Source organism: Carassius carassius, chromosome 20 (assembly GCF_963082965.1).
Source record: "Carassius carassius chromosome 20, fCarCar2.1, whole genome shotgun sequence".
Taxonomy (NCBI): domain Eukaryota; kingdom Metazoa; phylum Chordata; class Actinopteri; order Cypriniformes; family Cyprinidae; genus Carassius; species Carassius carassius.
In genome coordinates this window covers 16,642,010-16,714,098 of record NC_081774.1, presented here as the reverse complement: position 1 = coordinate 16,714,098, position 72,089 = coordinate 16,642,010, and the positions used below count along the sequence as shown (strand labels likewise).

Here is a 72,089-nt window from a genome sequence, read left to right as displayed (position 1 = left end):
TATATATACATTTATAAAAGACAACATACAAAAGAACAGAAATGAAGAAAACTCAAGTAGGTCTGTGTTTGTTTAATGTCTCACTTTTTATCCTGCTTCTCAGGACGTTTACTCATGGATGAGCTACCTCAGCATGGCAGCCATATTCTTGTTTGTCTCGTTCTTTGAGATCGGGCCTGGACCAATCCCATGGTTCATTGTGGCGGAGATCTTCAGTCAGGGGCCACGGCCAGCAGCCATCGCATTAGCTGTGTGTTGCAATTGGACATGTAATTTCATCATTGGCATGTTTTTCCCTTATTTAGAGGTAAATTGAGTTGAACCTTTAATGTTGTGCAGTATCTTTACATGCCATCACTTCATAAGGTCTTACAACTGTTCTTTGGTCCTTAGGGTCTTTGTGGGAGCTACGTCTTCATTGTTTTTGCAGTACTCCTATTCGGTTTCACTGTTTTTATCTACTTGCGTGTACCTGAAACAAAAGGGAAGACTTTTGAGGAGATAGCAGCTGTTTTCCATCGCAAACGTGGAGCTCCCTCTTCCAAACCTCAAGAAGAAGCAGAGATCATTTGACAGGAAATAACTGGTCTAGGACCAGGTGAAGAGATTAATTAAAGCACAACAGCATAGTCGTGAAAGATGGTGCACAATATAGACACGCACTGGCTTTGTTGCAACCGATGTTGAGACTTAAATGATGGTATATTGTTTTTACATTCCCAATGTTATATCTGTCAAATATATTTATAAATATAGAGAGACATTTGGTTGTCCTACAACTCAAACAATCACCTGATAGAAGATTATTAACTTTTTTTAACCTATGAAAAAACATCACCTACAGTTTGTTAGTGCATAAATAATAATATTCTTACATTTTGTTCAAGAGTTACATTGGTGGCATTACATTAGTGTATTTTTCCCATTATAAAATTGTACATATTTTGAAGTGAATAATTCCAATAACAAACTTCCATAGCAAATGATTTGCTTTGCTGAATATAGGACTGTAAGGAAATAACAGTTAGGGTCTAGATTATTGCAGCTACAGTAGTAGGTTGATGGTTGATAAAGTACATACTGTAGGGAGGCTTTTGAAAACACCCTGATGCTCAAACTCTTTTTGCCGTGTGTTGTTTGTCATTCTTACATTAAAGTTATACTTCATGGCAGTTTGATGAGCGTCAGTGTACCTGGAAAGTTATTGCAAAGATGCTGTGTACATTACTTACTGTACATTTACCATTCACAATTTTGGAGTTGGTAGATGGTAGGATTGTTTAATGTTTTTGAAAGAAGTTTCTTGTGCTTACTAATGCTACATTTATTTTGGGAAAAAATAAAATAATAATAATAATAATAATAATATTGTTAAATATTATTATTTAAAATAACTTTTCATTGTAACAAGATGCGTCAGAAATCATTTTTAATATGGTGATTGGGTTTCTCGAGAAACGATGATAAATGTGGAAGGTTGAATTTGAATGGGAGGCCCAAACTAATCTAACTTTGTAATACTACAGATCAAATATAATGACCTATAAACTTCAATAAATTCATATTTTGTTTAATTATAAGCAACATGTTTAATTGTGTGCTCTTAGGACAAGGGTAAGTTTTCTGAGTCTATGTCAGGGCGAGGCAATTGCCACGTGTTTTCAATAATAAGTATAGGCCTATTTAATCAATTACAATAGCCTATTTGTTAGCAAAACCAAAATAATGTTTTATGTTTTTTAGTTGCATTTTTACATTTGTAATTTTTCGTGAATTGTTTTGTATCTCCTAATTGTTTGACTTAAAGGCTACTCAAATTTGAGCACTACGCAGCTGAAGCAGTTTCTCCTCCTCGTGCATGAGAATCTCGTTGCAGTAAAGGTGCACGCGCATGCGCAGATCTTTCCGTCTTTTGTTGGAAGGGAATGACTGGCGTTTTCAATGCTCTCTGCTCCAGCATCGCAACATTTTTAGACGAATCATCTGTATACCATACAGTGGGAGGATACGACTCTGGAAGAGGATTTGGCGATTGAAGACGGTATCCTGAAGCGGTCGATTGTGTGATCAAAGCGTCTGGGTGGGGAGTTGTTTTATATCGCATGTGTTTCAAGCTGATGCAAAGCTAGACAGAGCAGCATAACGGCCTGGCAAAAGTTCTTGATTCAGATACGAACCTCTCTGTTTACTCCGTCACGAACGACGTGCTGTAGTTTGTGTTTGTTCAGGAGCAAAATCGTGCTTTATACAGTTTATGAGATCATTAACGATCTTTAAATGATTCGGTCTATTCAGTAGTTCCGGTTAACTTTGCGTGCGTGACTCATTCATCCAGCCCAAGCACCCATACTGCTCCGACTGCATTAGATTCGGCAATTTTATTTAGATTAATCTCACACGCTTGTTTTTTCGTAGCCAAGTCCTGGTAGTTAGTAGTTAATGTGTCGTAGGTTTTACAGTTACGACACTGACAATGAGTTCGTATGGTTGAGTCTAATGTTAGTTAAGTTACGTTCCAACACTAGTCTTCTCTGTTAGAGCACTTCAACCAGGCCAAAAGTTGTATAAGCTTTTACATGCTCTCTGTTAAATTAAGTGTACTGTATAAAAATTACCGGAGAAATTAATCATTTTACTTTTAAATTCAGCAAATTACCAATGCTTTAATACACCTAAAGGACGGTTCCCGCAAAAACTCACCCTCGTGGCGATTCAAACCTGAATGACTTTCTTCTGTGGATTGTTAGTTTTGGTTTCTGTTGTTTCCAAAAGAAACGGAGACATAAGACATTTAGAGTAAGCGAAGCAAGTAATACAGGTTTGAAACCACATAAGTAAATAACATATTTTTAATTTAATTTTATACTATGTGTACTATCCCTTTAAAACCATTTGTACATGTATTATGGTAGTGCTAAGGATTTGTGAGTATAGCATCATGGTAGTACAATGCAATTAAGGATTTTTCATAATTTTTCATGTATCTGCTCTGTGAAGAACCTTGCTATGTTAATACCATGTGTCAATCAATACCATTTTCTTCTGTGCACAGAATCCTCTACACGTAACTCATCATGGCTGAGCTTGATACTGATTTCACCAGTGGAGATGCTGGGGCTTCCCTGACCTTCCCCATGCAGTGCAGTGCTCTGCGTAAGAATGGTTTTGTGGTGCTTAAGGGCCGTCCCTGCAAGATTGTGGAGATGTCTACCTCCAAGACTGGCAAGCATGGACATGCCAAGGTATCATGTTAATAAACTCACTTGCAAAGGCTTATGGTTAAAGGCCAAATTTCTTAATACATTGCATTTTATTTAATTTGTAACTTGATTATTAAAATGCAAAAATGCTGAGTCTTCATTTCTTTTTCAGGTGCACTTGGTTGGAATCGACATATTTACTGGAAAGAAAAATGAAGATATCTGTCCTTCCACCCACAACATGGATGTTCCTAACATCAAGAGACTGGACTATCAAGTAAGTTCAGAACATTATCACGTTTAGGCCTTTTAAAAAAAATATCGATGTTCGTCATTCATGTTCAGATATGACATTTGTAGTTGTTGTTAAACTCTTCTCTTTAGGAACTTGAATTACACAGAAAATGTCTAAATGTGATCTGTTCTGTGGTATTTTGAAATAATGTGGCTTTTTTGGTCTTTTCTTTTGCATAGTTGGTTGGCATCACCGATGGCTACCTTTCCCTGTTGAAGGATAATGGAGATTTGCGTGAGGACCTTAAGCTGCCTGAGGGGGATCTGGGCAAAGAAATAGAGAGCAAGTTTGAATCTGGGGATGAATTTCTGGTCTGTAGCCATTACATTATTTCAAACTTGAATTTGTAAAGTGTCCTCACTGTTATATGATCATAGACCTCCATTTCTTGAGGTGCGTTCATGCCTTGTCGGACTCAAACACTCAGTATGCCAGTATTTTTAGCAGAATTAAATGTGGTTAAGCAGTAGTTTTGTGATATTTCCACTTATTTCTTATATTGTTAACATTTTTGTAATCGAAGAATAATTATTTATTAACAGTTTCCATAGAAATTCATAATCCCTGAGTGTACATAAACGGCAAGTTTAAAACATCTTGGGTTGTTAATTATGACATGGCATGAATGCAGCAAACTGAATTTTCCATTTTAAGTCTGCCTTATAAAAACATGCATATAGTACCATTTAGGTGCATTTTCATTACTACGAGTGACTTACTGTACATCTACCTTTGTATTACATTGTAATTTGACACTGGGAGGAACATGGAAAGTGGAAACATAAGCATCTTTTAAACTTTTTTTTTTTTTAAAACTTTTAGCTTCTTAGGGTTAACTTTAATACATTTCCTTTATTAAACATTGAGAATTTTTGGCACCCCCTGTTAGACATAATTAATTTGGGCCATATATTCCCCCAAAATATTATACATTATTATACATTTATAACTGAGAAATCTTCCACATTGACATACTGTACTGTACACACAAGTGTTAGACTTTCTTAAAAAAAAAAAAAAAAAAAAACCAAGGCTTGAGAACCTGCTTCCAATCGATAACTGTCTATGTCAAGAAGTAGTTCTAGTATTTTCTCATTGTTTTGAAAGACTCTAACTTGTTTTTTCGTGATTTCTTTGACACTTGTAGGTCTCCGTTTTGGCTGCCATGGGGGACGAGTGCCCCATTGCCATCAAGCCCATGAGCTCTTAATGAACAGAAGCTGACGGGCAGGTTGAGTGAAGGCCTCTATACCACAAATATTCCATTTTAGTTCTAAAAGTCACCAAAGCCACAGCCTTCACAAACCACCCAGAATTGGTTCTGTTAAACAGTAAAGATGCTGGACCTTTTGACCTGTCTCATGAGGTGTTGTCTAATCAGGATATTTCCATATCACAATGGGTTTCCTGCACGCTTGTTATTTAGTTCTCCTTATCCATTCCTCCTTCATTATACAGAAGCACTTTTATCATTCATTATTAAAAATGGGAATAGTTTTTTAATGCTCTACTTCTTGCAGAAACCTTTTTATTCTTGCCGACGGGCCTTAAACTGTTGCAAATCAGGCAGCAGCCATAGACGATTACTTCTATGAATGACACTGACTAGTTTCCCGGCGTTTTGGTACATCTACATTTGTGCCAAAGCCTGTGTGTCTCAGGTAGGCTAGGATTCATCTGCATGTCGCTCGGACAGCTTGCCACTTGTTGGGGTGACCGGAAACTAGCGATCCTAAGACAGATTCAACATTTACTGACATTTAATTCAGACCAAATATAATGTAACTGATCTGAGTAACAGTTTTACTCCCCCTTGAGAGGTTTTTTTTTAGTTTACAGCATTTGTCCCTCCATAAAATACATTTCTTTTGGTAGCAACGGAGCAATAACCCAACTTTGTTGGTTACATCTTTTTAGTTGTAAGGGAAGATAATTATAAGAAGGACCTTTGAGCTTTGCATTGGCTACGGATTCCCTCTGTAACAAACTCTGTTTACAGTAGCTTTGTTAAACAACAAATTTTTATGCTTTTTTTTGTTTTTGTATTTGTCGACAGGCACAGTGTGTGCTCAAGGGCTTCAATAGCAACACTTTCTTTAGTATTCACATTTTATTGCATCTTACATGCAACTGACTTGTTTACTGGTATAAAGGCTTTATTTGTTCAGTGTTTTTTTTTTTTTTTTTTGGTTCTCCCACCTTCAGGGCACAGTTTGCATTTGGCTCATAACAAATATAGTATTTTCATAGCAGTAGGCATTTTTATTTACTCTGAAATTCCTTTTTTTGATGTAGAAATGAGGAACATTGCTATTATATCTTTGCGTTTGATTTTTCTTCTAGGTGTTAGTTTTGATTTTGAATTTTCCTCTTAGTAGTTTTTGTTTACTGTAAGATGGATCAGCAGATGAAAATGCTCTTTGTTAGGCAGAATGTTTTTTTTTCAGCTGTGTTGGCTGTCATCTTACGATGTTCCCTGTTCCAACTAGTTTTTGTTCTTGTAAATCTAGCTCTCGTATAGAAGTAGCCGTAGATCTGAGAGCTCAAGTGGAAAGTATTGTATGACTGTACAGTATTGAGAAACTTTTCACATTGGCATATCAAACTCCGTGAGTCTCTCAGGTTTCCAGTGTTCGGTTATTTTGCTGTTTGTAGTATTGGCCCTAAATATCACTGTTAAATACCTCTCTGTCTCTATCTGCAAAACATTAGTATTCATGCCTACGAGTGAATCACACACTTTATTTACTGGATGCATATATTTGGTTCGTTTCTTGATTTTAGCAGCTTGACTATCAGCGACGGGCAGAAAGAAACATGGGTCATTATATTGCCAGTGCAAACTGTAAGAAGGTGCTTAATCGGACAAGCAGTAGAAATTCTCGTGTTCAGTGTTTTTCATATAGCTAGTTGAATGATAATTGTAAGAAACCACAGATTGGGATACGAGGGGAGCAATTATAATAAACTCAACTGAAAAACTGAGCTTTTGTGTATGTGCGTCTGTTTGTATCTTATGCTAACCAAGATTGGGATACGAGGTCAAAATTTGATCAAAAATACAGTAAAACAGTATTTTCTTTTAGTGTTTAAGTTGTACATTGTACAAATATTCGATATTCGATCAATTTAGTAAGCATTAACTTCTTAATTTTTAAAAATTTACTCACCCAGTGTTTTTAATTGCAGTCTAATGAAAATTCTGCCTTGTAAAAAAAAAAATAGTCCTTTTTCCTGAGTTTTTTTTTTAATTTATGTAACTTTTTTTTTTTTTTACTTTGTCAGCAGTATTAAAAAATAAACGTGTTTCTATTAAATAAGAACAAACACCTTTTGAACAGTGGTAAATATTAAAGATCTTTGTGAGTGTTTTAGTTTATTTTGTAGCCTTTTATTTTTATATCTGAATGTTGTAGTAGTAATGAGAAAAAAATGACTTGGAACAGTCTATCAATAAGATGTAAAGCAACAATATGTGTACTTTCCTCCTATGAGTAGGGTTATATCGGGTAAATTGGGCCTCTTTTTGGTTAATAGCTTTGGACACTACAAAAAAAAAAAAAACATGACATTTAACTGTGTTCTTATCATTAATAAGGACTCTTTGTTGAATTGATGTAATAAAATCTAATTGTTCAGGCCCTACAGATTTTGAAATCGCTGACCCACGTTATTTGAGATAGCAGTTTTTTAGGTAAAATGGGCCAGTCAAACTGCAAAGTGAAATGGAGACATTTCTGATAAAACACATTTAATTATATTTAATTTTATAATATAGCAGTGTAACATTGCTATTAAATTACATTAGAACATCAGTTTGAATTACATCAAAACATCAATTTCATCAAAACAAATTTAATGAAAAAATGTAACCATAACAAGCAGTGTTATGGCAACAGTTTAAAAGTTAACAGCCAATGACTGCAAATAATTTTGAAGAGAAGAAATACTCAAAACTCAAACCGTTCAATCAATTTCATCAGTAAAACATACATTTAATAAAAAAGGTAACAATAACCTGAACAACTAGTGTGTGTGCAATCTGACAGATAAAGCCATCATCATCAAAAATGGCCTTCTCTTCAACACATGTACACATGCCTCACTAACATGCACACACAAACACACATCACATACAAACATATTTAGGATGTAAAATGTGAAAAAGGTGTCACAAATGCAGTAATACAATGTATTAATATAAATAATTTTGAATAAGAGAAACCACCAGAATTTCTTCTTAAACTCAATTTAGAAGGTGGCCCATTTTAACTGAAATTAATGGCTCATTTTATGTTAACACATTCAGGTAAATTGGGCCAATAACTAAAAATGTGTTGTTCTAAAAAGCATTTCAGCATTGTATCTCACAGAGACCATCAAGACATGGGTTATGATTAATTTTAATATTTCTAAATATGCATTTGTTTTCTATTTATTTATCAATCTTATTATTGAGAAGTAAGATGGCTACTTATCTTGCTTTTTTTTTCTGGCCAGGTCTCAAAATGAGGCATTGCCCCTCCTTCTGGCAACCTCAGACCAATAAAATAATTAGCTAAATATCAAGTACTGTTATGGCAACAGTTTGAAATTCTTTGCAGTCATTGGCTGTTAACTTTTAAAGAGATAAGACACTCAAATCTTAAATAGCCCATTTTACCTGATGGCCCAATTTGCCTGATATCACCCCACTAATGCACTTAATTCACACATTGATTTTTATTTATTTAACTTCTGCTGTTCCTCTGATAGTCAGGTAACAGGAAAAAGTGTTACCTTTTATTGTAATAAGCAAAACGCTATAAATAAATAAATAAAGCTATAAATATTAGGCAACATTTAGTACAGAGTGGCAGTGTTTGTTTTTCCACAATGTGGGTGGCCACAATGAATGGTTGACTCATAAAGAATCCCACAGTTAACCAAAACTCTTCACAAAAGAGCAAAATTTCACAGAAATTTTTGATCCACAGAAATGACAATTGATTAATTGTTCTGTAGGGGCTGTTTTAAACATTTTGGTCCAAATGCTGCCAGAAGCATAGTCAGTTTTATGGTATTTTGTTGAAATGTGCCAGCTTTGAAGGCTGAAACAAAAAATTCCCTTTGAATGTCAATTGTCCGGCAAGCTTTAAGCGTTTATTTTTTTTTTTTCACAGCTACCCTTTTAAAGTCTTATTGCCCTTTTATGTCTCCAGGCTTGAAGACAGCTAAACTGCTTTAGTTAAAAGCTTCAGTTAGCAACGGTAGCATTCCTTTAAACTTGGGCGCCCTGTTTTTGATACAATTCCTTTATTGATTTATTTTCTGCACATTTTAGCATATTTAGCACACAACGGAGTCTTACGACATAATATTCTTTCATTGTTCCTTTTATTTCGCAACCGCTCTTCCGTATTTACATGTATATAATATACCGTGGCCACTAGATGTCAGTAAAGCACAGTAAAACTATCAGTCCAGATCTGCCCATCCTGCTTTTGATTAAGATGTGAAAGCTATCTTACTTTTTTCTTTTAGCTTTCCCCGTTTACATACGAGTCTGCTAACAGGAGCCCTTAGGCATTGCCAAATGGTTCCATTATAGAAAATGTTCTGCTATATATTTCAGAGACGGATTGGGAATTAAAGTGCTCTGTTTATATTTCTAAACTCTGAAATAAGAACGTACATTCTAGAGGCCAGAAAAAGACTTAGATTCAATGCAGATGTAGATGTCTTTGTGTCCATATGGTCTTATATACATGTGTGTGGAAGAAAAAAAATGTTCCACCACATCCATTAGTTTTAATGGTTCTCGTATATACCATTGCACATTGCTTCCAGATGGAGAAGAATCTGACATTTATTTCTTGGTCCTTGTTTCATTGTTGAAACATGAGGAGTGACAGCTGTTCCCACCAGTGAAGAAGATCAAATTTAATATAGGGGTGTATTTGTGGTTTCTTCCTTTGAAAACAAATATGTATTATACTAGCTTGAGATGTGGCTGTTTGTATTCATTACACCATGGACTTCAGATCTAAGGCATTTGCACTGTATTATATGTAAACTGTCTGATGCGCTGGATAGACTAAAATTATTAAGATCTTTGGTTAAATAGTCCCACATTTTCACCTTTTGCAACTAAGTCGAAACTTTAAAATTATGACACTGCATCAGTTCTGTAATAAATCTGTTTTTTCAGTATGTTTTTAAAATGACAATTATCTAATAAAAAATGCATAAGGAGGTTTGAAGATCTTAGCTTTCTGATTTTACAAGCTAGCAAACTTTGTGTTCATCTGGTTTAAGCTAGCTGGCCTAATAGTCTGACAAGTGTCCAAAACCCCTCGAAAATTAGCAATCCATCTTTGTTTTCAGTTTAGTGTAGTTGTCTTTAGTGTAGATAGTTAGTTACGACTTACCTACTGCAAATTGACATGCAAATTTCTAAGACCTCTCAATGATCAACATGATCAACTTACTGAAAAACTGTTGTACACAATCAATTACATGCCTTCTATCGTCTGATTGACAGTGTATACTTTTTTATGAAGTAAATATTTTAATATAATTCTACAACAAGAGGTAGGCCTGCTTGCAGCTTTTTGCTTGGGTTCACTTGATTATCCATGCATCAAAATCATTCCAATGTGATGCATTGGAGCTTGAGGAATGTTTGTTTGTACATCTTTGTGTCACCTCTGTATTGTATTACCTTATATTATCTTACTAAGACATTATTGAGAGATTTAGAATACTGTTTATCTGCATTTTATGTAAGTATTCCGCTATAATTTATCTACATTACAAGCAATCATAATTTAATCATACTTTTTGGACATATAAATATCAAAAACTGCTCTAAATTGAACATTGCTGCTCTTATTACACTATGAGCCATAAAAAGGCCTGTGCATCAAATATAATAATAAAAAAAAAAAACATACTGCTTTAAAAAAATAAATAAATTAACTCTTCTAATCATTTAACAGGTTGTCATTATATTAATACACATACTTAGATTCAAAAATTCCCAGATGTATATTCTGGTAAAGAATAATGCTGACCTTAACCCTGCTCTCAAAGCCAGCTGTCATCTGAGGTCTATTTACTGATGACCCATGATTTAAACTCAAGTCATCTTGAAGAGTGGAGGAGGTACAGTATACCAGCAATAATAAAAACAAAACAAAAAACACCCAGTTCGCCCTGTTACGGTATTCGCCTCCCCAAGGGTCACTGAATTATGAGTCATTGTGTTACTGTGTAGTCAGAGCTAATGCATACCAGGCCCTCATCACCTCACCCTGATCCCAGATCAGTGCTAACCACACAGCAGTCCAGTAATGCTACAGTACAGCCCAGAGCACACAAGATAGATACTTGATGCTGTGAGCTGGTTTCCCTGAAAAAACAACTAGGAGTAAAATATTATAGGCTATCGATTATACTAGCACCTAACGGGAATTCAAAAACTATAACTGTTTTTTCCCTCTTTAGATAGTCGTACAAACATGTGGTAAACTCAGTTACTGACCCAATATTCCTGTGGGGTCACAAAACAAAGTCGTTTCTGTACTGTACTGTACATTAAACAGAGATAAAAGAAAGCATAATAAAGTTGAAAAATTATATACCGCTGCTTACTATCCACATTTTGAGAGAAAAATACGCTATCTTTCAAAAGGGGTCAGTAAGATTTTTTTTTGTTTTTTTGTTTTTTAGCAAGGATACATTGAATTGAACAAAAATGTAGTAAGTCTACATTTTTACAAATGTAAAATACTTGTATCATGGTTTCCACAAAATTATTAAAATATGAATCAGCAACACTGACATTAATGCATGTTTCTTGAGCACCAAATCATGTTATTAAAATGATTTCTGCAGAATCATGTGACATTGAAGACTGGAGTATTGTCTGCTGAAAATTACGCTTTGCCATCACAGGAATAAATTACATTTTTAAATATATTAAAATAGAAAACTAAATGAAATTATAATAATATTTCATAATATTTGTTTTTACTGTATTTTAGATCATATAAATGCAGCTTTGGCGACATTAAAAACAATACAAAGTTGACTTACCCTAAACTCTTTGAAGTGATGAGCATGTGATATAGTTAGACAAGGAGACAAGTAGAAAGGGTAGTAAAGGGTCATATTCTGTCAGTAAGTCTTTGTATTAGCTGTGGCCTCATATACAGTTGAGGGATCTTGTATCTAAGCCTCTGCTTCTTTTGAAGTCCTTACTCTTGATTTGAGCGGGACCAAAGGAATCACAGTATGCTGCTAAATGAAAATGCCCTCTTTATTAAAACGTAACTTTCTGGAGGCTTAAACTTATATCCTGTACACTCTTGTGGTATGCACACATTTATTCATGTTCCTTTCACTTGTCAGTGTCTCATGCTTTCTTTGGAAAGGACACTGCAGATATACTCTTGTGCTTGAGTAAGCCAATTTCTAGGCTTTTTACCACAGTACTACTTTAATGTAAGCCTTGGCACGGGTCTTCATGTTTCACATGTGAGGAAGGAGAGTGTTGGGACATACTGGCTTTCAGATCTAGTTGAGTCTAAGTGGATTTGTGTATGAGAAAAGATCAGGACGTAAAAACAATTTCGATCTGTTTATCTATAGACATACTTGTCTGTTTGGAAGAATAAACAACATACAAGTGACATCATTATTTTCTTTTATCTTCTGTTGTCATTTTATATTTGATTATGGCCTTTCCATGAGTTCAGATTGTCTCACAATCACTTAAGTGTGTCAAGTGTTTCCAGATGTACTTGTTTTATGTTGATTTTTAATCTTATCTTTATGTTCTGGCTTTATTTCAGGGAGTGATTGTTGTCACCCCAAGCTGATTACAGTGTTTGCATCGTTCAACCAGTGACTCATGTAAATCATAATGCTTCACACAGTTTTTAAAAGAGAAAATATTTTGGGAATGGGAGGATGAGTGGATAGATCTGTTATAGATCTGATAGTGCTGCTTGGTTTGCTTGGGGTGTTGTTCTTTTATCTGGACAGTGTGTGTGTCCCGGCACGTCCCCAGGGCTCATAACAGACTTGACACTTCCCTCACCCCCTCTTTAGGCTCCCTTTGAAGTGTGCTACCAGGAATCATGAAAGGTGAATCACCAGATGATGAACATGACAGCTAAAAACAAGGCTATTTTATATATACAGAGGAGGCCAAAATTCTGAGGTCACAAGTTTGAACATATGTGATTTATAATTCATTTAAATGTGGAAAAACAATTTGTGACTGATTATGGAAACTCCTTTGTACAGACAATCCGATGTTTCTCTTAGATTGAATATGATCTTTGGATCATCGCAAATCATAATGCAGAATGATCTTCAGGATTGACACAAACTCGAGCCGTTCATGCAGCTCTGACGGCATTTGTAATTCAACTTTTTATATTAATTTTGATAAACTGTTACCTATCAGACTTTTGTGTGTGTGTATATAAATATATTTTTCCTTCTCTTCTTCATGGCAAGTTCTGATAATATATTTGTTTTTTAATGTTTTTTTTTTTGTTGTTGTTGTAAATGTAGACTGTTTTGCCTCTTTGTTCTTATAATATATTAAAATACAGTTTAAGCCTTGTATGAAATGCTGCCTGCCCAGCCAAGCACATGCATCGTTCATAACAAACTGAGAACTGATGTTTTTCTTTTAAATATACTGTAACACTGTAAAAAGGGGTTAATCAAATCACAATTACTTTTGTATTTACTTTGTATTTTCTAGACATTCTTATCCAGTGTAGAATCCTGTTTTTTTTTTCTTCATCTTATCTATCTGTTATCTGTGCAGGTGTATAAACACCTCGGATGCTCAGAGGCTTTATTTGTCAGGATGTTCTGGAGAGAATGATTTCATGGGTTGAGAGGAGCTCTTCAGCTGGAGACTGGATCTTCAGCTGTAGTATAATGTGATCCTTGTGATTGTGAACTCTAGTGTGGCTCCTGTTTGAAGAAGCCTCAGGCATTTCCTGAGGAGGCATGGTCTCGCTCAGAGCTTTCCAAATTACATGATCATATGTAACTGATCACCTCTCTGCTGTTGCTTAACATCTTCAAAACCCTGGGGATTTATCCCCATAAAAAAACAAAACAAAAACAAAAAACAGGTTAAGCTTTTTTTATGCTTTTTTAATGTATATTTTTGGGCTTAACTCTACATTTACAATAGGCCCATTTGTCTGGCAGATGTTGAACAATTACTCTTTGTGTTTGAAAGATACTTGATTCAACAGGGTTATTTTAATATTATTTATATACTTTTATGGTATATATTATTATTTATATTTGTTTTTATATTTTAAGCTTTCATTTTAATATTATTTTACATTTTATAGTTTTGTTATGACAGTTTGTCATTTTTATTTGTTTTAAGGTAAATACTCATATTTCACTTTATTTTATGTTAAGGTGTGTGTTATTACTTTTAAGTTCATTTTAGAACTTTAGCTTAAACTTTTTTTCATTTAGTTGCCAAAGTAACAATATTTTTTTATTGTTATTATTATTTTTTTACATTCAGGTTTTCATCCTATATATGTTTTATTATTATTATTTCAGCTTTAGTTCAGTTAACAAAAAAAAATCTATTATAATTTTAGTTTTTAATTAACAATAACAACACCGTGATTCATGAATTTTTGTTATAGGCTGATATTAGATTTTTTTGTTTTTTGTTTTGTTTTGCTAATAGCCTATTAGATATTTAATTGTGCATACTTATTTCATCTTTACCATTAGATTTCCATTTCACTTATAAGTTTCTTTTCTTAAAAAACACTAAGAATTTGTTAACACAGTTAAATGTAATCTTTTCATGCTCTACATTATAATGCTGTGATGGCTAACTTCACTTGCAGCATTCAAAATGGTTGATTGATATAGTTTCATTTTTGTTTGTTTTATTTTTTATTTATTTATACAAAGTAGTATAGAATTTTATAGAAACTGGCAATTTTTCATCTATCATTCATAATAACATGATGATTGCCTGAATTATTGTCAGCTGGTTTTAATATCAGTGTATACATAAATATGGTCTTTTTGTTCTCTATGACTGTTTGCAGTATTTCAGAAGCTCTGGTATGCTTTTATAAGATGCCCTTCACACACATATGGCTCTGTGTTCTCCAGCAAATCAGTAGGCATGGCTTCAGGAGGGAAAAAGAGACAGAGATAGAAGGGGGTGATGGAAGCTTGTCTGTATTGAAAACAGATGAGACAGAATTTCTCTAATAGCTCAAAGGAGGCTTTGAGTGCTGGTTCAGACAGCATCGCTCCAGCCCACAACCCCCTCATTCTCCAATACACCACAGGTGTTTATTTTACTTCATCATATTACAGCTATGTATCATAAACTGAAACATTTTCTGTTCATTTATGATATAGACAAACTCTGCTAAAATAATTGGTATTTTTGTCTGTTCGTTGGGATAAATCTGCCTCAAATCAAATGCTCCTGGAGAGCAGTAATGAGCCATGATTTCCTCAATTTCTGGTTATTTTATTTATAGAGCCCTGTGGTTTTCTGTTATTTTGTCTCTGATAGACAGGCTGAAATCCATCAGCTGCCTAGTAGCACTTGCGCAAATATCACAGATTGATTTTGGTGAAAGAGGTCTCATCTTTTACTAATCCTGGATAAAAAAAAACACATTTCTACTGTTGCTTTCACAGGCTACTGTTTGGAATGACCTCTATACAGTAATATAGTTTAAACTGTGGTTTACTCACATGAAGTAGGTTGTGCTGCTGTTTGCAAAAAAGGTCAATAATAGTCAAATCAAGAGTCAAAGTGAAAACACTACAGCAGCACAACTCCTTCATTTGGAAGCCGTCGGGAGAACAGATTTGTGCATAGAAAGAGATAAAAGCTTGTAGTTCAGCAAGGCAACTTTCATCAAAAGCTCATGTAAAAACTATCTCTGAGACTTTATATTGGCTAGGCTGAGTAGTTCTCCATGATATGTTTGTCTTTCATAATTTTATGATTTTCATGTTTGCAGAATGATGGAGTGTGTGTAGAAAGTGCGTCTGTGAATAGCTTGGAGTAATTCTCCATCTGAGCAGTGAGAGAAAAAAACAACAACAGAAAACCCACGAGAGTGATTAAACATGGAATATTTTCAATGTTTTCTCAAGAAAAACCTCTAATCTCTTTGAAGAGCCTCCAAGTTTAAACTTAATCTTACAATTCTTACATTTGGCAGTGCTGTGAAATGCAGGTGAGGAATAGGCTGTTGCTTGCTAAGGACATCTTACGTAAGACTTCTTAAGTGTGGTATGTAAGACTATTTTTCTACTTAAACTAGTTAGGACTGCCTTGTGGACTCTGTTTGGACTCAGACTGAATGAAAGGCAAAATCAACCACACATGTTAAGCTCTGTGCTTGTTTGAAGAGCCGAGTCGTGCAGAGTTAAGAAAATAACAGCTCCGGAATACAGTACACCCAGGTTGAAGGCCGCCACTCTCGTGGGAGTGCTTGATATTTTTGCTTGGCCTTGACAGAACGTCATCACTTTATCTGCGGAAGGTAGTCGCCCGGGAAGTGTCATGTTAATGTGTCATCAGATACGTTGTTTATGTTTACAGAAACAGAATGTTCCGTAGTTTTCATATAACAGTTAAGCTTCACAGTGCGGCACCCTTGTTTGAAATCATAGATGGCGCTGTTGAAAAGTGAATGAAAAGTCTGTGATTATTTACTCAGCCTCCACTTGTTCCAAACCTGTATAAGTTCTTTATTGTGTTGAACACAAAAGAAGATATTTTGAAAAATGTTGCTGTTGTCTTCCTGTGGAAGGAAATGGCTACAGTCAACAGTCACTATTCTAGATTCATTTTACTGATTTTATTGTGGATTTTTTCAGTTGACTGCAAGCTTATATTTAGACCTGACTTTATCTATTCTACATCTTTTCCCATCCCAGGTATTCTGTCATAATTTATTCAGCTTTATATAATCCCAAACCTGTATTACTGTGAAGACATTTCTATGAAATAACTTAAAATTATATGTACCTTCATTTTCTGTGATGCCTTTGTCTTTTTTTGAAGTTTGTAAGATTTTGCCCCAATCCATTTTTATTGCATGGAAAGAAGTGACCAGCACATTCATCAAAATTTCTCTTTTTTGTTCCACAGAAGAAACAAAGATATACAGATTTGGAACAATATGAGGTTTGGACACATGGCAGAAGAGTTTTATGGGGCCAGGATAAGACCATTTAACCAAATGGGCATGTGTCTAAAGAATCAAAAGAATCTTCTTGGCATATACAGTAAGAGCAATTCAAAGGGATAAAACAACTTTTTCCACTTGAGCACATTTCTGCTTCTCCTTCTAAGAAAAGCGCTTTGGAAAAGAGGGGAAAATAATGTTGTGGAGGTTTCAAAAAAGGAGGAAAATTCAAAAAGGGAACTCTTATTTCTACACTGTAATTGCAGCTCTGGGATTGGAAGTTTCCAGACACATAAAAAAAATGTTTTGAAATGATAAAGGATATCTTTATCACTGCAGCAGCCTGTGCACACAAAAAAAAAGTGTTAAAGGGTGAGAATCGAGAGGGCGTTGAGCCCTGAGAAGTGTATTTTTTTAGGCTTGAGCCAGGACATTGTTCCTGAAGCATGAAAACAAAATAAAAAGCTCTAGGATGAGCAGAGCAGTTCCCAGTAAGTGTTGTGGCTTAAAATGCAGTGTGCTTCATATTAATGGTGTAAATAACGTTTAGTCATGGAAAAAGAGGCCAGCTGGAATATTCCGGACAGCTGCAGAATGAACTGACCTCTCACTGTTCTTGTCGTTGTTGGGAACCTCATCACTGTCGACACTGAATAATAAACATCAGTCAAGTGTGAAAACAATCGAACTGTTTGTATTCACTAAATATCTTCAAGCACAGGAGTGTGAGAATATTAAACCTAGAGCTCTAAGGCCATTAATTGGTCCATTTTGTCATTTTATGTTTTTGTCCCTTTTTTCATCATTTCTGATCTTTCATGATGGTTTCATATCTGACTCAAGCAATGGACAGAGCACAAAAACATGATTGAGTGAGTGAGATCAAGGGCTGAAATCCTATAATTGAATTAGAAACGTCAGGAATTCTTTGATTGGGGTGAGATCTGAACAGATGCATATGAATGAGGCTTTTGAACAGGACTTCCCAGTGGATTCTGCTTTTATTCTCTGAATTACCTCCATCTCACACTTTATATTAAGACAAACTGGCTTTAGTCACAAACTGTAGGGTTGCTTGAAAAGATTTTGATTTAATAAAATTTTTTAGAGTAAGTAATATAATAATAATACTCTGTTCTTATATTTTAATAATGTTAGTTCTATGATAAACCTATAATATTAGTTAACATTTGTAAAATTAAGCTAATCACAAATATGTTTTGGTATTGTTTTATAGTGATTCCCAACCCTGGTCCAGGAGAACACCCAACACAGCACATTTCAGGTGTCTCCGGAAACACACCTGATTCAACTCATCAGCTCGTCGGTAAAGACTCAAGACTTCAATTGTGTGTGTCAAATAAGAGAGACATCAAAAATGTGTAGTTTTAACACATTCAGTTCCTATTTAGGGGGAAAAAAAACAGGGGTGGACAACTCTGGCCCACTGGATCACTTGCTTTAGAGATTATATCCAACCTTGATCAAACTCACATGCATGTAACCTTCTTGTAACCCTTGATTAGACTCTATAGGTGTTTTTGATTAAAGTTGAAGCTGAACTCCACAGGAAAGAGGATCTTGAATGCCACAGTAGCCCACCCCTAGTCTAAGGTCAATGAATCACCAAAGAGTGGATACATGCACTGCAAAAACCCTTCCTCAGTTGTTGTGCTCTCTTTGAAAACTGGGAGCTCTGAAACCTGGCTTACTCTTCTAATGTAGTTTGTGTGTCTTATGGGATGTTCAGCACTTGTTGATATGTATGGTCACCCAGAAGTGTCTTACTACTTGTACTACTCTAAAACATGCTTTCTTACTTGTGAGGCAAGCAAGGCGGCGTCGGGACACCCTGTAATGCTGAAGTGCAATAAATATATAAGATCTTGACTGAGCTCCCCAGCAGACCTGCTTATTCTGGCCTCATGCCCCTGATTCCACTGTTTTCCCTCTCTGCTGGTCATCTCTACTGAAACATGCAGAGCAGACAGATCAAAGCCGCTCCTCCTGGAGGCCTGAAGATGCAGATAGATCAAGTTTGCTCTCGCGAAACACAAACCCTTTCAACTGCTGTTGTGCTCCAGTGGCGTTATGATCTTTGTAACTGGATGATCAAAGTAGCAAATCTTTTCAGGACATTGTTTCCAGCAGTAGCTCAGCTTTATGTCTGATTCCTCACACGTCACTGGTGTGTGGTGCTCGGTTGCTCCATCACAGCGGTGTGTAGTTTTAAAAGGAATGTTAGTTTGGGAACATTCTGTTGGCATAGGCGTTTATCCATCTGCACCATGGTCCAGTGCCCACCCTCTCATTTTTTCCTCCCTTTGATTCAACACGTCCCACTCTAATGTGCACCAGCTGTGAAACCTGTGCCTGTTTTGTACTTGAAATGAACAGTGATCTTATAGTCCTACCTAGTGATGTCTATCTACTTGCGTTCTGTGTGCCTGGGTTGTAGAAATGGCACCTTGTGTACTTGAGATTTTCCTTTCCAAGAAAACACACACATGGCTTTACACATTATGTAACACACTGTTGTTTGTGGAATCTGTCAGTAAAAGCACCAAATTGTATGTTATTAGTGTAAATCAAGGCTTTTATTTTGCTGAAAGAAAAAATGGTTTCCTGGTTTCGAACAAAACGTTTAATTGTCCTTTCTTTTATTGTGTGTGAGGACTTTTTGTTGTTGTTGTTGTTGTAAATTCTGATGAATGTTAAAAATTACATCCAGGGTTTTTGGTTTTCAAAGTTGGCTGACATCAATTTTATAATGCTGTTCTTATAAACTTTTAAAACCCTGAAGAAACTTTATGATGGTTTCCACAAACATATTATGCAGCTCACCTGTTTTCATCAATGATAATAATAAATTTCTTGTGTAAGAAATCAGACATATTGATATGTTTTCTTAAGGATCATGTGATACTGAAGAATGGAGAAGACTGGACTGTAAATTCTGTTCAGAGAGTATGCAATTTCGTACACAGCTAATGATGACTGTCAGTTACTATCTGTGATGAGTGGGGCAGGGCAGAGAGTCGTGGGAGTGGGGCCGAGAGCCGTGGGAATGGGGCGAGGCCGGTGGAGTGATTGGAAATGAGCGACATCTGCTCGACCCACCGGTCCACCTGTTTTGTCTTTATTTTATTATTAAAGTTTCTGTTTGATTATCCGCCGGTTCCCGCCTCCTTCTTCCCGATAATTATGGAGTTTTTATTATTACATTGGTGCCCAAACCCGGGAGAAGGAGGGACATGCTGCTGAAGATCCCTCGCCGCTGTGGTGAATCCGCAGTGCCATCGAGCAGGCGAGGAAGTGTGACGCCATGGACGCTCGTGGCCTTGGGCTGGAGTGAGTTGCAGGGGACAGGCGAGCTCGCTGCCGGCCGCGAGTGATGTGGAGGGGCGGCTGCCGTCTGTGAGGGAGCGGAGGAGTCGCCGCCGTTCGCCAGGGGGCCGGAGCCTGCTGCCTCCGTGAAGGAATCCGGAGGAGCAGGGAACCGGCTGCCCAAAATCGGAGGAGCCGTCGCCGTCCACCGGGCAGCAGAGGAGTGTCGTGCCATCCACCGAGGGCCGTCCAGTGCCACTGCCAGGCACCGCGGAGGAGATCACCCAGCTGGTGGAGGGCCGAGCAGCAGTGCGTCTGGGAACCTGAAGTAATTTTTTTTTTTTCCTCTCTCCCCTCTCTCGTCTCTGTTGCTCCTCCTTCCATTTCCTTTTCTCTCGCCTCGTCTGTCCTACCCCCAGGTTCCCGCAGGTCACCGTGAGCGGTCCCCCCCGGCCTGTGAGGGGCGATGGGGGTATGTGACGAGTGGAGCGGGGCCGAGAGCCGTGGGAACGGGGCGAGGCCGGTGGAGTGATTGGAAATGAGCGACACCTGCTCGACCCACCAGTCTCGAGTCCCACGGAAGAGATGGAAGGATACAAAACAGGAGCGACGACAGTGAAGGACGAGAGAGGACCAGGCCTGGATTTTAGTTGTGTTTTGATTTTGTTTGTGCGCGGCAGTCGTCCGTCGTCTTTATTTTATTATTAAAGTTTCTGTTTGATTGTCCGCCTGTTCCCGCCTCCTTCTTCCCGATAATTATGGAGTTTTTATTGTTACACTATCATTTATTATACTCAGTCCTATTGGCTTAGTCATCTCCAGGATGACAAGAAACAACACCAGGCTGAGGTCAAGAGCCAGTATTGTGCATTTGAATAAAGAGGGGCCAGAGATGGGAGATGTGATTAATATTTCCTTCCTAAGCCTTAATAAACCTGTTGCCTATTGGCCTTATCAGAGTTTAATGTCAGGGATGGAAGTATTTGCAATTTTCAGAGGGCTGGTTCTCTTCTTCTGTGACTCATCTGCTGGATGACATGAATGTGGAAGTGCATGGCTATGTCACACCCTGTTTTCATTTTTAGCAGAACTCACTCCTGACGGGACTTTATTACATTAATAATTTAATAAAATGCTTGTGTTTTTATTTGTTGTTTAAAATGGTCAAAGGGGAAAGCTTTTTGCCAACATAATGGTTATTTATAACATCTACCAGAAGGGGCCAACCGGCCAAACCCTGACCCCTGTGCAAATCAGACATTTTACTCTTATATGACCATTTACAAATGCCTTTAATCAACGTTAATCCAAAATGTGGTAGAGATAAGTCCAGCAGAGATCAAATCAAGCCAGTATTTGTCTTTACACACCATGCCAGTGTTAATGTGGTTTAACCCGATCAGATATTTTTCGAAATCTTTAAATACATCCTGGTATATTCCTCATCCTTGCCGCCTTCTGTGCAGGAAGTGCCCTGGAAGGTCGTGACCTGGCTAGAGTGCTGATTGCACACGGACGGCCTTAAGCAATTTCTGCAGACCGCAAACTGTTCTCAGTCAGTGCCAGCACTGGCAGGCTGGCATTAGCACAGTACCTAAATAGACATAAATTGTAGGTTTCAATTGTGTTTGTGGACTTTAGCATTACCGGTGCTGTTAAAGACACTATTCAACATCCTGAATCAATTCATGCTAAAATGCTCTTTATTGTACTCCCTCATTTTGTGTGGGTGATTGTTAGAAAACATTAGATGAGTCTTAGGAGAGGAAAATAGCTGAATGTATGCGCAGGTGCATTAACATTTGCAAGTCCTTTCACATTTTCATAAAGAGGATATTTTTTAAATGCAATATGCAGTTGATCAATTTTTATTTGATAAAATATTTTAGCATTATAATATGTATTTTTGCCAGCATTATTATTGTTTTTGTTCATTTCTTTTTAACACATTCTCACCCTGTTCACCCTTGTTTGAGGTTGTGCACAGAGACTCGATTGTTTTGCATTCGTAGGCTGTTTTTCCTCATGTTAAGCAGTAGGGGAATGTTTTTCCTGGTGTCCAGCCACATTACTCCCACCAATTTTCCCAGCACTCCCAGCATAGTTGTATTTTCCACCACATGGCCTGCATGGACATCCATCTCTGTGGTGACTTCAGGTCACATAAACAATTCTCCAGTGTTGGGGAGTAACTAACTAAAAGTTGTTAATTTATTTTATTTTATTTTTTAAATAGAGTGTCAATAATTCTTATTAAAACAGATGAGCTCTTCCAGCAACCGCCGCTACTTTCTTTCCCAATAATAAGTGGTTTAGCATGACAAAACACTTATTCACTTTTTGTTTTATTTGCAGAATTGGCCAGAGGACCAGGATTATATTTAGCCCAATTGAGTTTCTCCATTCAGAACCCTTTGTTTTGCACAAATGTAGCTCTAAATAAGTAAATGAATTACAATACAAAATAGGGTTATTTTAAACAGAAATTAATATAGCTTATCATGAGACATTAAAAATCTTATTGGCCCTCAACTTTTAAATGGTGTTGTATGGGGATATTTATGTAAATAAATAAATTCATGTAGGTACAGTAGTTAAGTTTTATTAGTACCTTTTACTGTACACATTGTTTTTAGTAGCATCGTTTCAGCCATTTAAGGCTCACTCTAGATTTAGGATTAAACAGAATAAATCTCCCTTATGAAATCTGTTTTTGCACGTTAAACTGACGTCACATGTTCTTCATTTTGCTTAACTTTACTGGTGTTGAAATAGCAGTCTGGCTCTCTTGCTATCAAAGTCTGTAGAAAATGACGTGCAGGTGGGGAAAAGAGATGAAGTGCCTTGTACATCAGAAAGCTTGAAGAACAAAAGAGCATTTGTGTAAATGAAGGTAGAGGCCTCATTTATCTTGCTTATGACACAACCATTCACACTATGAGTCCAACACTGTCAGCACAAGTTCACATGCTCAGAAATTAGTACATGATGCTCCATGAGTAGATTAATTATATTCCTCTAAATATTCAGTGAGTGTTCAGTTATACCTGTGGCCTCATTTGGATTGGATTGTCCCAACAGTCCAGTGTTTTCATGTGATCCACCAGCAAGCAAAATGTGACGTTTGAAATGTGATCTCTCATAATGCATGATAGAAGAATGAACATGTTTACACTGTGAAATGGGGCTCTAATGAGTCCTAAACAAGGCACGCTTACATGCTGTTTTCTAGACTCTTGTTGCGTTTGAACTTGTTATATGAATCTTTTGTGGATCTCTGAAGTATTCAATTGAACGTTTCAGTTGCTCGAGCCAAATGGGCTGTTGCCTTTGTCTGTTCTGAATTTCTGGAAGAAAATAAAGAAAGAAAAATTATAAGTATATAAGTGGATTTGACCACTTGAGAGAGTAAGAGGTGACTAACGCTTGCAATATTTTTAATGGAGAGGATGCTCTGTTCTCTGGAAGAATTTGCTATCAGCTCTTTGTCTGTGTGTGTGTGTGTCAAGGCTGAACTATAAGGATGATCTGCTTGCCTGGGGCCAAAGTGATAGAATTTTGAGACTGTAGCATATATTTTTGTACACTGTAAAGAAAAAAATCCTGTTTCATTTTCTGAAAAAAAAAAAAAAAAAAAACAGCTGTGGATGGACGGTGCACAGGTAAATTGGTAAAAAAAAAAAACAGGTAAAACTTCACAGTAAATTGTATGGTAAATCATAGTTTTTACTTGCAAAAACCTTTATTTTGACGTGTATTCTACAATAAAATGGATTTTGATGTAATGTTTAACCATCTATGATTTTTTTCACTGTAAATGTTATGGTAAGTTACAGTTAACTAGTAATTAGTATTATCCTGTAAAAATTACAAAAATTTGCATTGTGTACTGTCACTTGTTCTATCGGACCAACACCATATATTATTATTATCATTATTATTATTTTATCATGTACATGAATTTGTATGCCTTACAAATGTAAATATTTGGTTTTCTGTGGCATTTGGTTGTGAATTCTGCTTGTCAGCTTGAAAGATAGATAAAATAATTTAGCTAGCACAGACAAAGTTTTGTCGAAATTGTTAGAATAACTTGTGATAGTCTTGGTAGAATCTATGAATTGGTTGAAAGTTACAGTTAAATTAACTGTTTTGCCATGTATGACAAAAGTGTTTAGTGAAATAATATTTTTCTCTCCCTCTCTCTGTTCATGTTCCAATTAGGTTTAAAGTTAAGGCATCGCGCTTTAAGAATGTGGAATTTTCCCATGTAAGATCTATACCATATAAAAAGAGTAAACTTATAATTTAAATTCTAAAATAATAAATTTTAATTATTGGAAAAATTAAACCAGTAACGTATTGTTTTGGCGCATGATAAAATGTTGGCAGTGCCAGTAAATGTTTGAACAACTAGGGAAGCAGAAAAAAAAAGTTGAGTGTTTTTGTATAGGTCAGGTTTTGCCTACATTGTGGGGACCAAATACCTCCTTATGAAAACAATCCTGAAATCACCTTCATGTGCTTTATGAAGTCTTAATTTGCACAATGGTTTCTGTGAGTGAGGTCTGTCTGATGTGTGTTTGAATATGAGTTTATGTGTATATTCAGGAGAGTATCTCACCCACAATCACAAAATCACATCACCTTTTCACTAAAAGAACATGCAGCTCCCCAGTAAAGCAGTACACATTGAATCTTTCATCTCCAGCACTGGTTTATTTCACGAAATGTTGTGTACCCGCATTGCACGGTTCATTGTGATCAAGTTTTTGCGCCTTCAGCTCTTTCAAAAGAATAAAGCAATGGCATCGATTTAGTTTCAAGGCCTCAATAACAAGCAGATGTTTTTTTTTTCAGCCAAGTCTCTTCATAACACCCTCGCTCTAGCATCTACGGTCTTGTTCCCATCCTCCCCTCCTCTCACGTTGACATTACAGCCCTTTGTGCTGGCCTTGGTCTGGATCTACTCCCTTCATCAGGACTATGACAAGGGATACATCACTAAATCAAACAATGAGCAATTCATGATGAGGGCTAAAGGGGTCCACATGTCTCCAACAAGGCCTCTGGAAGTCAGAAAGCCAGGCATTATGTAATGTCACTCACACATGATATGCTTATGATATTTTTGGAGAAATCTTTGTAAGGCTTCACAAATGGTTCATCATTGCTCAGTTAACTTCTCAGATTGCCTATTGTTTGCTGTGATGAATGAGCGTCATCTGTGAATGGTTCTAAACTTGTGTTTATTCCACAAATACGCAGGCACATTTTTCTTCTGATATCTGCTGGAGTCTTTGGGCTCTGTGCCTCCTCTCACTCTGTCAGCTCTTAAATTTCTTTTAGTTCAGTTCTTTTAAACTGCTGTAGCTTTACTGGCTGCATTTGCCATTTAAAACCAGTACCTTAAAGGTGGGGTAAGTGATTTCTGGTAGCCAATGCTGATATTTGAAATCACCTAAACAAACACGCCCCTACCCCAAAGGGGTCTCACCCCTATTTTGATAACTCCACCCCACACATATGTGTGCAACCCAGGCATCGATTAGTTCTGTGAAACAAAGCAAAACCAATGTTTCACTGTGTCTACACTGGATGCGAGTGGCATGTTGTGACACAATACTATAGGACTCATTATAATCAGTGATGATGTCTACACCATAGATATATACAGTATAGACAGATCTGTGATCTACACTGGATGCAGCGTGGCACGACACAACCAATCCCCAACAGAAAACTGCTGCTGCTGTGTAATATCACTCTTCCTTTAAAAAAAAAAATCCTAGGAAGGCATAAGAAAAAAATTAGATAATTGTTTTTCTAATGATGTTTGTTCTCTTCCGACAGACATATCTCACTCACACTATCTCTTGTTTTCTAGACCTCTTTCTTTGGCTCTCTATTTCTGTCATCACTTCACCAACCAGATGTCTAATATGGTGGTGGTGGAAGTCTCTCGCAGCTCTGGATTCTGTAGACATTATCTTCCATTCTTGTGGTTCTATTTGCGCTCTTCTTTTTCTTTACATGACAAAAAAAATAAAAATAATAATTATACTTTGTTCCTTTTCCTGTGATTATCTGTACTGCTCCATATTAACTTCCCATTGGTGTGTTTATTTTCATTTTTTCTCCTGCACAAGGAAAGGAAATATCATGTCTCCTTCCAGCTTGTGTTGAGACATCAATCTTAGATTGTGAGTTTTGTCTCACTGTCTGCCAGCAGGCTACACTACAGCTAAGCATAACAAGCTCTGCTTCATATCACACACATGCATTTAGACATAATTACTAAACACCAAGACTTAAAATAGAAAATCATAGCATGGGAATAGGTATGTAACACATATGACCTGTGCAAAGGTCTATTATACCTGGAGAAAGCAATCTGCTATAGCATGCCACGTGATCACAGGGAAATTTACAGATAGGATTGCAGGAGAACAGTAAAAATACCATGCTTACTGCCAAAAATGCAACTGACCACATAAATGTACATTGCATGAATAGCAAAATAAATAGACTTCTATAAATAAATAGAGGATGAAGTCCTTTCCACGTTTTATTTTAGTTGTGAATCAAACTATACTATATATTGCAGAAAATAGATTTAGTAATATGGCTAATATTAATACTTAATTGAATATTCCGCTTATAGTAAAAAATGATTCATGGCTGAATCTGTGTTGCAGTAGTGTGAATTATTATTATTTTTTTTTATATGAAAGGTCAGATATCAGGTTGTTTCAGGCCTGAGGATGAGGACAGTAGCTGATGGGCACTGTGGAGTTCAGATACAGCTGGAGGTTCAGGAGATTTGACCCAACTTGAAGAAGAGCTGCACATCCCTGGACATAGAATGCCAGCTGTGCTAACAGAAACAATATGGTGCAGACTGAAGCAGATTCAGGTTGCAGGTGGTCACATCGCTTGTTTTTCTAAGGCTTGGAAAATCTCAGCCATTTAAAAAGCCTGTTGGTTTCATTGTGAAAGCATTGAAGGGGACAAAAGGGTAATCATGGACATTGTTTGTGATGAGCAGATGACAAGCCCTGGGCAAAGTTGACGGTGCAGAGGTCAAACTAGATATTCAGTTAACCATTTTTGATGGAACACAGATCATGTTTGAAATGAAAGTGAAAGTGTTTCCTTATTTTATCAATTATTTGCAGTTGTAATATAAGGTTTCACACAAGCAATAATCTACCTTAATGAAATGTTGAACTTTGAAAAGCACTGTGTATACAGCAATATAATGTTCAGTCGTCTGGGTTAATGGAAAGGATTTATCTTCCTCTGCTCATAAGTCTCATTAAACATCCATTGTCTCATTCAGCCTAATTGTTTCCTCTGTCAGCCAAAGAAAACGATCCAGGTAAACTTCACAACAAGGGATGAATAATGGACATGCAGGTCTTGTTAGTAAGACCCTATTAAATGGAAATCTTTCCCTTCTCTATCCTCTCCCTCTTCTTTTAAATATATCTTTGTTTCTTGTAAACTGACTATTTATATAATCTAATAGCAGCAGCGGTTACTGCCAGAGGACTATTAGACAGCAGCCCATACACTCCTGCAGACTCATTATTCATGACACCTACATGACGAAAATGCTCTGGTAAAAGACTCATTTGCAGCTCAGGCGCTGGTATGTTTTTATGTTGTATTCTCTGTCTGTTTCTCTCGCTCTCTCTGTTTTTTTAGCCCCTGCACCAGTGACCTTTGATACCAGATATAATTGGCAACATGTTTGGAGCTCATTCAAGGACAGCACCGAGATTATTCTCAAAGCACAGAACACTCCATCTGACCTGTACTTTGAATTCTCTGTGCCAAATGATATTCAAATAATAGACTCACAATTCTGCTATAGTGTGTAACAACCTTGAGGTGTTTTTTAGTCTTCAAATGGAGAGTTCACTGACAAAAAGAGGAAAATTCACTGTTGAACTGGTGTGTGACAAGCACATATGTTTGTTATTTTCATATTGCTTGCATTTCTGGTTGGGAGAGGCTAGTGTTAGCATTACCAGAGTTTACTTAGCTAGTTTAATTTCCTGTTTGACCAGTGCAGTGTTTATAGATGGCAGGTGCTGTTTGTTCTTTTTTTTTTTTTTTTTGTTACTCATGTCTTTGTCTCTGTTCCAGTATGATAACCCATGATCAACCAGTGGTTAGCTCATACTACATACAAACATTTTTCTTTTCTTTTCTTTCTCAGTTTATCTTTCTGAAGGTTATTAGTAACATATGTAGCTATGTATTTTTTATTTGAATAAGATTTTTTTTGTACTGTAGTTTTCATGTGAATGTTATATTCTAGGCAAGGCAAACCGACTAGGAGTGTTTGATTCCAGGTTTTTTGGAGTTGTCTCCAGTTCCCACCAATCATTTATATAACATCACAATAGGGGCAGAAATATTAGATTGCTGTTGTTATTACACACTAAATCTAATTCTTTTTTTTTCTCGACACAAAGCCTTTAGCACCAGTCTATCAGTGTCATTTTATATCTACTATTTTTACTGATATTTACATTTTCAGTCATGAGAAACAGCCTTGGTCAAATATTATTTCAGAATTAAATGAACTAGAGAGAAGTTCACATATTCTTAAGTGATTTATGATTAGAAAGGTGAATATAAAAACAATTTAGGTTAACTATGGAAAACCAAATTAATAATAATTTTATTAAAATTAAACTACAAAGCTGTCAGAGAGGTTAAAATGAAACAATCAACATGAAATTTAAGCCTTAATTCAAGGGGTTGAACAAAAATATAACATAAAATGCTTAGGAATAACAACCATTTTTATACACAGTCCTGCCTTTTTTAGGGGCTCAAATGTAATTGGACAAATAAATATTATCATAAATAAAATGTTCATTTTTATTATTTTGTCGAAAATCCTTTGCAGGCAGTGCTGCCTTAAGTCTGGAACTCACGGACATCACCAGAGACTGGGTTTCCTCCTTTGTGTGCTTTGCCAGGCCTTTAGTGCAGCTGACTTCAGTTGTTGTTTGTTTGTGGGTCTTTCTGCCTTTAGTTTTGCGACCTCTGACATATATAGCAATTGTAAGTCACTTTGGATAAAAAGCGTCAGCTAAATGAATAATGTAGTTTTGTCTTCAGCAACTGAAATGCATGCTCAATCGGGTTAAAATCAGGAGACTTACTTGGCCATTGCAGAATGTTCCATTTTCTTACATTCAAAAGGTCCTGTGTTGCTTTTGCTGTATGTTTTGGGTCATTGTCTACTTGTACTATGAAGCGCCATCCAATCAGCTTTGCTGAATCTGGCTGAATGTGGGCAGACAGTATACACTTCAGAATTCTTCCGGCTGCTTCTGTCTTAGATGTTTTTTTGACAAAATTCTAATCTGGTCTTGTTTGCACCTTGTGGTGAACCTTCTGTATTTGCTCTTGTGAAGTCCTCTCATGATTGTAGATTATTTTTTGTAGATTATTTGTATTATTTATTTATTATTTTGGTGAGAATACCATCAAATTAAAGCTCAGCGTGTGCAGTTTAAGCCCATATTAATTAAATAACTTACATTTGTTTTGTACAGCAGCTGAAATAATAAAAATTGTGCCTGTTTTCAAGTATATATGGACCATACTGTTTACGTTTACGTGTGCAACAAAGTTGTTGCTGCAACCACTCCAGCTCTCTGACACAGAGTGTAATACATTAGTGTCTCAATTCCGTACTTGGTTTTGTAAATTTTTTGGCACTCTTTGTTGAGGCATCTCTTTTGTATTAATGGAGAAATTTGGCTACTGACAAATGAGTGCATACAAAGTCATATTTTATATATAAAAGAGTAGCAGTGGAGCACAAAGCACAAGGTTTGTACATAATTCAGATTATCTTTCCATAGATGATCGAGTAATACTTTGTATGGCAAGAGAGGTTTTCCATGTCGCCAATCCAAAAGACTGCCATCTTTAATTACACAATAAATCTTCACAGCCATAATATTATGAATATTAAACACACAAGTCTGACAAATGAAGTCTGGGTAAATTAATTCTTAATAGCTATTTCATAATTTAAAAAGAGGAGAAATGTACATGGTGGTTTTGATTGGTTATTTGGGGTTTTAGACACATCATAGAGCATTCAGTCCAGTTGACTTAGGAATGGTTTTGACATGTGGATGGCAGATGAATGGGCCTGTAGGAGGGAATCAGACCTGGCCGGTGCACAAGTAAATGTGCCTGTACAGCTGTGTAGGTGTAGACAGAAACTTACTCTATAAGATTTTTACACTTACTCACCTCTACTAGTACAGTCTCAGTCACAATGATTTTTGCTACTACACCAAACTTTCTTAATAAAGCTGCACATAGACTGTAGCATGTATAGTCCACATGGCCAGTGCTTTCACAACAGGGCTCATTTTGCCTAATGTGATATCCAGTATCTACAGAGTAAGATTCTTGCTCCTGCTGCCATTTCCCACTGTAGCCAAATGTGTGTGAGCGCTTGTGTGTGTGTCCTCAGTAACTTATAATAAAAGGGCTCAAGTTCCATGTATATAATCACTATCTCTTTTTGAGACAAGTCGACCTCTGTTCCCACAGCAACTACAATGCTGTTCATGCACTGCAGATAGCGTTGCTATGGAAACCATATTATAATCATCAGGATTTACAAAGGAATTGAAAGCAATTAAAACAGAGTCAAAAACAGAGGTGAAAGGGTGAGAAATTAAGATATAAAAGATCAAATTAGCTTCATGTGCTTTCTCTGTCTGCTGGCTTTGAAGTCTGATCCTGTTTTGGCAGGCATCATGGATAGGGCCTTATACTCCCGATATCATTTTATTTCATGTAAGCCAGCCAAACAATAGGCCTGCAACATCTTTCAAAGTGACACCAAGGTATGCAGGACTAATAAAAAAGAAAAGTAAATATATCATTCAAAGCATTTGCCTTAAAATTGTACCAAATAAAAAATCTGAAAAACTGTAAAATATTATACACACATAACACTTGATTTTTAACATTTGAAAGATTTGTCTCACTACTATTATATAATAAATATTATGGCTGAAATGGTACACGTAATCATACTAAACATTTTCATTATGGTAAATACAGCATTGTTTAAACCACTGTACAAGTGAAACGTCAATGGAAACTTTTACATATTGTTACTTTTTATAAGAATCAAAGTCACATCTTTCGAGCATTGCGCATAATATTAGACTATATACTCATTATATTTTATTTTACCTGTTAGTGATGTCTTAATTATTTAATGTATGTTTAAATAAATCTGTTATGAAACAAGTTATGACAGCCACTGTGTAAATGAACATATTTAATCAACTAATAGCCTCGAAATTGTATAATTTAGAAGTTAATTTAAAATTTGCATTGTGCATTTTACATGTTTGCATAATGTTTTTTTTTGTTTTTAAGTTAAGTGTTGATTATTATATTTAAAAATGTTATGTTTCCCCCTGCTTTACCGAAACCATATAGAACTTTAACATCAAATCCGAGGTACATACCAAACTGTCATGTTTGTGTATCATTACACCCCTAATAATTACTGTAAATTAGTATTTTTATAGATATATAAAATTTCTATTTTGTGGCTTGCAATCGTATTTTTGGCCATAGTAATGTGCTATGTTAGTGTGGATGTGGTTAGGGTGTAATTATTCACATTTCTGATGATTTGGTTGAGAGAACAATTTCCTCGGTGTAATTCCAGTTGTTTACATTCATTTTCTAGCAGACGTTCCTCTTTGCACAAGTTTACATTTTGGTAATGATTCTGCCGCATAAGTACACATAGAGGCCTTCAGTGTGTCAACAGTAATCAGCCACGCACAATTAAACGCCTTCATCAAAACATTTCCACTTTCGAAAGCCACTTCCCTCATAAAAGCTGCTGCTTTGAACCAATTTTCTGCTCATCCGGCTCAGACCATTTTTTTTTAATACAAACTGCACTTTAGGTATTAAGGAACCTAGATCTGAAACATTAGTCTTGAGTAAATGCATTTGTTTTTAAAATACACCATTCAGGACTTTCATAGTTATATAATGATACTGTGTTGAGTTATATCTACTGTCTAAATGAGACTTAGTTCTTCATTTTCATAATGAGCTTTAAGTGAATGTATGACTAATTTGTATTGATCAAAGGATGGGAGGTATTATAGCCTTTCTGACGTCCTGCCCGTTACAGTGTGTTTCCATTAATTAGCCCTCCTTATGAGCCCCCCAACCCACTTCAGTCTGGATAACTCTAGCACCAGATGGTGCCCTGCTTTACTAATAGGAGCTTGGCCCTCCTACTGGATGACTGATGAAAAAGAAAGATCCAATCACAGCAGACTTGTTGAACTCCCTCTTGGCAGCAATAGAGAAACATCATAAGTGTCTTCTCCATAGACCCAACTCTTCTTCCCAGTGACCCAAGCTTACTAAAAGTACAAGGAAAACTGTTCAAGAAACAGTGCTTTATAGTGTTTACTACAAAAGAAAATATTTTTGACTTATTTGATATTCCCTTTTTGCATGGCTGACTGTATCATTGGCACTAATCGAGTTGGTTTGACTTTAAACTTTCTGGTCCAGTCCAAGCCTCTCTGAGTCATCTGCGGTCCAGAAGCTCCATTCAGAGTTGGTGTCTAGAAGCAGAGCTGGATAGATTTGTGGTCTGGTAGTAAACAGTCAGAACTACTTAAAGGGGTCATCGGATGCTACATGCACTTTTACAAGTTGTTTGAACTAAAATGTGTGTTGGCAATGTGTGTACACAACCACTCTATAATGCAAAAAATCCACCCAGTGTTTTTTTTTTTTATCTACTAAAATCTTTACCCCTTTCTCAAATCGAGCCGATCTCAGATGCCGGTCTGTGACGTCACAAAGACAGGCCCCTCCCACAATAGTTTGATTGACAGTAGCGTTTCAGCACGGACTTAATAGTGTTTTACCTTAGATCCCTCCTGAGTGAGCTGTCACCAGCCCGTCATTGTTTAACCGCCCGAGCAGATATAGACAAGAATGTCTCCTAGCGGTTGAGGTGTTTTGTTGTTGAATGTAATAATGAACACAGCAGATGTCATTTACTCCTGACATCTGAGCTGCTGAAGATGCAGTGGATTACATTTGTTTCTGAATGGAATGCGCCCCGATCTACTTAAATGCGTCTATCTTTGTGCAAATTCATTCATTCGTGGTCCAGCTTCACCTACAGAAAAAGTATAACGTTTTTTTAAGAATCTTTGCAAAATGCCTTTCCTGATAATGTGCTAATTAGCCAGTTTCACAATGATGAGACTAAAGATAACAGTCCCTCAGAGAGTGGCTCACAAGAGAGGGGCGGGGTCAGCAGAGCTCAGTAACATTTAAAGAAAAATGCTACAAAATGGCTTACTCTGAAAAGAGCTGTTTTTTGACAGGGTAAAACAAAGTTTGTTTTACACAACCATTAAGAAATTTTAATCAAACTATGTTACAGACTTTTCATTTAGACCCTAAAGAATCGTGTCAACTTGTGGAAAATAGGCATACGATGACCCCTTTTAGTCAGCTGCAATTGACAGAGTGCCAGAGAATGTACAAGTGAGAATGCAGCATGAAATCATCAGGATTTTATTGTTTTGTAATGGATTTCATAGAGGCAAGGCTATTAGTTGAACAGTGGAGTCAGTGGTGTACCAAACATCTTACAAATGGAACAGTCCATCTGTAGAGAAGATGGTGACCATTTATTTTATTTACTGTAAGAAAAACCAGTTCTAGGAGAATCACAATCTACTAACTAACTGAATAAGATCGATAAATAAGATCACAGTGAGACTAAAATGGTGCAATAGAATTTGTAGAATAAAACATAAAGAATCTCATAATATTCCATTCTTGAGCATTATGGACAGCCATTAAGTGTTTTCAGAGGCAATATTTGGTGCCGGCGATGTGCAATCAAAAGTGCACACAAATTCTTTAGTAATACAGTATTGGAGATTAGCCAATATTATCAATTATGTGTTGGTCAGTATTGGTATTATTGGTCAATATTATACATATACAGTATATAATTAAATGATCTATGCCTTCATCTAAAAAAACAAATGATTAATATGGCACTGTTAAATGTAATGTAATTTTTTTTTTTAAATAAATAAATATCAAGTGTAGCATTGGTTCTGGAAAGTTACGTTAGTCAAGCTTACATCAGCTGACTCTCAGCTGATCTCCATCTACCTATAGGAATACGACACCTATCTAAGCATTCATATAGGCCCTGTCACAAATGGCACACTCCGGAGGGCGCATTGAGAGGTATTTTTGGGACAGACTCGATCGTCACGCCGGAAATAACGGTCTGGTCTGGTCTGGTTGCTTTTGCTTATGCCACCTGGGCATTAGACAATATATACATGCTTATTTAAATAATTTATACAGTTGTAATAATACATAATGTTCTATTTGAACTAAGATTACAATTTTAACACATAATAAACATGTCCGTGAGTTTCAGATGAATTTACAGGTTTAAATATAAATACTAGGTTTACATATGACTCAGTAAAGCCCTGACATTCGGTTCTATTTATTTAATGAATTGCAATTTAAGTCCACGAGACCGAAAGTCCTCATGAAGTGTGCCATTTGGGACAGGGCCATATAAGGGCCCTCAGTATTATCAGCAGTTTTTTTTATTGCTTAATAGCTAATTACCCTCCTCCAACCCCAACTCCTCCTCTGTCAGTCAGGATTCAGCCTTCTGATATTCCGTTGAATCAGACTAATTTTAAAATGTGGACATAAAATGATTGAACTTTAACGATATCTGCAATACATTTATGTTGGCATTAAAGTCCGAATTGTTAGATGCTAACTTGCAGTTACAAGAAAGAAAGTCAGAATTGCAAGATAAAAAGTCACAATCAATTTTTTAAATGTTTTATTCTGTGGCAGAAATGAGCTTCCATAGTTATGGGATTATCTGTTTTAGACAGGAAATTAATATAGCTGCATTCATAAAAATACATGTCAAACCAAACGAATAAAACATGAAACAAACCAGGTACTGTACAAACAACTCAATAGCAACAAAACGCCTTTAGACATGCAAAGTTTCCATTGTGGTTTCTCTCAGTAATGACCATTCTACATTAGGCTAGAAAATTATGTGTACTATTCTTACGACTCCATCACCCTTTTGAAATGTCGGTCATTTTTTCTGATTGGCCTATCCCCCGCTTGCACAAATAGCCAGGGTTCTTTTTGTTCTTCATCACAGGAGGCATGGCATTAAAAACCCTTTGAGCAGGCGTGCCTAGCCCCATCTGAGCAATCAGGGCTAACCACTAATGATAATGAGCAGGCGACAAGGTCTCGCTCCTGAGGCGAGTCTGGGCCTCAAAGAGAAGCGGGACCACGGGTGACATCTGAGCACGGCCAATTAGTGGCAAGACCAAAACGCTCAGTTCAGCTCCCTCAAAATGAAAGTAGACAGGCTCTTAAACATTAATTCTCTAACAGAGTTGCCAGCATTTTGAGCTTGGAAACTGTCATAATTTCATGACTGTATCAGGGTTGTTATATTTATTAAAGGGGTGGTTGACAGTTTTTTTTTCTAGTCTTGATTGTGTTTAAGGGGTGCAGTCTAACATTTGTTAATGCTTCGTTAAAAAAAAAAAAAATATTATTTTACTTATTAATTTATCTTTATTCCACACCACTCTGTCCCTTCTCCTATAAACGTGCCGATCATTTCCTGCTTTTATAAAGCCCCTCCCTCAGAAATACGTGATGAGCTCAGATTAGTTAGCTGGTCCAGTGTGTTGTGATTGGCTAAACCGGTGTTAGTGTGCGACTAAACGTCCCAACCTTCACCGCAGCAGCATGTGCTCCGGTTGTGTTGTAAACAATGGCGCATTCTATATTGCTTGTCAATTTGAACCCGTCTGAGATCCAGAGAATATTAGTGAAGAGGATCGCACAGAACCTTTGCAAGCACATCTCTTAATGGTATGTTTTTTGTTTGTTGTTGTCTCATACCTTTAGATATGTTGTTATTTGTAAATGCTACTGCTTCTTTTAGATTTTAATATATGGCTTTATCCTGATTTAAGCTTTAATACAGTATGGCAACCACACTGTATTATATGTATGTATAACGCCCCTCATAGCTATGTGAAAATAAGTGTATAAATGGAACAGATCATTGTTGGAGCTGATCTGACAATCTGAATGAGACAGAGAGAGAGAGAGAGAGAGAGAGAGAGAGAGAGAGAGAGAGAGAGAGAGAGAGATGCAGAGCAGAGCATGTGCAGAGCAGGAGACGTGAAGAACAGTATTGAGAACTGCTGATTTAGAACATTGATTTTGGAACTTGTGAATCCATCCAAGACAGAATTGCGATTCATATATAAATAGATTTTTACATACAACCCTAGTTTTCTCAACCTCTTTTCTAAAGAAGTGCAGCATGGCATTGCCCCATTTGCTGCATGTTCCCGGGGGCGGGGTTCGTGACATAACAAACCCAGGAAGTAGCTTGTTGTAGTCCCTACGAGCCATTTTTGTAGGCATTAAACTGCCAGAATTTTAAAAGACGATATCTCTGTTTGCATTGAACTTTCAGCGCCGCAACTTTGCAGATATTGTTTATGCTCAAACAGCAACATTACACACTAACATTAAAAAAGTTAAATCGCAATCAACCACCCCTATAACTAAAACCATTAAAAAAATGTTAGCAGAAATAAGATAACTTCTCATTTTCTAAAATGACACCAGACTGAATATTGTTTGGCAGCACTGACAGTTGATTCAGATTCTTGTGTGAGAAGAGACAAACAGAGATGGAGGAATGGAAGATATTTCCTGTCAGTGCATCTGCTGATCTGATTGGCATTTGACATTTTCATAATCTTGTTGCATAATGATCTCTTTACACATTAGTAAACCTGATTCCATATTGATTGGCAACGATACAACACAAAGCAGCTGAATCAAACTTGTGTGTTTTATAATGAGGAATGCTTCACCCAAAACAATTCTGAGATGCCCTCAGAACTTATTACATGTGCCAACCAAGACAGAGAGACTGGGCCAGAGGCTGAGAGCTTGGAAGAGACACTGAGCCAAGGTCAGGGTCCTCAGGCCTGTTTGAGAAAACAGATTTGATGGAGATACTGCTTTCCCCCTCCAAATATTCTCTGCATAGAAAGACTCATCACACACACATGGCTTGAGAACTACAGGGTATTTGAAATTTTTACCAGGATAAAAAAGAGCAACAGTAAAAGATCTGAAACTGTGACCCATCACATTGAACTAAGGCCATGTTTTCAAACCTGCTCTAGGAGAACTGCTGTCTGTTACTGAACAATGTTCCCCACCCGCTGAATATTACTCAGAGTGTAATACTGCAAATACTGCATTACTCATGCATGCAAATTGAACTCGTTGATTTTAAGATCATTTGTAGGGTATATTTTTTATTATTTGAATTTATTCTATGTTGCATTTTATGTAGTGTTTACCTTTTTTTTTTTTTAATTGTTTAAAAATAAACTGAGATTTTGTGGGATGAAACTTTATGGGATAACAAACATTAAAATAGAAACATGCAGGATTTAAAACTAAAAAAATGTAAAACATAATTAACCTTTTTTCCCTGTAGAGCAGTTATCCTCAAATCTGGCTCGCAAGATCCACTTTACTGCAGAGTTTAGCTCCAATCCTAATCAAATAAACCTGCCTGTGATTTTCTAATGACACTGAAAACACTGATTAGCAAACTCAGGCTCACTGCAGTAGAGGGTACACAAACACACAACAATTTCTATTAAATAACACTTACAATCACAAAGAAATGGCAAGTATTGCACTGAATTAAACATGAAATTCAGAATTTAAAAAACCAAATAGTTTTTTTTCTTGTGGAAAAAAAACCCTCCAATTACCTCCAATAATCCTTTTTTTATTTACAATATTTTTTACAGTGAGTTTGTAACATACATCACTCTTTGCATTTAATTTACTTAATTTAGGGATAAATTGTAGATTTCAAAACAACTTTAATGTATAGAAGGCAAATATGGAAATGTTAAATAATATTTTAAGACGCAAAAAATACTGTGACAGCAGATCAAATGTTACACATTTATGTTCTTGTTCTTCTTTGCATCTTTTCATTTGATGCAGCGAGCGTGCTTCCTGTTTCCATCCCATCGTGCTTTCGATGGCGGAATGATGACGGATCATTAATTTTGCCTGTCTCAAAAGGGGCTCTGTGTTCTCACGCAATGATATCATAACGTCACTGACGTAGACGACTATAATAAATAATGAATTTGCTCGCTTATCACGTGGGTGCGGCGTCTGAATGATTTAACCCCTACGTTACTACACTAGCGTACGTCCCTTTTTGCAGCATCAGTGAAGTATCCCTCCCTACGACGACCTTAATCCCTACAATGATGATATTTTCGCCTTCAATGCTGCGGTAAGTTATGTTAAATGACTGGTAGTGTTTATGGTGAGAATTTTATGATACGCAAACGGAAATGCCTCCTGCTTGTTATCCACCTGTCTTCGGATTACGCCACCGTGTCGCGCTGCTGTGAGCCGCAGCACCGCACTTCAGCATCGGCACAGCTGGACAGCGACAGCAGCCTGGGAGGTAAGCGTTGACCGAGCCAGGACAGTAGCCTTGGTCAGGATGTACCTTAGATCTCATTAGACTGTTTCAGCCTGAATCAGAATCATATAAGAACTAATCACAGTTCACAGGCACAAGGAATCACTGTATGAAATGTGTTGTTGTTTTTGTTTGCTTGTTTGGTTTATGTTTTTTTTTACTTAATCTGTGTTTTAAATCAACTCTCTTGGGGATAACAACGAAATGTTATCGCAATTCACTTTATTTGAAGCAGATGTTGACTCGTCAGTGATTATTTAAACCACTGCATGATGTTTCAAAAAGAAACGAAGGACGAGGAAAAAAGAAACATTTTGTTGTAATATCAGCTGGCTGTGTTTCACGGGAAGGGCGGTGCGATATCGCTATCAAATTAACGTCTACATTTCAATAACATGCTTTTTTGTGAAATAGAAAGGCGTATCTACATTATTAATGACTGGGGCTTTTAGATCAGCAATAGTTTATTTTGATTACACCGCCTGTGAATGTTTCTGTGGCGGAGCTCTAGGCTTTGAAACGAGGTTAATCTCCAATGACATGATGGCAGTTACTCATGGATGCTGCTTTGTTTATAATTGGGCGTGTAAAAATACAGCGGCGCTGACCATGGTGCTGAAACACACACGTCCTAATTTATCCAATATCAAGTTGTTTTTAGTGTAATATTAGACTACTTCTTGCAAAAATAGTTGGTAGGGAGACTTTTATTCTGGTTTATCGAAAGAGATGTAATCTCTCTATTCTTTGGTATAAGAATTAGTTCTATAGGGATTGATGTTTGCCATCTCCTTAGAAGTGGATTGACCATTAGTTGTTTTGCTTGTGAATGGTCTTTAAACAGTTAAAAAGAATAGGAAATGAATTCCTTTCCTGTTGTTCCATTATATTATGTTATTAGTCTGTTTTATTGAATAATCAATCTTGATATATTTCTTTGTCTTATTGATAGTTTTTTTATTAAGTTTATTTATTTTGATTTATTGAGCTGCGCTGTATACTCATGTTTTTATTAGACTGCAACCCACGTATTTTTATGCACTGTATTATATTGAATCATATTCATTTTATTCTTCTGCACAAGACAGGAGAGAATGATAATAGAAATAAAAAGAATAATTTCTTATTTCAGTAAAAGATAATCAAATGTTATACATCAAGCAGGGACTTCAAGGTAACCCCCCCCCCCTTTATTGCACACCATGGAACTTACCTATTATAAAAGTACAAATAAGGTATTCTAAAAGCTACTTCTAAAAAACAATCATTTGTACAGTGTTTTGCAGCAAAATTACATGTACTTTCCTTTTTTAATTACATTAATGTAATTTATGTAATTTTTGTTCTTTTCAAATTCTGAAAATTGTTACGTTGTAGCTTTGACAAATTTTCAAATGAGTGGACAATACAGATTCTCCAAAAAACAAACAAACAAACAAACAAAAAAAGCATGCTCTTAATTAATCAAGAGCTATTTGTCATTGAATTAGTGTATTTGTCTCTCTCTTTCTTTTATTTATTTTTTGTAATTTGGCTCCTGAAAACCCACATGATTGTAATTTCCTTTTTCAGCTCTGACTCATGGGCATGACTTGCTTTCTTTTCCTCAATGAGCCACACCTATGCAGGCTCCCATTAAACTACCACCACCATTGTGATGTCACTCGTATTGTTTGTGCACACGCTGTAATACAATTAAAGGCTTTCTGTCAATTAGGACCACCTGGACCACTGCATGGCTAATGATAGTGAGCATGGGACAAAATTCAGTGTGGACAGCTGAGCTCTATACATAGATAAATACCCATATTTTCATTATAAAGAACAAAATGCAAACTTTAAAGTGGATTATTTATAGTGTCTGGCCACAATTTATGACCGTTTTTGTATTGTATGAAAGTACATTGGTTTTTGCTTTTATTTAATCGCTTTTATTATTGTACAGTTGATATCAACCATTGCCTTAGCAGTGTTTGTTGTTAATTAATGATCCCTGACCAATTAAAGGAATACTTCACCTAAATTTTTTTGCAGATTTATAGAAATTTAGCAATACATCACTTGCTCATCAATGGATCCTCTGCAGTAAATAGGTACCATCATAATGAGTGTATAATTAATCAAAATGCTGCGTGTTTGTAAGAAATAAATCTATCATTAAGGTGTTTGATGATATCATTAATCTTTTAACTGTTGCTTTCGGCAAAAATACAACCCCCCTATTGCTTTCTCCAATGAAAAATTTGTCTTGTCGGAATCAGGAGAGAAATATACACAGATTTTGATGTGAGAGGACAACAGGGAACTGTTTCACTGGAGGAAGCGTTATTATGGATTATGGACTCACATTTTGTCCAGAAGCGATGGGTTAAAGTTAAAACACCTTAATGATGGATTTATTTCATACAAACACATAGCTTTTTGCTTTACAATACATTAATTAATGAACTGGAGTTGTGTGGATTACTTGTGGATTGTTTTTTTCAGCTGTTTGGACTCTGGACATTCTGACGGTACCCATCCACTACAGAGGATTCACTGGTGAGCAAGTGATGTAATGCTTAATTGCTTCTCCAAATCTGTTCTTATAAAGAAACAGACTCATACACATTTTAGATGGCCTGAGGGTGAGCACATTTTTAGCAAATTTTCATTTTTGAGTGGACTATTCCTTCAATACCATATTGTCCTATGTCCATTTAGCAATACCATGTGGCAAAAATGGTAGTTTTAGAGTGCTGTAGTCAAATATTTGGTTGAGTTTGGCTCTGACTGTGCCCTGATACTTAGAAATGTGAATTGTAATAGGGGAGAGCGAGAGCAATAAATCTGATGGCCTGAAATAGAGTTAGTCTTCGTTCCAGGCAGATTCACTCCACTCAGCAGCCAGTTTATGTAACAGTGCAGCGGCCTGGAGGAGGAGGAGGAGGAGGAGGGGGAGGAGGAGGAGATGAGAGTAGAGTAGAGCAGGGAAGGCAAGAAGAAGGGAGGTGTTGCACTATACTGTCCTGAGGAAAGATCTGACTTGTGGATGAAGACAAGTTTCTGCATTTAAACAGGTCTTCTCTTTGCACACATTTGTTTTTTGGGTGAGATGAGACGTACATTTTTAAATGATGCTTGTATGTTTATTCATACCAAAAAGAGAAATTCAAGAAGAAATTCAACAAAGCAATACATTACATAAGTGGGTTATCTGTTTATCGATCTATCTATCCTTGTTGCTCAGTGTTGGATCAGTGAGACATTTTTTTAAATGAAAAAGTAATTAAATGAAGTCATTTTTAACAATGATAATAATATAAAGTGTTTCTTGAGCAACAAATCAGCACATTAAAGGGATTTCTGAAGAGTCATTTGACACTAAAGACTTTTTAATTGTTATAATATTTTGTAATTTTATAATATTGTTTTACTGTATTTTGATCAAATGCAGCCTAGGTGAGCATGATACTTCTTTTAAAAATATGTATTTGAAAAATCTTACCAATGGTAAACGTTTTAATTTACATTATTTTTATATTATCAAATTTGTTGCAGTTACCCATTCTAAACTCTACGGAGCCTCACACATGGCATGCAGGAAAAAAAATAGTAGGTTAAATCGTGTGCAATATTTACTATTTTGTACCCTCAATTTATAAATTGTGCGCATGATTTAGTAATTAATTCCCTTGATTTGCTAAATTGTGCATATGATTTATAAATCGAGAGAACAAATTAGTAAATTGTGCGCATGATTTAGCAAACTGAGGGAATTAAATGGTAATTGTGTGCACGTTTGAGTACATTGACGGAACAAATTAGTAAATTGTGCACACAATTTATACATTTTTTTTTCAGCATTTCATGTGTGGGGCTCCGTAAAACTCCAAACAAATTAGCAGTAAATTAATTTTAGCTTTCAGATGTGTTGGATTTATAATATGAGTTTAAAATATTCAAATACATTATGCACTCTTCCATCTGAATATGCAAAATTTCATTTAAGATATGTCTGTAATTCCAGGCAAGGACGAATATCCTTATCCTGGTATTTTAAAAAGGTAAATAAACTGTCTCAAAGACAGCCTGTTGAACAGTCTCTGTTTTTTAAAACAAATTAAAAAATACATGCAGTCTGAATCCCTCTACATAATTTGAGCAGTGCCGTTCTGCCCACCATTTCTACAGACCATCTGCTGTAGCCGTAGCTCTGCTGTATTTTAATGTGTCTTGTACTGTCAGGTTAAAGTATGAAGCTGTAGAATAGTAGGGTGGAAGATCTCAGTTTCTTATTCTGAATGCAGATAGCAGCAGTGTTACACAAGGTGAAATGATGCAATAAGGCTTTAATCAACTTGTAAATTCACCCTGTTATCCGCCAGAGTGATTAATGTGCAGAAATATGTAGTGTGAATGGAAGGTGAGTAGTTGGGGTGTCAGGTTCCCATCTGGAACTCTAGGTTCAAATCTCACTCTAAAATAAAACAAGTTTAGTGATGGCGTAATAAAATGTAGCTGTAAAAACTATCAGATGAATCAACATCAATTAGAAACCAAAAAAAAAAAAAAAGAAGAAAACATTTATTATATGTTAGGTTGTACAGCTTGATCAGTGAAGACAAATAATTCTATGGTGTTTTTATTCCTCATATGAACAATATCTGGTTTGTATCGAATACTGCCCCTTCAGATTAACACTGGGAACAGTTCAATCAATCAGACCTCCTTAACAAAAGCTGTAAAAACACCCACTCTTTTTCCCCACACAATGATCTCACAATGGAAATCAATTCTTCTCACATTGCCTGCAGACGGCCAAACACTTTCCATCACCTTCTGTCTTACCAATCACACTGCAATTACCCTGTTATCCTGATTCCTAAATGATAGCCGTGACTGATTTAGGTGAGCTTGACATCCACCTGGTGCTCCACCTGTTTGAGTTGCTTTTTCTGGCTCTGTAATAAAATAATATACTTGCTTCACATGCATATTAGCTTATACTGTATGATGAATATCACAGCCAACTCTGAATATGCGTTTTATGTCATATACACTACCATTCACAAGTTTGTGCTCAGTAGGATTCCTTTAAATAAATAAATGGTTTCATTAAAAAAGATGCATTAATCAGTTGATTAATCAATTGCATTGATCAAAAGTGACAGAAAAAAAGAAAAAAAAGAATAATAATTCAACAATGGTAAAAAGAAATGTTTTTCAAGCATCAAATCAGCATATTAGAATGACATCTGAAGGATCACGTGACACTGAAGACTGGAGTGATGACTGCTTTGCCATTACAGAAGTAAATTACATTTTAAAATCCATTAAAATAGAAATCAGTTATTTTAAATTGTAATAATATTTAACAAAATGAATCAAATAAATCTTACTGACCCCAAATCTTTGAATGGTGGTATATGTATGTATATAACCTATAACATATGAATGTACTTGCATACACATACATTTTAATGATGAAAACCACCCTGATGCTGAAAATATGTCTCCTGTCACTAATATTTTAGTCAAGAATGGCTAACACCAAATGGTTAAAATGGCATCCATATGTTTCTTTATGCTTACATATACATTAAAATGTTGCTATGGTTATCACTGTCAACCATCACAAGTTCAGGTGCCTAAACACATATGGAATATACATAGGGTTGTAGTGTTGCGAAGGTTACTTTGGATAGTAATGTAATTGTTATGGTGTGACATTACTCGCGCCCCCCCCCCCCCCCACCCGAAAGGTGCGACCGTGGAATAACAGAGGGGGGGAAACTGGGTAGGGACCAAGGAGGAGGTTCCGGTGGAGGACGGACCCCCGGAAGGGGGCCACCAGACAGAGACCATGGAGGAAGGAGCCAGGGAGGAGCCAGGAGGAGGCTGGAGCAGGTGGAGCCAGGTGGGACACAGGCCACAGCCATGATGGCGGCCCATGGAGGGAGGAGCCATGGTGGAGGAAGGGCCGATGACTCCAGGGGGCCGACCGATGACAGCGGAGCAGGTGGAGGAGGAGCCCGAGGCAGAGATGGAGAGCCAATGTGCCAGGGCGACACCGAGGATCCGGACAGCCAAGGCAGAGCAAAGGGTGATGACACCCGAGGCAGAGGCAGGGATCCGGAAGGCCACGGTGAGCAAAAGGGCTGAAAGGTGACAGCGGTGGTGATGGAGAACCATAGATGACAGGAGAAGGCAGGACAGGGAGGGTGGGTGGGTTATCCAGACAGACATCTAGTTCCAGGCAGACAGATCATTCAGGGCTGACAGAGAGTTCATATGAAGGCAGGAGAAGAGAGGGCATGTCTGCAAATATATCCAGATTAATTAGGTCCTCATTATGGTCCACAAAGCACTGCTCACCCTTAGCCATGGTGCAGTGGGCGGAGCTTCCCTCCGAGCTCTCTCTGTCCATGACACTCTCCACCGTAGCGAGCTCTGTTGCCAGCTCTTGCACCTGGTTGATGTTGCGGCCTGTGGCTCTGCGGCGATCCTCAGCTCTGTCGCCATCCATGGCTTGTCAGTCGCGGTGGATTCTGTCTTTCCTTCAGCGGTGGGCACAGGGCACATGGGCTCTGGGTCCGGAGTGGGGCTGTTGTTGTCCACGATGACCACAATCAGAGGCGATCCACAGGACACCAGCACCCACTCCACAAAGGCGGCAAAATTCCCCTGAGGATCATCTACGAACAACTGCACTCTGCACTCGTCATTCAGGCTGGTTTTGTAGATAGTGCAGAGGCAGTAGTCTGGGTAGTGGGTATGGTTGCCGATTTCCACAAAAAGTTTTGTATGATCCTCAAGGAAAAGGCTCCTCTGCTCCAGCAGGAGGAGAAAGACGGCAGGATCATCCATAACATAAAACAAAAACTGACAAAAAAGACACAACAAAATGCAGGGAAACACACTGCTTTACTTTTTCACAGTCCGGTCTTCTGTCACGATGCAGTGCGGGAAAAAAACACGTAAACAAGGATGATGATGATACAAAGTGTTCAATAATCCACATGGGGTAATCCATAGGGAGAAGGCAGAAACACATGTACACATCGACAAGACCAGACAACCAAACACTGAACAGAATGCAACTTATAAGGGGGAACTATAATGGGTAATTGACAAGACACAACTGAACATAATGACACACTCAACATGGGACATGGAGGGAAAACACAACATATTGAGTCCAGGGGCGTGACAGTAATAGGTTACAGATTACAAGTTACCATATTTAAAATGTAACAAGTAGTGTTACTATTTCAATTACTTTTGTAACTGATTACATATGCTAACTTTTGAATAACTTTTCAAAATTCAAATTTCTAAATTCTTTCTAAAAAAAAATTCTGACCTGTTTTTAACCATTTTCAAACATTTAAAGCAGGCAGGGTTAACCTTACAGTATTCATCACTGATTTCTGTCAAACAAACAAGCCTACTGTACACTGCTCAAAACGCGTTTGAATCATCATTGACAAATTATTTAAATATAATTAACATACTTACAGACTGTCCTTGCAACCTTGAACTGGCCAACTTTATAGCCTTTCTTTGCCAAAGATGCATTGCAGGCTACTGGTTCAGGAAACATTACTCATCCTCCATAAAATGTGCAGCAAACATCTGAATATTTGGGATGGACTGTTCTGGAACAATCCGGAGAGAAAAAAATGTCAAAATTTAAATAGCATCATATGACCCCTTTAAGGTCTCCTCGTTACAGTGTAATTATACATTTAAGTACTTTGCAATATTAATGAACTACATTTACTTATTATAGGATTAAGGTTTGGTTTCAGGTTACTTGTATGTAATTATAATAATAATTGTTATTATAATAGTAAGTACATGTAACATGTGTAACAAGTTTAAAATAAAGTGTTACCTCATACTGTAATTAATTACGTGATTCTGTTACATGTAACTAGTTTGGGGGTTTTCACTCCCAAAACTTTGTAGTTTGTCACAATTAACAATGATTTGTCCAAATCAAGAATGATCCTGTTTAAATGTTCATTTAAACATCTAAAGAACATTAGAGTATTAGGGAGAAGACTTTTTTTTTTTTTTTTTTTTGCCTTGTGCTGTTTTTCTGTTGAAATATATTGTATTGTGTGTCTGTTGCATAAAATGCATGTGTAACGTATTATATATAGGCAGAGCTGTGCATGTAGTTTGTTTATGGCTTCATATTGTCACTTTGAATTATACCAATGCTCTGTGTTACACCTCAGGCCACTGTTTATACCTGTGTGTGTCATAAGGTCAGTGGCAAGGTTTGAATATATACTCTTCTAGCAGCCTAAAGAGACAAACAACATCAGTGTAATTTGATGTGACAGGTTCAGATATTATACTAGGTCACATATGCTTTGCCTTAGGTTGGAAATTATTAATTATTATACTGCACACTGCTGTGAAAAACATATAATCTTTAAATAACCTTTACTTTCACATTTGCAGACCAACAGGGAGGACATCACCTTAGATTATTGTTTTTCTAGAAACCACAAAATAAATGATCATGCATTTAGGTAATTTATAAGTTATAGAGCAGACAGTCTCATTCCATGTGGCCTGATAGACAAATCATTATCTTGGTCAGCAGCCATGTGCTTTAGTCACTGTGATGGACAGACTTCACTGCGATCTGTTACTGTCATTCTGCAGACAGTTAGACATGGGATGAAGGAGAGAGAGTATCATTACAGCTGGGAGAATCCATCAAAATCCTTTAAAGTGACAGGATTGATGAGTTAAAAGGGAAAGAACTGGGCTAGTGGTGAGAAGAGAAGAGGAAAGGACTGTAAAAAAGAGTTGGAGGAATGAACAAGGTTTGAGAGAGAAAAGATCAGAGGAGAAAGCATGTCAGATAGGAAATGAAGCCGATGAGAGCTAGAATGAACGTGCTGGGTTTAATTCTTTGTCTGTTCCTATTTGGCTGCACACAAGGACTCATCAACACATTTTATTGGAGTTCAACATGTTTTATTGGGTCTTGATGTTCTCTTCAGCTCTTATCTATCAAGAGGCCCTCAAGATATAAAATCCACGAACTCTTGCAAAAAGCCATTGCTTTTAGTACCACCTACTGAAGCTTATTTTTCATACTTATTTAATAATCTTTCTGAACTGATTTGTCAGGTGGACTGGAAATGAATGACTAATGAAACTTCACTATAGTCGGGCATCATGAAAGTGCATTTATAAAGAAGCTCTCTTGTTTGAATGATGGAAACAGATGGCATAAATAGTTTGGTTCCTGTTCTGTTTCTAAATCTAATAGTTGTCTTGAATTGAATGAGACATATTATAAGCATATAGATGATTTGTTGATTGATGATTTCTTTGATGAAAGTCTCATTTTGCAGGCAGATCCATCTATGACTGAGTTCTTATCTGTTTATTGTGACCCGCAATGGCAACAAAATACTGTTTACATGTTTACAATCATTTTCAAATGCTGATTTGGTGTTTAAGAAATATTTCTCATTCTTATTCTTATAAGTGTTGTGCTGCTTAATTATTTGGTGGAAACTCTGATACAGTAATATTTTATTCAAGATTTACTATTAAATAAAAACAGTATTACTTTAATGTTTGTATAATACAAAAAGTGTATTTTCTGACACTTTTGATCAATTTCACCCATCCTTGTAGTATACATGTAGTTTAAGAAATGCATGGGTAAACATGAATAATGATAGATCACACTGTTGTCATCTCATTTTGTTCACAGCGTTGCTTCACCTTCACCTTCACTGGTCATGTTGAAATATGTGATAATGATGCTCTTCTGAAGAACAGTGAACATCTCAGCTGCTTTCTGTGTGACTCCCATACTACAAGACCATATCCCAAAGCTTCTTCAGATCTTTCAGAGTATCAGCCCCATTTATCTCAGCCCCTTGATCCATAACCAGGCTCCAAGATGAGCGGGCTGTTTGCCAAACTGGACCCACGGCGGATTCAATGGGGGGCCAACTGGTTTGCCTTCCAGTCCCGTGTCCTGCGCACGAAGCCGGTGGAGTCCATGCTGGAGAGCACGGGAGGCAATGGGGCTCACGACACTAAACTCGCCCGCGTTCTCTCCACCGTGGACCTCGTGTCTCTGGGAGTGGGAAGCTGTGTCGGCACTGGCATGTATGTGGTGTCTGGACTGGTGGCTAAGGAAATGGCAGGGCCTGGGGTCATTGTGTCTTTCATCATCGCTGCCGTGGCCTCCATCCTGTCAGGTGAGTGCAACCCCCACTTCCTGTTCCAGTCAGTCAGACACAAAAGAGAAAAACACAGAGAAAAGAGGTCAGTCATCTTCCTGTAAACCTGCCCCCAGTTAAGCACCGCCTAGGTAGTGTTATTGTACTGTGGATAGCATCATTTTTTTATTCACTGATCCTGAGTCAGGCTTTAGCTGAGTGAACACATGTATAACTTTATGCCTCCTGACGTGTAGCGATGACGCACGCTGAACTGGCTCATTAGGTTTACAGGTTGAAGCTGCGCACAGCAGGATGCACCCAAAATAGAGCTTGAGTGAAAATCATTTAGTTTTCCCTGTGGATACCAACAAAAAGAACCCAAAAATGAAAGGGAGGGAAAAATTAAAGGGATATTTTTTCCTGTATGCAGCTGACCTTTCCACTCATGGAAACAGAAACAGAATTCAGAGAATATTTGTCTTTATAGCCATTAGATATACAGTGTACTCCACTAATATTAGCATCCTCTGTAAATATTAGCAAAATTGGCCATCGAAAAAGTCTTTACTTTTTACCATCTTTCTAGATGTTCAAAAAAAGAACCATAATAGAAAATAGGGGTGTAACTGTACACAAACATGTCATTTTGGTACGTACTTCAGTTTTAATGTCACGGTTTAGTATGTTTTTGGTACAGCAGATTAATTTAAACATGCGTTAATTAATCAAGACATCGCTAACAGGTAAAGTAAAATATAATGAGTATATAATCTAATATTTCGTGCAATGCTTTTCTCTTGACTTAATTTCTCTAGCAAACTAACAAGCTGTGATCACTGATTACTTGCCTGAGGTAAATGAAATGCTACGTGACATTTAGTTTTGATGTCTTTCTGTGGTTGAAACACTGATTGAGTGATTACATGAGGCATGAGTTCTTTCATGTTTATTTTGCAATAAAAATAGTAGTAAAGAGCAGTGGCACATATGGCACATAGGCTATGCATAAAAAAATTGTATGCCCCCCCCAAACCCCACCCTACATCAAAAAAACATTTATAAACGTTCACTGTAGCATATCAAAAGAAAACATCTCTAGGTTACGTATGTAACCCTAGTTCCTCGAGGGAACGAGACGTTGCGTCGATCAACCCTTTGGCTTAGCGTGAGCAACTCTGAATATCGTGTGTAATCAGTCCAATGGAAGAGCGTGACGTCACAGGCGGGGTGATGTAAGCGACCAGGAAGCTATAAAAGCATGTGCCGCACAGCTGGCGTCAGCTTCGAGTACCAGCAAGCGCCGTCAGGGGTGCCGGGGGTATGGCTCCGAGACGCAGCATCTCGTTCCCTCGAGGAACTAGGGTTACATACGTAACCTAGAGACGTTCCTCTTCAGGAACTCAAACTGCGTCGAACAACGCTTTGGGGAACGAGTACCAATGCCGCCAGACTACCAAACCCCTGCCTAGTGTGTATCCAAAGAGCACAGCTTAGGACGAGAGGACAGAAGCGCCTGGAGTGACTGGCATGTCTAGGCCATAGAATTTAACAAACGTAGAAGGCGTGGACCACCCCGCAGCATTGCAGATGTCCAGCATGGATACACCTGCTAGGAAGGCCTTGGAGGCTGCCATACCCCGAGTAGAGTGAGCCTTGGCTCCCGACAGCGGGGAACGACCAGAGGACTCATAGGTGGCGTTGATAGCCTCGACTATCCAACGACTAATAGTCTGCTTAGAAGCAGGAGAACCCCTCTTGGGGGGACCGTAGCATACAAGCAATTGGTCAGTTTTTCTCCACAGGGCAGCTCTGTCTACGTATGCGTCCAGAGCTCGAACTGGACACATACAATTTAGCTTCGCTTGGTCAGGCTCTCGAAAGGGAGGAGGACAGAAGGCCTGCAGCACTACAGGTCGTGGTGTAACAGAGGGAACCTTAGGAACATATCCCGCTCGAGGGTATATGAACGCTTTGGTCATGCCAGGTGCAAACTCAAGATAAGTGGGGCCCACAGAGAGGGCCTGAAGATCTCCTACTCTCCGCAGAGAGGTGATAGCCAACAGAAAGGAGGTTTTAAGTGTAAGATGTCTGTCTGAAATATCTTGAATGGGTTCAAACGGGTGTTTGCACATTGCCTCTAATACCACAACCAAGTCCCACGGGGGAATACGGGACCGTACTGGAGGTCTCAGCCTCAGCGCACCGCGGAGGAAACGGTAACTAGGGGGTGTCTTCCCAAAGACTGGCCATCGAGAAGGGCGTGGTAGGCTGCAATGGCCGCCACGTAAACCTTCAGCGTGGAGTGGGTCAACCCTGCAGAGAACCTGGCCTGTGGAAACTCCAGAACTGTACAAACTAGGCAGTTTGCTGGGTCTAGCTGGCGGTCTCTGCACCATGAGTTTCCACCTCAGGGCGTACAGTTTCCTCGTTGAGGGAGCTCTGGATTGGAGGAGGGTCTCAACAACCTCGGTTGAGAGACCAGCTGCTAATAGTTGTGCCCCCTCAGGGGCCACACCCACAGCTTCCACAACTCCGGGTGAGGGTGAATTATCGTGCCCTGCGCCTGTGAGAGTAGGTCTGTCCTGATCGGTATCTCCCATGGAGAGCCGTCGAGGAGCGAGACCAGGTCTGCGAACCATACTCGGCCCGGCCAGAACGGGGCTACTAATAACAGACGGACCCCGTCCCGGCGTACTCTCGCCAGAACTCCCGGGAGCAGAGCAATAGGGGGAAAGGCGTACAGACGAAGCCTCGGCCAGGTCTGTACCATAGCGTCCAGTCCCAGAGGAGCTGGATGAACTAGAGAGAACCAAAGGGGACATTGTGATGTCTCTTGAGTCGCAAAAAGGTCTACTTGAGCCCTGCCAAACACTCTCCATATCTGCTTCACCACCTCTGGGTGAAGCCTCCATTCCCCGGGCCTCGGCCCCTGCCTCGGCAGTATGTCTGCTCCCATATTTAGTTTCCCAGGAATATATACTGCTCTTAATGAGAGGAGTTTGCCCTGGGACCACACCAGGATCTGGTGCGCCAGCTTGTACAAAGGGCGCGAACGCAGACCTCCCTGGTGGTTGATGTAAGAGACCACTGATGTGTTGTCGGTGCGCACCAACACATGGTGACCCCTTAGGTCTGGGAGGAAGTGCTTCAGTGCACGATAAACTGCTAGCATTTCTAGACACTTGATATGCCATGTTAGATGGCGACCACTCCACAGACCACGGGCAGGGTGGCCACTCATCACTGCACCCCAGCTGGTGAGAGATGCGTCCGTCGCTAGTATTACACGGCGACAAGGAGCTCCCAGCACCAGGCCCTGATTCAAGAACCAAGGTTTCTTCCACATGTCTAAGGCACGGAGGCAGCGCCGCGTGACCTTGATAGTGCGAAGTAGATTGCCCCTCGGGGAAAATCCCTTGGTCTTGAGCCACCACTGTAGGGGTCTCATGTACAGCAGGCCAAGAGGTATCACGTTGGATGCAGCTGCCATCAGACCCAACAATCTCTGAAATTGTTTGACAGTAAGTGACTGGCCTTCTCTGACTCTCTCAACTGAGATGAGTATGCTTGGTGTTTAATTCACAGCTTTGGCATTCTCAACGGAGAGAATAGCCAGTCCTGATGGTCTTATCTGCAACATGGTGCTCAACAAGTGCTTCAGTTTTGAAAAATAGCACTCCGCTGAAGCAATTAATAGGGATAGTAAGAAAGAGAACTAATGCACATGTCGCTGAAGCTAGATATAATAGAGTTGTTTTTAACAGTTGTCTTCCTAGAGATCTGTCTTTTAAAGGCTACACAGAATGCTATCAATTGTTGTGGAAGGGCTGGAGATGAGTCTTCGTTGTATCTCTCCACTAACCTTCATGCCCCCTCGTATATAGTGTTCTTCTCCTCAGTTGCAAGTATGTGTGACTGGACCACTCTGAACAAATTGGCAACTGATCACAAAGCTGAATATCGCTGGCTGGGAAATGATGATGTCTAGGCAAGCGTTAAATACGTTTACCTTGAAGTAACTTTCAGCATCTTCCAAACGCTCATCCTGACAGAATTAATCAGAATTGCGCTTTGCCCTTCTAATTCTTTAATTTCCAAAGATTTGTTTCAATCCCCACTTCTGAATTTTGCGGTTGCTTTTGCCTCCTCGATTTTCTCTGAACCTTGTCAACTCCGCAATGGCAGTGTCAAGTAACTCTGTAACTTTATGAAGGTCAGCATACTTTGCTTGGAGCATTTTTGAAATGACATTGATCTGTTCTAGAACTTCACTTTAAAGGATTATAATAAAAATGTCAAAAATGTCATAAAAATGTAAAAAAAGTCAGATCTTTCCATCAGCCTTATCAAAGCAAATCAGTAAGTGAAATTTTGGTCAGGGCCTTCAACAGGTCAACATATTTGTATCTGATTACAGACACGGCATCATTGCGCGATGCCCACCTAGTAGCACCCAGTTTTTTAAGTGTGACACCCGTAGTGAGTTTTTCACTCATTTCAGCCAATACATTCCACCTCTTTATACTGTGTGCAAAAACACATTACATTTTTCCATGCTGTTGTAAATCTTTGTCAGCTCTGTTATTGACTTGACTGAATCATTGAGGACCAGATTTAAGTTATGGGCAGCGCAGTGTACATATGCAGCATTTGTCTCTTCTTTATCCTTGCCTGAACTCCATGTATATGCCACTCATGATTGTGGCCCCGTCAAATCCTTGGCCGCGGCATTTTGAAATATCAAGACTTTTTTCCTCATCCAAACATATAATTTCATGGGCTATTGTGCCAGTGGATGAGTCAGGTATTTGTAAGAATCCAGAAAAGACTTGTTGATTTTCACTACCATTGCAGCTCCCTTACTATCTCTCTCTATGGTTATATACCGAAAGACTTGACTCATCTGATCCACTTTAGATACATCTTGAGTTGTATCCATGATCACTGAGAAAAACAACGCTGCCTTAATTTCACTGATAATTTCTTTCTGGACATTCTCAGAGAGTATACCTTTAAGTTCATTTTGGTTTTCTGGGCTGAGATACTTAATGGAACCAGCAGTGCGACTGAGCAGTTCCTTCAAATATGGATCATACTTGGCCAGTAGGTTGATAGGTTGACATATTGTAGCTTTTCTGACTGCAGTCTGCAATTAACCAGCATGGTTCACAGTATGCAACGTCAAGTGTAGGCGAGTAATACTGCCAAGATCGTGGTAGCTGAATACCAGCTTTTGTTGTAGTGGAGTAAAAACTTGTCGAAAAGCACTGGATGAATCTCGAGGAAATTGACCGGGGGGTTTGCATGACGCTTGTGACATAATAAAATGCTTTACTTGCCCATCTGTTAGTGTGTCTGGATAGTGTCCTATATCTGTTGTGTAACCCGCCAACATATTTCCCGCCAAATATCCAGCTTTTGGCTCATCTGCGGCTGCTTCTTCACTTCCCTAGTCCTGGAACCTCATCAAGCTGTCAGCCTCGTTGTTCTCATCCAAAGATATGCAACTGCTAATTTTAGTTGACAAAACTTCCCTCTCACCTTCAACATCAGTGTAATTTAACCAATTAGCTTTTGCCATTTTATAAGAAAACTTTAATTCAATCTGATTCCATTCTGGTGTGCATCTGCCACTTTTCACCATTCAATTATTCACTCAAAAAATACATCACATTACATCAACTTGAAGGGATACGATATGTATTGCTTTATAGCACTGTGTCAGAGAGTACATTTTGGAAAGAATGTAGAAACAGATTATCCTTATCTTTTCCACTGAAGTGGGGTTCACAGGGATTCAGTCTGTAAAGAGGGATTTCTCTCCTTTTATCAGGTCCACTGGGATTCTATGAGTTTGACATTTGAGAATTGATCTGCCAATCCAGAAGAAAATAAAATCAATGATTCCATCTCAGCAGTCAGTTAGATATTTGTAAACTTATATTGATAATCTCCAGGAGTGCAGGTGTTACAGTAATCGTTGCTATCTCTCCACAGGGGTGTGCTATGCTGAATTTGGTGTGCGTGTGCCTAAAACCACAGGATCGGCATATACTTACAGCTATGTGACAGTGGGAGAATTTGTGGCTTTTTTTATTGGCTGGAATCTGATTTTGGAGTATCTGATTGGTACAGCAGCAGGAGCCAGTGCACTCAGCAGTATGTTTGACTCGCTGGCCAATCACAGCATCAGCGGCTTCATGATCAACCACATAGGAACGCTCAACGGCTTGGGTGAGTTGCATTAATATTATTATAAAGTTGTGCTTAAAACATGGATTCATTTTAAAGGAATATTTTACCAAATGAAAATTATTTGCAAATGTACTCACCCTGAGGCCATCTGAGATGTAGATAGGTTTGTTTCTTTATCTGAATGGATTTGGAAAAAAAAATTATGTTATTATTAAATCCAGCCTGTTTTCCAATGGAGTAAAAACGACTGAGTTCATGTCTCAGCTGTGTTGAGTGTTGCAGCTTTTGGTAATGACACTAATAACCTTGACACATACACACACACTCAGCAATTACAACAAAAGCTACAGTAAGCTTAATTTATCAATAGACTGGTGTTAATGGTGCTGCAGAAAAGAAAAGGCACCTCTAACTTTAGCTGTCAATAGTCTGGTGACAATGGCAATGTGAGGAAAGCTTGTTAAAACAGAGCAACCTTTCTCACAGCTTCTGTTTAACTGTGAAACAGCTGCTCCACTTACATTTCAGAAAAGGAAAAAATAAGCAATTTCTTAGGCTGAGCATTTGCTATTAAAATTAGGTCAGAAATATTTTTTTAAAGCAGATATGATCTGAAGCAAATTCTAGAGCTTGACATATTCTTGTTTTGCTAAATATTCATGTGAAAAAGGTTATGCAATCATCTTTTCAAATGTTTCACACATGAATAAATGAATAATACTGTTTAAAATGTGTTATTTTTTACAGATAACGTTTTAATATGGTTGAATTGTTTGGTTTCAGTAAATTAAAGTAATTAAAATGTATTATTGTTTAGAATATCACACATTTCTCTCACATCAATATATATAGTTCTCCTAACAAGGGGATTGTCTTTTTTTGGGAGGGTCCTTGTCATTAAAAACCCTTGACCTTCAAAACTTTGAGTTGTCAAATACCTGTAGATCCTCAGACTACAAATTAAGGAATGAAATATTAATATTGGCTACTATAGAAATGACAATATTTGCTTCCTGCATTGCATGTTTGGTTTGCAGATAGATATTACATATAAAAATATCATACCAAAATCTTACTCAACCAGCACCTGTTGCAAAATCTCTTCTTTTACTTTAAACAATCCCTTTCCTCTGAGAATCAAATATCCCTCTATCTGTGTGTGTCTCTGCACACATGTAGCAGCCACGTTATGGTTCATAGTCATTTCCACTTAAGGCCTGGTTAGTATGAGTATTTTTAGAAATGCATGGTTTATTCATCATGGCATTGAGGGGTCATATGGCATTGAGGGGTCATGGGAAGTCGTGGCCTGGTGGTTAGAGAGTCGGACTTCCAATCGAAAGGTTGTGAGTTCGAGTCCCGGGCCAGCAGGAATTGTGGGTGGGGGGAAGTGCATGTACAGTTCTCTCTCCACCTTCAATACCACGACGTAGGTGCCCTTGAGCAAGGCACCGAACCCCCAACTGCTCCCCGGGCGCCGCAGCATAAATGGCTGCCCACTGCTCCGTGTGTGTGTTCACAGTGTGTGTGTGTGTGTTCACTGCTCTGTGTGTGTGCATTTCGGATGGGTTAAATGCAGAGCACAAATTCTGAGTATGGGTCACCATACTTGGCCGAATGTCACTTCACTTCACTATATGAGGACTGTCTGTTGTCAAGTTGTGAAAACAGCTTTCCAAACTCACTACTGTCATCTGAGAAACATCTATCTACCTGTTAATCTGTTCATTTCTATTTATCTGTCTATCTATCTATCTATCTATCTGTCTACTGTATCTATCTATCTATCTATCTATCTATCTATCTATCTATCGTTCTACTGTTCTATCATTCTTACATTCTGTCTAGTGTTGTATCACTCTTTCAATATATTGTGCTCGTTCATCAACTGTATAGGTTAGAGTCATAAAGTATTCGAGACATCATGAGGCCTAAATAACCTCAAAAATCCTTTTTAAGGAATGCTTTTTAGGTTTGTTTATACTTCCAGACAACATTTTATAACGCCAGCATCAAAATTGGTTTAACCAGGTAATGCATCATAAATTCCTCCTTCCTCACCTCTCAGGTAAAGGGGAGCAGGCGTATCCGGACATCCTGGCCCTGGTCATAGTCATCCTGGTCACAGTGATAGTTGCTCTAGGTGTGAAGAATTCTCTCGGGTTCAACAACGTGCTGAATGTCATCAATCTGGTGGTGTGGGTGTTCATAATGATTGCAGGCCTGTTCTTCGTCAGTGTCAGCAACTGGGATGAGGGACGTTTCCTGCCTTATGGCTGGTCAGGGGTAAAGTACATTTCAGATCTATTATTGAAGTTCAATCCGTCAGAGCAGTTAGTGCCTCTCAGCATAAACACTGAGGAGGAAATTGCATTGTCTTGTAACTATAACTATAACTCTGCCCAAAAGGTCATGCAGGGTGCAGCCACTTGCTTCTATGCCTTTATTGGGTTTGACATCATAGCCACCACCGGAGAGGAAGCCAAGAGTCCCAACACCTCCATCCCCTACGCCATCACTGCCTCTCTGGTCACCTGTCTCACTGCCTATGTCTCTGTGAGTAATAGTATATGGTATATTAACCATCACTAATTTTGGGTCATTTTCTCAATATAGGAATTATGAGACCACATTGAAAATCTGATTTAGTTTTTTCATTCAAACATGATAATTCTATATTGTGCTATCTTTTGGATGTAAAATTTTATTTTATTCAAAAATTCATTCAGGTGATACATTTTTCATTATGTCATTAACAGTCTGTTGATACCTGTATAATTATCAACTCTTCTCTTTATAAGAATATAAACAATGCATGTCTGAGTTTTTATTTAAAAACATAATCTGCAGTGGCATACCTTTTCTTTGTTCATTTCTTTGTGTTCATTGAAACTCATTGATTATTCTCTTCATGCAGAATGTTTGAATTTATTAAAGCTCACCGGCTTTATCACCATGCAATGCTGTCTGGCTGTCGGAGGTTGTCATAGTAACACAATGGGTGTTAATTCACAAACAGACATCTTTTCTGCATCTCAGAACAATATAATCTATATATTTCATTTCTGTTTTCTTTGTTTTCCTTTAATTTATATATTTTTTCTCTCATCACTCTCTAATTTTTCTCATGTGGTTTTGGTTTTAGCTGGTATGAAGTTCCCTTTACTAAAAAGGCTCTTCATTTTCACACCTACGGAACTGTCTGATGTGAAGCAAACTTGTTAATTAGTAGCGTTCACCCCTCCAGGTCTCATTCTGTTGTCGTAGAGGCTAATTTTAGCCATACATTTCATTTCTCTGTCTGTATGTTTTTGTGCATACTGTATGTGTGTGTTTGTGTTACAGATAAAGATAGCATTTTCTGACATTTATTAAATGGGTCACATGGAATCGATATTCTTAATCTTTTGATATAAAAGAGTCCATTGTACTAAGAAAACATATTGTATCTTTCAGAACTCAGTGCTTCCTACCCATCAACAAAGACCAGTAATTGATACTAAGCCTCAAAAAAGCTTGTTCTGTTCTTTCGCAACCTGATGTCAGATGAACAAAAATTAACACATCCATGATACCTGTTTGGTGTTCAGAAACTTTGAAATAAATTCTAGTAATCCTAAACACCAAAAAAGAAGAAAAAAAATTACACCTTGTACTTTTTCAGTCTACTTTGCATAATCTTTCAAAGATTCTCAACATTAGATGATAATTGTCATTTTAACCATGTTCCTCGTTCCACGTTTCATTTCAGTCTGGTCCTAACATTCATAATGGGGGCATTTAATAAAGTCACAGTAACAAAACAACAACAAAAATCCTTCACTCTTTCTCACAGGTGAGTGTGATCCTCACTCTGATGGTCCCCTACACTGACATTGACACAGATGCTCCACTGATGGAGATGTTTTCTCTACACGGCTTCCAAACTGCCAAATACATAGTGGCCATTGGCTCCATTGCAGGACTTACAGTCAGTTTGTTGGGCTCTCTCTTCCCAATGCCGAGAGTCATCTATGCCATGGCTGGAGATGGTTTGCTCTTCAGGTAAAAAATTAATCACAGGGTTAAGTAATGATCTTTGATGATCTGTAATGCGTCTGTCTCCATTATATGTTGCAAATGATTAAAATGCCATTTAAATATCATTCTCTGCTTGAGTCGCGAGCTTCTGCCATCACGCAGTCTCAAAAGAAATGCTACTTAGAGCCCTGACATTTTAAAACACATACCCATTATTCTGGCTTTGGAAGACTTCTTTGATGAAATGAATGTCTGGATGATTCATCCTGTTTACACCTGGTAATACACCCATCACAGGTGATCAGAAGCGGTCATACAAGATGCATTGCAATATACAGTACACTTGGTAGTAACACCTCTCGAAGCATCTCAAAATGCATCAAAGATCAGATTAAAAGTAGAGGATCTACCTGTAATGAATTTCAGCTGTGCTTCACATCATCTGTCCCACAACATACACTACTGACATAAGTCTCTTATGTTTTGATCAAAAATACAGTAAAATTTAGTATTTCATATTAAAAGTATTATTAAATTACTGGCTTCTGTATTAATATATTTAAAAATGTTTAAATAACAATAATAATAATTTTAAAAATTATTATTATTTTCAGTGCCAAAAACAGGTTTTTAAATATTTGTGGCCCCGCCTGTGAAAACCTAGCTAAAGTTTTTGTGTTTTCTACATAAAATCATCCTTCATTAATATAAAGAACATTTCGTGAAAATGTAACCATGATATCTTTAATATTGGCTATGCATGGCCATGTCAAAGATTGAAATCATACTGAAATTAATGGTTGAAATCAGAATAAAGATCAGCACTCTCACTTCAATGCCATAGCATTGCAGTTTTGTTTATGGAGGATTGAAGGTTTCATGTGCACTATCTGTGTGTTGTAGGTTTCTGGCCCATGTGAGCACATACACAGAGACTCCTGCAGTGGCTTGTGTGGTGTCGGGCTTCCTCTCGGCTCTCTTGGCTTTGCTCGTCAGTCTGAGGGACCTGATCGAGATGATGTCCATTGGCACTCTGCTAGCCTACACGCTTGTGTCGGTGTGTGTGCTACTGCTGCGTTACCAGCCTGAAGGAGACATTCACGGATTTGTCAACTTCCTCTCTGAGCAGAACACAAAGCATAAGGAGGGGGTTCTAGCAGAGTGTGAGAAGGAAGCCTGTTCGCCGGTCAATGAGGGCGATGAGTATGGAGGAGCTCCAACAAACACCTGTGGAGCCAAGAACTTGCCATCTCTAGGAGACAACGAGATGCTGATCGGTAAACCCGACAAGTCCACCTACACCTCCAGTCACCCCAACTACGGCACAGTGGACATGTCCTCAGGCATCGAGTCAGGTGAGACAGATAGCGTGTACCTGCTGAAACTAAAGAAGCTGCTGGGACCTCGCTATTATACCATGCGCATTCGGCTCGGCCTGCCAGGAAAGATGGACCGGCCCACTATGGCCACTGGCCGCATCGTCACCCGCTGCGTCATTCTGCTCTTCATCCTCATCTTCTGCTTCTGCTCCCTCATCATCTTTGGGTCGGGTCAGGTCGCTGATGGCCAGTGGTGGGCCGTGCTGCTGCTGGTGCTGCTGCTGCTGGTCATCACTCTCTTGATCTTCATCATCATTCAGCAGCCGGAGAACCCCAAGCGCCTGCCCTACATGGCTCCCTGTGTTCCCTTCGTCCCGGCCTCTGCCATGCTGGTAAATGTTTACCTCATGCTCAAGCTCTCCACCATTACATGGATCCGTTTTGGCGTATGGTGCTTTGTGGGTGAGTTTCAGTATTATTTCAAATAGATGGGTTTAAAGATTTGGGTTCAGTAAGATATGGTATATGTCTTCTTTTTTCTTTTAATATGAATGAAATGGTTAATTTATAATATAGAAATTAATTTTATTCTGCTTCCTCATAAGTAACAGTGAAGATATTTATTCTAAAGACTTTTATTTCAGAGAAATGTTGAACTTTTGAACTTCATATTAATCAAAGAATCCTAAAAAAAAAATAAAAAAAATAAGCGGCTTTAAAAACTGTTTATAAATAGTTTTTACAACCGGTAATAATGAGATATAATAAGAAATATAATAATAATCAGAAGAAATGTTTCTTGAGCATCAAATCAACATGTTAGAATGAGTTCCAAAGGATCGTGTGACACTGAAGACTTGAGTAATGATCCTGAAAATTCAGCTTCGCCATCACAGGAATAAATTATGTTTTAAAACATTAAAATGGAAATTGTTGTACTATTTCACAATATTACACTCTTTGCTGTATTTTCTGTTCAAAAACATGCAGCCTTTATGAGAATAAGTGACTTCATTCCAAAATATTAAATCTCACCAACCTCAAAGTTTTGAAGGATAGTGTAGTGTCGGGAAAAATTGACCAAAAGTACTTTAAATAAAAACTTTAAATGAACATGGACTGGATTTCATATAATGAAACCTTGGCAAATTATTATGTTTCTTAATATTTTCTTTTATCTAATTTAAAAACAACATTTAAACATAGTTTTAATTTGCATTAAAACCATTTTTCCGATGTTATAAATATAACGTTCCTTCATGTTTCTTCCAAGCTTTGTAATATTGCTTAAAACAGTTCCCTAATGACATCGTCCTACATAAAGTGACATAATATTTACATTTACATTTAGTCATTTTGCAGATACTTTTATCCAAAGCAACTTACAAATGAGGACAATAAATGCAATCAAAATCAACAAAAGAGCAATGATTTGCAAGGGCTATATCAAGTCTCAGTTAGCTTAACGCAGTACACGTAGCAAGGTTTTTAGAAAACAGCTAGTGTTAGAGGCTTTTTTTGCTTTTGTTAATTGTATAATAAACAAAAAGAAAACAGATAGAATACAAAAAGATAAGTTAAAAGCTAGTGTTAGTTTTGAAAGGTTTGGAAGAGCAGAGACAATTTTTAATATAACTCTGATTGGATTATTCTGAAAGAGGAAAGTCACACACACCTACAGTAGGATGCTTCGAGGGTGAGTAGAAGATGGATGAATTTTCATTAAATAAACATCCGTAATTATCACCAATGGAATTTAATAAATTCTTTGATTTATTTAGTGAGTTAGTCACTTTAGTTGATTGGTTGGTTCAATGTTTCTAAAATTGATAATATCATTTTATATTTTTTATATTAATTTTTAAAGATTGTAAAAATCTGAGTTAACTAAATATTGACACCATCAAAACTGTTCTTCCCTCACTGAGCATTTTCTAGTATTAGCTCATTGTTTCCATCCTGTTCATTTTGCCATTTTATAAATAATCAAGTTATAATTAATATATATTCTTGGTGAATTGTTTTATAGAAATGCTTCCTTAAATTGCATTTTACAGTAGAATTTACAGAGGTCAAAACTCCTGCAAAACAGGAATGACCCACATGGTCCTACTATTGGTCACCACTGGTCTCCAACAGCCCCTATCTCTTATATGAGCAGACTAATACCTCCACTATTACTCATTTGCTATATTTGACTGAGGTAAACCTTTGAAAAGTGAGAAAAAACACTCATCAGCAACATTTGTGCTGTAGCATATGTATGTGTTCATTGTTTTTGTTGTCTCTGTGTGTTCGTCTCTGCAGGTGTTTTGATCTACTTTGGCTACGGAATGTGGAACAGCACCCTGGAGATCACGGCACGCGAGAGAGAGGCCCATGCCAGCACATACCAGCGCTATGACATGGGTGTGGACGAAAACTTTGCAGTGGATGATGATTTGTACCCTTCAGGAGAAGGAGGGCCATTCCAAAGCTGGGGCTCCCATGAGGGCAAAGGTGGGCACCAGAAACAACAACACCAGGAGCAGAGTGAACCTCAGCCTGACGGGCTGGACAGGGTGGACAACCACAGGACCTCCTCTTCCGCCACACACAGCAGGGCCAAAAACAAAGCTGGCAAATCCAGTCCAGGCTTTGAGGCATTAGTAGTCGACGACGATTTGGACGATCCCTTGGAATGAGAATGTAATCCAAATGTACTCGCCTGCCAGCAACTGCAGAACCCTTGGGCTAGGTTGTTATGTCTCTGAAATGAGTTTGTATTTTATTCCTATTCCTTAATTTGCAGCCTTTTTCACTACTGATAGGATAATGAGAACGCACAAGATGGGACTGAACTTTTAGAAGACTTTTTTGACCACACAGAACCTAAACAGCCTAAATATTCCTTCTTCAAATTAAATCAATTTTAACAGTTTGATCCCTAATTCTCACTAAATCATTTTATCGAACTCTTCAGCACTTAAATATGTATAATCTATTGTTTCACTTGAAATTCCCCCTAACTCAAATTACAGTAACTAGCATGGAATTTATTATCCGTCGAGTAGTTTATTACTGCCCAGTTAGTTATCACACTCCCACAGCCGTTCCCAGTATGAGCGATTTTCAGCTGTCAGGAGGATGTCCGTTTACAGGTCACTTCCTGAAGTCTATTAGCCCCAACATTATGTAGGGTCAATATAAAAACAGGAAACATGTGAAGCCCTAAAACACTTAAAGCGATTTGCACACTTCGTTTTTCAGTAAGCAGCTGTTTTAATATTGCATACAAAAAAGGTAATTCTGAGAAGCAAAGATAGATGATAATCATAAAATGCGACTGGAATTGATAGTGACCCCACTGAATCAAAGGCCTTGCTCAATTCCGCTCTAACATCTAGCCCAAGTGAGGTTTGGAGTGTAGGTTGTCACAAATAGTAATTGGACTTTGCTTGCAATAGTGCCTTCGTCTGTCAGTGTGTGCTTTAAATATGACATCAAGACGTTCATGCTTGTTTGTTTGTCATTTCTGTTGATGTTGACATATCCATGGGTTTGTTTTCCTGGTAAAGGTGCCTGTCAGCCGTCCTGTGTCACCACCGACCATCCATCCATCTTATGTGCCAGTGACTCCGCTTCATCCTTGCAAGCAGGCAGCTCTGTGTAAATACTGACGGTGTGACCACAGTACGATTTGTGTCTCTCGGCTGGTCAGTGTGTCCGCTGAAAAAAAAAACAAGAAAAAGAAAAAAAAACAAGAGAAGAGTTGTAGGAAACCAGAAAGAGTTAAATTTGCATGTGGTGGGGAGTGTGAATTTTTTTATTTGGCTGTGCTCTTCTGCTCTTCCGCCATAATTCATGTGGCGTTTAATAGATCTGTCCAGTCTAACTCTATCTGTGCTACAGCTCTGCCAGCCGAAAAGGGCGGAAAAAAAACTAAGCCAGGCCTCAAGTCCATACATTTGGAAGGCCACATGTGTTCATAATGCACTGGGCACATCATGCCATATTGCTTTAAATGTCTCCCTCAAATATGTTGAATTGTTAAAAAACAAAAGATTGAGTTGCCGTAAATGATTTGCAGGCTGTGTCCATTGAGTCCCATTGGGTCTGTAGAGCTTCATTTTGGGGCCTGGGTTGGTTTTGTTCCTTGCATCTGGTCTATGATGTGATTCTTTGTCTTTGCTGTGGCATTTCGCTGAATGTGTAGCATGTTCAGAACAAACTGGCCCAGAGTAAAACAAAGTTTGTGAATATTTGCATGTGTGGTGGTGACTGTTGAAAGACTTGATGTAACTCTCAAAAGTAGCATTCTGAGAGATGAGGGTAGCAGCCTGCCCACCGTACACCCCCAAACCCTCCTGTTCCCGAGTGGCCTCTGTTTACAAAGCAAGCCAAAGTCTGAAACCTTTGTTTACTGTATCCGACAAAAGACACCATTTTACTTCTGCAGAGTAGAACACCATATAACGATGCGATGTGTGGCGATGCGAAATATCGAAGAGAAGTATTTTTTTACAGGCGTTTCATACCTTCAGGTTCTCTGTTGGGGTAGTGTAGCCACCGCTGGTGGTTTTTTGTGGGTTCAGAAGAACTTCTAAAGAGAAGTGGTGAAAGCATATATTTTTAATGAGCTCTTTCTAAAAAGCTAACTGGAGATGTTTGGATTTTGATTTTGTTGTTGTGATTTAAATAAATGTTAGCACATAAGAATAGACTTAAAGAGGGCAAGGGATAGGGATAGTTCATCCCGGAATGAATATTCTGTCAGCATTTACTCATCCTCATGTCGTTCCAAATCTGTAAGGTATTTAGGAAAAAGTTTTTTGTCTAAGCAACGGAATTCAATTATGTTGTTTTGGATCCCATTGACTTTGGATTTCCCATTGTATAGACAAAAACAGTTTATTTGAGTTCACCAGAAGTCAAATTTATGAGTAAATAATGGCATAATATTCATTTTGTCGGTGAACTTTCCTTTTAAGTATGATTCAAATCTACGTACAGAAAAAAAATGTCTCTAAAAAAAATAAAACATATTTCCACTATTGCTTTTAAAGTAAGCTACTATTTGTTATTTGTCTCTGAGAAAAGGTACAGTGTTTGTACTTTGTGAACTATCTTTCCTGCTATCATAGTTTGTTTGGTATTTGTTCAGGAAATGTGGAGATTGGCTTCCCTTGCAAATCTGATCTTTGTTTCTGCTGTATATTTTGGTATGAAGTGGATGTATTCTAGTTACAATGATTTTTTTTAAAGAATCTATTTAATGTTTCTTCTACTTGTGGTTTTGCTCTCCCGTTGCACTGTGTAATGAGATGTTAATATTGCTTCCATGCAACAATGAAAGTCATTTATTGCAGATCAGATAAGCGTGACTCTTGGTTTTCCTTTTGCTTTAAGGGTGTCTCACACAACTCAAAATCAGAGGTAATAAATATGCTCACATGGGTGGTTTGAGTAAGCGGTGCAGGCCCGCTCTGTTTCCTGTGGGGTGGAGCGCTGAGCCTAGAATAACAGCGATCCGAGGGTCGTACCTAAGCACAAAACAAACATGGTCATACTGGGAGGGGCGCTGCTGGCTATGCAAAGGAATGAGATGAACAGATCGAGACGTACTGTTCCATTATCATTGCTGCAATGGTGGTCGATGTAGTACAATATGGTTTGGAGATCTCAAAGCATGTTGTTATGTTCAGTTCATACAGTTCAGACCCGTCTGTCTGTATGGCGCAAACATCGGCACAACCTGAAGCACACTCCTTTCGTGGGAGGGTCTTCATAAGTGTTATTCCTATGAAGCACTCATAGGAAATCATTTGTGTCATCTGTCATCAGCCTGAATCAGATCTAAATGCGATGTCCTTATATTATCAGTTTTAGGGGGAAGCCTCCCCTTTTTGTGATGCAAAATATCCTGGTGCTAATCCTGGATGTGACGATGATGGTAAATGCTTTGATGGTGTGTGGTAAATGGTTAAATTTTCCATATATGCTTAAAAACATGTAAATAATATGCACTTTTATGCTTATGCAAACCTATTAGTTGCTTTAATACTAGCACATCCTAAGTCTTATGCAAAAGGTGATATTAACTCACTGCTCAAAGTCATTTCCTGTAAGAAGCCTTTTGGTGTTTTCAGAACATTCTGGAAACTGCATATATTTTTATCATTAACTCCTTTTTTTCTATTTTCTTTTTACTGGTGTATTAGGTACACAATACAATTTATTTTTTCTTTTTAAGCTACTATCAGTTTTCCGAGGAAAAACAAAATTAGCGAGTCATGGTTGCTGAATTTTCATATTAGAAATATGATTATTCTCTTGCAAGAAATTTACCCCTACATCACTTTGACTAATGAATGAAGTTGTCATTTGTTTGTACAAATGCTGATATACCCTTTCTAAAATTATGCAAATGTGGCAGTGGAGGGGCATATAGGACAGTAGCAGACTACGCCACGATGGGAGTTACACCCAAAGAATCTTGTTCTCTCGTTCTAACCAGGCACTCAAGTTCGTGGATGGATCAGCCAGAGACAGTGGTCCGTACAAAAATGCATTTTTTATTATTACTTAAAAACACACAATGATCACACCCCCGAGAGAAGAGGAGGACAGGGCGGAATCTTACCAGTGGGAGACTAGTGGCTCGAGCAATGAGCATCCTTAAAAGACACCCCAATCACACGTGTCAATTTCACACACACCGCAAGGGAAATGGCCCCACTCAGTGAACACAGCACACACCAAGGGACCCACCACCGCAAGGGGCACTGCTCCCACTGGCAGTTCTCAGCACCTGGACAAAATGGACACTTAAAAGTTAAACAAACGAAAATAACAATTACAACACAATGTCTAATCAGTCACCCGTTCTAAGGCCCAAGATTATACTGGGGTTAGCAATATGAACAGGGACTCAATCACACAATAAATCAAAAATAAACAATCAACCCTAGACAAATCACATAAAAAGGTCAAATGAAAAACATCACAACTGAGTTCAATCCTCCTTGGTCCAGTGTGAGAAGGCAATCGGGTATGACATAAATATGTGAACATGTAACGCGAAGAGTATAAGCAAAGCAGCAGTTGTTCAGCGTCGATGTAGCCAACTGGCGGCCGCACCCCCGGTTAAATAGCCCTCCCTATGATTAACAACATTGCGTCACAGGCGCTGAGCTCTGATTGCTGATAGCAGAGCGCACACTCAGCTGGTGAAAGGGCTGCTGCCGCACCGGGGATTCTACAACATGAAACATTCCTTATAAGCCCACTTTATAGAGTTAACGAGTGAAAAGAGAAACAAAGCTAACCATACCTGCGGCGCTATGGTAGACAGGTAACCAGGCAGACATCAGGTCACTGGGCAGGTAAACAAGACAAGTCGCGTACCGGTGGCATCATTTATCCAAAGAAAAGTCCCGGTTTATAAAGGGGGAGTAGTCCTCGCGATTGGCTCAAAGTTACCTGCCCAGAACCACCCACAGCTGCAGCAAATCAAGCGTCACCCAGGGAGGCATGAGCCAGAAAACTGCATCCCGCCACACAAAGAACATTAAAAGGGTCATGAAACCCACCATTAATCAGTTTTCATACATTTTAAGACATCCAACATAGACTTTAGTTAACAAAAATGTTTTGATTAATTGATTCTAATTCAATATTAATTTCAAATCCGGTGCCATAGCTGGTAACCCATCTAACAATTGGGTCCACACTTGGGAATAGTACTTATATTGTACAACAGGTGATTTTATTAAATGTATTTTACATTTAATATTTTATTCGGTTTCATTTTATTATTTGCATGTTCTTAAATGATGAAAGATGATATGATGTTTTAATCTAGCAGGCTAACAGGCTAGTTGTATGCTAAGCTAGTATGCTGAGCAGTTAAAGAATGAGGAATAGTTCACACTATATAGCTTTGTAAATTATTAGACAAAAAAATGTAAAGGTAATTAGAGTCATATTTACATAATTAAGACAACATATATGGGCCTAGTGTGTATGTTTTGTGTGAGCTCACATTAAAAGTCCCTTTAGCCAGTACAATCATTGGGTGGACACATTTATGCTAGGGGGCTCATTTGTTCATGACACCAAATACAAAACAAATGGACCCAAAATTCATAAATTATACTTTATGCTTCAGATGAACTACCATGTATATTATCTGCAACACACAGTATTTGTTAACCTCTTAAAATGTGTTAGTGTTTCATGACCCTTTAAAAAAGTGCTAAACAACGTTTCTCCAATCAAGGCTGTATTAACAATAACTTTTCATCTTCCTGATTCCTTCTAATTCAAGTCAATCTCTGCTTTATCTGTATCCCCCTCTGCTTTTAGGTTGTTATTTTCAGCCATATCTAGAAAAGAAAAATATTGTAGATTCTAATACAATTTTTAATTTCATTTTCTTCACCCCAAACTACCTCTAACCAAAGACTGAATGTATAAGATCTATGAAAAGCAATATTTGACATCTAAACATCACACTACACAGATAAATCATACTGTAGTGGTTAAATTTGCTGTTTTCTTTTTTACACAATGTATAAAAGCTTTCACATGTTGTTTATATGCTCAGCCATTTTTGTCTGTATGCCCACTGAAACTCCATGAATAACAGGAAGCATTCAGTGCAAGGACCCCAACCAGAGAACAAAGACGAAGACTTGTCGCAGCCGAAGCATAAATCTTCCTTTATGGCCGTTAACCTTTAATCAGCGATGTCTGCCAGTCATTGAGTTGCCTGTTGGTCGTAATGGGGTGAGTTTCTCATTGGAGTAAGAGAAATCGATATGCGTACATGTCTTGGGTGCCTGAACTGTATGTGCGTCTCGAGTGCTTTTAGAGAGAATGAATGAGAGGTTTAATGATGATGCACTACACCTGCCTGGGCATCTGACAGGAGACGCTGCGTTCTCGACAGTATACAGTCCTGCGGAGAGCAATTCAGTTCAGTTTCCCAGCACAGAGGGTTTTATTTATAAAAATTACATGTCACCTATAATAAAAAAAAAACTATTTCACATGCATTTTCACATGGACAACATTGTTTATTACAACAAACTTAATAAAAACTGCATACCAGTATTACAATAAATAATATTGCTAAATAATTACTGCTTTGGTCCAATTTTGGTATAGTTTCATTTGGACGGCTATTCTGAAATTTTTTCAAAACAAAAATATAGCTGTACAAACAGACCGAAATACACTTAAAGATTTAGAATAAAAACAACACTGGCAATACTGTTAGTATTCATATAAAAATGCAAAAACGAATTTCTTACTACAAAAATAGGACTTGGCACATTGTACTGAGCAGAATCAGTAGAAGACCCTTTAAACACTGAATCAATCATTGCAGTTCCTTCACCAGTAACTGTCCTTTCTTATGTAACATTTGGGAGACTAACCCTGCTGAAATATCAAAGGGTCAGAGTTTAGCTGTACGATAACTATCCAAAGAACCACCACTGTAGATTTAGCATTTTTGAAACAAGAAACAGTGGAAAGAGAGAGAGAGAGAGAGAGAGAGAGAGAGAGCAAAAACAGAGTAGAAATCAGCTCTGAGCAGCAATCTCGAAGCTTAAACATGGGCACTTTTGGCGTGGTTAGTGGAGGCGGGGCCGGAAAGAGCGGGGCCCTGTTTGGAGTAGTAGAACCGATTGTTGTCAGTGTATGTAGCAGGGGTGTCCACTGAACAGCAGGTGATCATACAGCCTCCCAGCAAACAAAGTGCAGTGCCCACCCAACCCGAATACAGCGAGAAGCCGAAGGACATCAAGCCCCTCTCATGATGGGCCCCGATGGGAAACCACACAGTGGAGATGACGCCGCAAAAAGCTGAGGAGGGAAAAACACACTAAACATTCAAATCTAGCCTATTTTGTTATATGTTGCATTATGACGTTAATCTAAGTGATAGAAAGACACATTAGAAAGGTTAAAAACTGTCCTGGCTGGCTCTTTTTGTGGATTACAGATTTATTAATCTAAAGGAAAATCTGTGTATATATATAAATATATATATATATATATATATGTATGTGTGTATATATATATATATATATATATATATATATATATATATATACACACACAGATTTTCCTTTAGATTAATAAATCATTAATCCACAAAATATATATATATATATATAGCCTATATATATATATATATATATATGATAATATTTAAAGCAAATTAGAGTTTAATATTGATGAAATAGGTTCAGTCCTCGGAGACTCATTATTACAGAAATTATACGTTTTATTTCATTGTAACAGCAGGCCATGTATGTTTGGCGAACATCTTCACTAAATATTACATTTGCCATATGCTAACAGTATGTTATTGTGCTTTTTTTGAGCGCTGTATGAGCTTATTTTTACCAATACACATACAAGCTTACCAGTCAGCAGTATTATGGTTCCTCCGAGCACTGATCGTTTGTTCTTGGCGCTTTCTGGTTCACTTCCGAGGTTAATACAGGACATGGACATGAGCACGAGCGCGACAGCAGGCAATCCGAGAATCGATGCTGTGACCATTAACGCTCGAGATGTCTGGATGTACGCTTAAAAATAGAAGAAAATCACGTAAACATTTTATTCTTGATTCCATGATAGGCCTACTAAAACAATTCAATTAAACACATTTTTGGATTAACTATATTTCGATATGTTAGATATATACACATACAAACAAAAATAGTGTAGGTAAAGATGCTTCTATATGCATTATTTAAAAACATTTTAAAACATCAAATTTTACACATTTAATGTTTGATATTTTATTTAAGAAACTATTTAAGGCCTATATGTCATTTTTCGTTATGCTCGTGTATTAAATATTGAAACTGCATTATTTTGTAATGGTTTTCATTACTTAAAAAAAAGTATTATTTCACACATACCTGGTAGCTCGAGAATCTGCGTGAGTGTGATGCAGTGATACAGCGCAGTAGAGATCACACAGTCTGCCCACAAACCTTTGGCCTCAAGTTCATCCATCTTCTTACAGGTGTTCATGTTATATTTACAAGTGACTACCCATTCATTAGTGGCAGTGGCGATGATAAGCCCGATCCAACCAAGAAAACTCATCACAAAACCTGTGAACTGTAAGCAAGTATTTGCCATGGTGTACAGAGTGCGCAAAAATGTGTCCAATAGTTGGGGAAAAAAGTACTCTTTGAAGTAGTTGATAATCAGAATATCTAAAAACCAGACAGGATACTTGGCAGAATTTATAGGTAGTAATATCCAGGTATGTTAATCCATTGCGTAAAAATCATGATGAGTTGTAGATCCTTATGGTGCGCAGTATTCCAAGCTGATAGAACATGAGAGAACCGTTAGCAGAGCTTTTATAGTGGAACTACAGAGACAAAAGAACTGTCAGCCAATCACATGAGTACAGACACTTCCCAAGGTTACTCCTTATCTCTTATTTTTCTCTCTCCTCTTTATCTCCTCTCATGTTTATAGTCTGTAATTTAATACTAAAGGACAAGTATAGAATGTATAAAACTGACGAACTACGCTTTACAAATTAATCCTCAATACGCCAAGTACAGTAAAAAGTTATATTTGCTCAAGTGGCTTTGATGACAGT

General features: G+C 37.8%; 4 protein-coding genes across 7 annotated transcripts in view; 3 read left to right on the top strand and 1 right to left on the bottom strand.

Annotated features, from left to right (window-relative positions):
* Positions 1 to 573, top strand: part of LOC132096506 (solute carrier family 2, facilitated glucose transporter member 2-like) — a 7,426-nt gene extending 6,853 nt beyond the window's left edge. The window contains exons 10-11 of one of the 2 annotated variants that reach the window (XM_059501904.1): positions 104 to 307; positions 394 to 573. In XM_059501904.1, the coding sequence (XP_059357887.1) occupies positions 104 to 307; positions 394 to 573 (384 nt within the window). Of the gene's footprint in view, positions 1 to 103; positions 308 to 393 lie in introns of those variants that run through there. The other variant, XM_059501906.1, reaches the window with a different exon arrangement.
* A 1,216-nt stretch (positions 574 to 1,789) lies between these two features.
* eif5a2 (eukaryotic translation initiation factor 5A2) lies at positions 1,790 to 6,480 on the top strand. Of its 2 annotated transcripts, none has more exons than XM_059501896.1 (5): positions 1,790 to 2,041; positions 3,053 to 3,242; positions 3,373 to 3,477; positions 3,675 to 3,806; positions 4,643 to 6,480. In XM_059501896.1, the coding sequence occupies exons 2-5, from the start codon at positions 3,075 to 3,077 to the stop codon at positions 4,703 to 4,705; spliced, it is 468 nt and encodes a 155-aa protein (XP_059357879.1). In that variant the 5' UTR covers positions 1,790 to 2,041; positions 3,053 to 3,074; the 3' UTR covers positions 4,706 to 6,480. The 2 variants fall into 2 exon arrangements, with proteins under 2 accessions (XP_059357879.1, XP_059357878.1); XM_059501895.1 differs by having other exon boundaries at positions 1,804 to 2,080.
* A 31,966-nt stretch (positions 6,481 to 38,446) lies between these two features.
* LOC132096501 (probable cationic amino acid transporter) lies at positions 38,447 to 65,823 on the top strand. Of its 2 annotated transcripts, XM_059501892.1 has the most exons (9): positions 38,447 to 38,721; positions 41,227 to 41,280; positions 48,473 to 48,968; positions 54,930 to 55,166; positions 57,196 to 57,413; positions 57,537 to 57,683; positions 58,963 to 59,171; positions 60,051 to 60,928; positions 62,774 to 65,823. In XM_059501892.1, exons 3-9 carry the CDS (start codon positions 48,665 to 48,667, stop codon positions 63,148 to 63,150), a joined length of 2,370 nt encoding a protein of 789 aa, XP_059357875.1. In that variant the 5' UTR covers positions 38,447 to 38,721; positions 41,227 to 41,280; positions 48,473 to 48,664; the 3' UTR covers positions 63,151 to 65,823. The 2 variants fall into 2 exon arrangements, with proteins under 2 accessions (XP_059357875.1, XP_059357876.1); XM_059501893.1 differs by lacking the exon at positions 41,227 to 41,280.
* Positions 65,824 to 69,504: 3,681 nt separating this feature from the next.
* Positions 69,505 to 71,826, bottom strand: LOC132096502 (claudin-11-like). Its single transcript, XM_059501894.1, has 3 exons — positions 71,389 to 71,826; positions 70,885 to 71,049; positions 69,505 to 70,318 (listed from the first exon to the last, which is right to left on the bottom strand). The coding sequence occupies exons 1-3, from the start codon at positions 71,612 to 71,614 to the stop codon at positions 70,062 to 70,064; spliced, it is 648 nt and encodes a 215-aa protein (XP_059357877.1). The 5' UTR covers positions 71,615 to 71,826; the 3' UTR covers positions 69,505 to 70,061.
* Between the last annotated feature and the right edge of the window lie 263 nt (positions 71,827 to 72,089).

Coding starts and splice junctions, on each gene's coding strand:
- eif5a2 (XM_059501896.1), top strand. CDS start 3,075: ATGGCTGAGCTTGATACTGATTTCACCAGTGGAGATGCTGGGGCTTCC. Junction 3,243..3,372: donor GCAAGCATGGACATGCCAAG/GTATCATGTTAA, acceptor TTTCTTTTTCAG/GTGCACTTGGTTGGAATCGA. Junction 3,478..3,674: donor TCAAGAGACTGGACTATCAA/GTAAGTTCAGAA, acceptor TCTTTTGCATAG/TTGGTTGGCATCACCGATGG.
- LOC132096502 (XM_059501894.1), bottom strand. CDS start 71,614: ATGGCAAATACTTGCTTACAGTTCACAGGTTTTGTGATGAGTTTTCTT. Junction 71,050..71,388: donor GCAGATTCTCGAGCTACCAG/GTATGTGTGAAA, acceptor TCTATTTTTAAG/CGTACATCCAGACATCTCGA. Junction 70,319..70,884: donor AACCATAATACTGCTGACTG/GTAAGCTTGTAT, acceptor TTCCCTCCTCAG/CTTTTTGCGGCGTCATCTCC.
- LOC132096501 (XM_059501893.1), top strand. CDS start 48,665: ATGAGCGGGCTGTTTGCCAAACTGGACCCACGGCGGATTCAATGGGGG. Junction 48,969..54,929: donor CGTGGCCTCCATCCTGTCAG/GTGAGTGCAACC, acceptor ATCTCTCCACAG/GGGTGTGCTATGCTGAATTT. Junction 60,929..62,773: donor TGGCGTATGGTGCTTTGTGG/GTGAGTTTCAGT, acceptor TCGTCTCTGCAG/GTGTTTTGATCTACTTTGGC.